Genomic DNA, 67646 nt, shown 5'->3' with positions numbered 1-67646 from the left:
ATATCCAATAGGGATAATAATGCTTCCTCCCTCTAAGGCTGTGGCAAGGATGGATTTAGATAATGCATGGAAAGTTCAATGTGCTCAATCAATATTAGCTGCTAGCATAATAGTAGTAATTGTCTTTATCATTCATTTTACCATTGGTTAATTCATATTTTATTATTTTCTATATTTATTTGGTCTTCTCAGGTGCATGTGAAGATCCTTTAGGGTAAGCATCTCAGCCTCTAATCTACCTCATTGGAAGTGTTTCCCACTGTTGGCACAAAGTCGCATCTCATGTTCAATCACAGGAGCAGCAAAGATGCCTCTAAAAGATTTTATTCATTGATAAAACATAGACACTCCTCAGTCTTAGCCCCAGAGCCACCAATCCATGGTGGACGAGATGGAAACAGACTCCATAGAGCTTTCTGCCATTCTGCTCTTGAGTCGAAGCTCCCAGGAGTGAAAACAAGAGTGTCCAGAGATGGACCCAGTTGTGAGCCCTACCTTGGCCCAGAGTTTTATCCACAGGGTTGGCAAGAGCAGAAAAAGTGGGTGCTGTCAGAATGCTTGCTGTGGTCTCATTTCCAGAAGATAAAATGAGCATGGAGAGAACAGGGCACCTGACTAGATGATGTAAACATCAGTCAGAGAAGGTCCCGAATGCCTCCTTTGCCATCCCCACCCCCTTCCCCGGTGCTCCTGGGCAGCCACTTGATGGGGGCCACCAGCTGTTGTCTTTTCTGTCCATAGTGTTGTGCCTGGCACAAAGTGGACACCCCATTAATACGTTGTTGGCTGAATGATTTAACCCAAGAACTGTAAGAAGAGGAGAATATTCAAGGAAATATAGGGGGTACAAAACAAGTGAGAAATGGGACCAGAGAGTCTAAAGTGTTTTCAGCCACTAGGGCAGACATGCCTTTCTTCTTACAGAAGCCCTGCTAAGAAAACCCTGGAGGAGATCATGATGGTGTCTTTCACAACTGAAAGGTCAACCAACATGTGTTTATTGAGCTGTCTGTGGGCCAGCTCTTCACCAGTCTTTGTAGGTGACTACCGGACAGGCAACCCCATGGGGGTACTCTTGGTAGGCAGGTTGGAATGATAAAAAGTAGTGAGCAATCCAAAGCAGCATGTAATTGTATAGAAATGTTTAGAAAAAGCCAAGAAGATAAGGGTGTGCTGGGAAGGTCAGGCAAGACTTTGTGGGGGCAATGGAAGTGAGGCTGAGATTGGAAGCATTTGAAGAAGCAGGAAGAAGTGTGGGTTTTCTAAGCCTAGAAAAGACAGGTAAGGGCCATCAGGTATGGAGAGCGAGGAAGATGCCCTGTGCAGATGTGGAGAACATGTCATTGTCCCCTTCTCTCAGGCCCAACCACTGAGTCCTGGGACCTGGTTTTTAAATTGCCTGGTTCTCAGGTTGCTCATTCTTTCCCTCTGATCATCGCCCTCCCTGATGAGGCCTCTTTGAAATTCAACGAAGGTTGTGAGCGCATGTTTCGGCATTTCTGGATGCAATTTGGGATCATAGCAAAGAATCAAAGGATATTTGCTATCGCTTTAAAGAATGTTTCTCTCCCTCTTTCTCTGAAGACCTCTGTGTACCTGACCTCACAATCATCTCTGGCTTTGAAATAATAGACCCATCATAATTATGGGAATTAGTCTGTGGGCTTCTGCGTTATTGCTCGACTGCAGTTATTAAAGCCATTTTATAGAGGTGGAAAGGGTCCTGGGCCATCTCTAACTAGAAAATTTAGAGAGATGCCTGCTAGGTGCGGCGACCAGGTAGTGTGGATGAGGGAGGGACCAGGTATGGAGAAAATACCACTGCCCAGTCCCAGCAGTCACTGCTGGGGTCAGCAAACCCGGCATTGTGAGATCAGTTTCTCAGAAGAAGCTGGAAGCCTGGGCTTTACAGAAAAAAGTCTCGAATTTGTAAATGTTAAAAACAAAGTTAAGACATGAAAACCCAGTTGTGATGGCGAGTTTGCAATCTCAGCTAGAGACCCACACCCACCGTACGCTTTTTCCAAGGATAGAAAAGGATGTGGGTAAAGTCTCTACACGTGTCATCTGGTTCCATGGGTCCACATCTGCTGAGGTGCAGTGTCCACAAATGTCAGACCAATTTCTTCTGGCAGCAAGTTGCCCAGAATCTGCTTGTTTCCAAGGCTTCTGTGTGCCTTTGACCAGAGTAGCTCAGTGCCTCTCTGTGGCCTTGTGCGGCTTTGAACCCATGATGCAGGAGCCCGGCCTGGCCAATGTTCCAAGAATAGGGTGCCACCACTTCGGTGCTCGGTTCTGTAATGTCCCTCCCCAGGCAGGGGGGGCAACAGATTGTGGTTGGGCTGGCCGGCAGGCAGGGAAGTCTGGAGCTCTTACAGAGAGTGGCTTCAGTGTTCTTACGGAGTATTAAAGGAATAGAGAGGTAGTTAATGCAGAACTCTTTCTTTGACTTAATTTATTATAATATATGTGGCTAAAATGTAGATCACATTGCTGTTTTGGATCTTCGTTTTGATTCCCAAAATTGCAATCATGATAGGTGGATTATAACCGTGCTTTAACATACAGATGAGGAAATGTATTCCTGTGCAATTTTCCCCTAAGGAGAAGTCAGAGGATAAGGGGCAGGAGTTTCGAATAACCTTGCAACATTTAGTTGTCTCTTTCGGTTACGGGATAGAAATTAGCATCACAGGACTGTGCCCACTGTGTGTGCAGCTCTGCTTTGAATATTAGTGCAGAAGTGTTTCCAAGGGGAATGGAGAAAATGAGCTTCCAGATTAAAGAAAAAGTCACCAGTACCTAATAAGGCAAAATGATGCTGCCTTGTCAAATTGTTGTTATTTATCCAGTAAATACTTATTGAGTGTAAGTACCTGGTGCCTGGTACTTGGCTAGAGGATGGGGTTGCTGCAAAAATCAGACAGACCAAAGCTTTGCTTGGGGAAGTGAGCCTCAACAATAAATACCTGATGGTGCATGCTCGGCTGTGGGGTGGCCAGTGGGAGGGGAGACGTGTGGGGAGGGGATTGGTGGAGACTATGAGAGTGCCTGTCAAGAGGGGTGTGAGAAACAGGCCGAGGGAAAGAAACATCCAGTAAAGATCACCCAGATGGGAAAGCAGAGTATTCTTTCATTCTGGTGACACACACAGAACAGATGGATGTGGGACACCCCCAAAAATATACATCCAGGCAGACTTTTTTCCCCAGGCCCAGAAACTCAGCAGGAAATACTGAAGCCTGATGTGTGCTCAGAACCAGACTCTGCTTCTGCCACCAGCAACAGTCCGGAAGCAGAGCCCATGAAGCCTCTTGCTACCAAGGTTCTGTTTAGCTCAGGTAGAGGCCACCTGTCTCCCCAAGCCCAGCATCAGGGTGGGGCTCCTGGGAGCTGCCAGACTGACTGCAGAACAGAACCTAAACTTGGTGGGGAGGTCAGGCCCTGCCAGGGGCAGACTGGAGAAGGAAGTGCCCTGCAAGTAGGAGGAATTGCAGGTAGCACCACAATGCATGCAGGGGAGGCTCTGATAGGTGGCTGAACCAAGGTCTTCTCAGAAGGTATTGAACCCTGACAGTGGGATCCCTGACTGGCCTCAGGAAGAGCGTTGAGGAGCAGCAGCCTGGAGCATTAAGAAGGTGGCTGGACAGACAGAGCAGGGTGTGGGGACTGAGGTGACACAGAAATGAGACTTCCCGGGCTTTGCCTTCCCTCCTGGAGGCAGGCAGAGACAGGTCACCTGGTACTGGGTCTTACACTGTTGGGAGGGTAGGTCAGAAGGTATAGGATAAGTACTGAAAGGTAAAGGTGACACCCTTTGATTTCACTCTCATTCATTCATTCATTCACTGGTATTTGTTGAGCACCCACTCTGCACCAGGAGATTGTAGGGAGACAACAGTGAGAAAACTAGACCCTCTCTCAGCCTGTAAAGAGTTAGCAGTCTGGTGGGAGAGACAGATATTAAACACAAATACAATGAGCAACAAACTCTGATAGGTGTTGTCAAGGTTAAGTTCTGGGCAGACCTGATTTAATCTGGAAGGTCAGAGAATACTCTCCAAGAAAGCAAAATTGAAGATGAGCCTTCAAGCATGAGTGGGATTAACCGGGCAAAATGGAGATGGTGCAGCTGAAGCTGGTATTTGGGGGTTGTGTTTCAGGAAGCATGCGTAGTATGTGTTGAGATTTGAGTTCCTGAAAGAGAAATTTTCAGCTGGAGGCCAATAGGGCTGACTTGAGAATTCTTAGGATGTTCTGGGCATGCCTTGGACAGATCCAGAGCAGCCTGGGGTGGGAGGGGTTGGGAGAGGGGGATGAGAGCTGTGTCTCTATGACCCCCTTAAGCATACGTCCGGGAAGAGTTCCCAGGTCCCCAGTGAGGGGACTAATGCCTCAGATCGCATTGTGGTCCCAGTTATTCATTGGCCAGTTTCCACAGGACAGTTGAGAAATAGTTCTCCATGTCGGTGTGCACTTTCCTGGGCAGGGCCTGGGATGGTCAGAGGGTCTGTACGGTGCAGGCTTCTTGTTTGCAGGACTGAAGAGCCCCATGGTCTGTACTTCATGGGTGACCAGATGTCTGAATGGATAGGTGCTCCATGGAGATGTTTGAAGGAAGTCCCATACTTCTTTTCCCATTAGTCAAAGTGTGGGAAGGTGGCACTTGAGCTCTGGCACCATGTCTGCTCCTCTGTCTTCTGTCATTCCAGTCCCCCATTCTGCTTCCACAGATTCTCCCCCACCACCTACTGACCTCAAAGGAACGTTTGGAGTAGTAAATCTGTCAGGTCTAGGAAGTGTCCTGAGAACAGGTGCCAAATAAGGTATAATTTATCACTGAAAATGTAGCAGTGTGTGGTGTCTTGTTTTACCCGCATGGGTTTCCCACACGAAGCTGGGTGCCACTTTACACATTAGAAGTGATCTTCCCAGTTTTGACTGTGTGATTCCTACTTGGAATGTTCCTGGGGGAGGTGCTGACCACTGAAAGGGCTTCTGGGCTGATACCATTTTATGAACTGTCACCCTCTGGTTGGGCCTGGTTTATCTGTGTTGTGAGTATTTTGGACCTGAGTGGATAGAGGTAGGACTGTTAGTTGGAAACCTCATTTGATTCTCAAAACAGATTGCAAAAAAGATGTCACTCTTACCATTTTACAGGCAGTGGTTTGGAGTCTATGAGGTGGAGAAGCATCTACTAACATAGCTCAGAAGTGGCAAAGTCAGGATTTGAATGCAGAGTCAGTGATTTTCCTACTCCTCCATGGTACTAGAAACCATACGTATCCCCAGGATTAAAACTGTGGAAAGACCCTGCAAATTCGCTGTCTCACGAAGAACTCAGATTCCTTTGCTCAAAATTGCTATTATCCAGTTTTACAAATAAGGAATCTGGAGCTCATGGAACTTTAGGGATTTGCTCAGAGTCACAGAGCTAGTCCTTGCCTTTGGTTAAAATTCCTTTGGACTGATCTATGGGATTTCTGGAGCCTGGGCAGTTCCCTTTGAGAAATTGACCAGAGTACTGGATACTTTTCTCTGTACCCAAAGCAACTTTGACCTTGCTGTTAGAGGCCTACCCAGAAGCTAGCCTTGGGGGCTTGGGTAGGTTCCCATGTTTGCTTTCCATTCACTTATGTGCTTGTTGTGTTAGGCACCTACTATGTGCCACATGTGGAAGAGGACAAAGCCCAGCCTTTGGAGAAGAATATCTCCCCAGACAAGCTAGAGAGGGCCCGCTTAAGATGTGGCAGGAAGCTATGGGAGGTTTTAACCCAGGAGTGACACCGTCTGGTTTATAACTGGGAAAGATCACTCTGGTGCCATGTAGACAGTAGAGGAAAATGGCATTGCCTGTCAAGAACTACCCGGAATAAATCAAAGTTCCTGCTAAATCCGTACATGGAGGGGGAACTGGAAACTTTGCTAAAGTGTATTGGCTGAAGTCCAAGGTTCTTTGAGTAGCCCAGGTGTCAGCTCTGGCTTTGGTTTGCCTACAGGTATCTTAACGATGGACAGAGGAGCCCTCCCTGTCTCCTCGGACCCTCTGCTCGTTGGGCTAGGTTAAGGCTGAAGGTTTTGCCCTTTGGAGGTTCACCAGCCAGGCAGCGGACGTTCAGAGAGATTATCTGCCATGTCAGAGTGGGATAGATTTATTTATTTATTTATTTTTGGCATTTTTTACATGTCATGCAAAATATTTATAAGGTACTGACGGGTTCAGTATTTATTAAAAAAATTAGATCTTATTCCAATGATAGTGTTGTATCTGATAAAAATTCTCAAATTGAAAAGAGCTAGATAAGTCAATGCAGCTCAAAAATGGCAGTAACTTCAGAGCTGGCAATTGACACTTGTTTTCTGCCACTGTTTACTCTTCAATAAAAAATGCATATTTACCATAGCAACCTCCTGGTCACGTGGTGCCTATCTTAGATGCTACCCTCTAAAACCCAATAGCTTCTTAAAGAAACACACACATCCTAATATACATGCTTTTCAGATGCAAAATGTGTTCTTTATCAGGAAGCCCTCTTTCCTGGGATTTAATGCTAATAAACACGTCATCTTTATAGAAATCATTTTGGTACCATGTCTTAAATTTTAGGACGTTCATTCTGGAAATCAAAATAAAATTATTCTTGGAGGAGCTTTTGATTATCTTGAGGGTTTGCTGATTATTTATTTTAATACAGTTCTAAAAATATATAGATGTATTTGTCTTTACACACACACACACATATATTTTTTCAAACAGCAGCCATTAGTATCGTTTGGAAGGGAATTTGGTGTAGATTCTAATGACCTGCCGCTTCATCTGTGATTAAAGATTGTCATCTATGCGAAGCTCAATTGCAGCCTGAATTGTTTTTCACTGTTAACTTGGGAGAATTCCTGAATCATTGGAGCTTTGGAGAAATTGCTCCAACCTGGATTTAGGAAAGCAACGAGCTTCCTCCTTGTGCTCAGAGCCAGTGGGCAGTAAGAACACAGCTGTCCCTTCTCACTCCACACCGCCCCCATATTCGTGTCCCTTTGGCAGTATTAACGTAAAAAGCTACTATTAATTGAAGCACGCTCAGCAGTTTGCATACCTTGCTCTTCGTGCATTCCCTTCTGATAGAAATTATTATTGCTGTTCCCATTTTGCAGATATGGAAACTGAACCACAGAGAGTAATTTCTCCAGGGTTACACTAAGAATTGATGGAATTTGGTTTTGACCAGAGGCCTTTCGAACTGCAAAATATCTCCCTGCTTTCATCTGTACTTTGTACCTTTCTGGCTGACATAACCCTAGGAAGTAAGGGGGGAAGAAACTGAGCAGCTTTGTGCAAAGTGGGTAGTGAGCAGCATCTAATGCCCTCCGAAATGATGTGCAGAGGCTGCCTTAGTGTGTGCAGAGGCTTTGAGAGTACCCTTCTCACTCCGGTTTTCTCCCGTGCCTGGCATCCAGATCCCCCTGGCTCGGCTGAAATCCGAGCCCAGCTCCACGGGTCTCTGTGGATGCCAGTGTCCGGGGATTGGGCAGCCTGGGCCAGGAGAGTAGAAGCTCGGTCAGTGCCCACTGCAGCTGTCCAGAACATCTCAGCTGAACCAGGTGGGTTTTTAAAATTCCTCTCAGCCTCATGTAAACCAGTCTGAAAAATGAGGACGTGTTGTCACTCCATTATGCTCAGGGGCTTTGGGGGAAAAGCCGCTGGGGATGTGAGGCAGGGCTTTCCATGGCAAAGGGGTATTGTGACCTCAGCTCAGCCGCGGAGATTTGCCTAGACCCGACGGCCCGGCCAGCCAATCCGACCGCGGCAAGTACACAAGCCATTTCATAATTATCCATCACGAAGGCCTCCGTGCTGCCTTAATAGATTATTTAAAATGGTGCATGTGTCTCCCATGCACTCTTAAGTCAGCACAGAACTCTACATACATACAAGCCGGGAGAGGTAATTGCTTATCATGTATCTCTTTGTTCCAGACACTTTTATAAAAGAATATGTATTATGTATGGTGTGACCTTCAAATGTCAGGAATGTGTTGTGCAATAAACTGTCAATATTTGTGGTTATAAGGTACTAGATGACTTTTACAATAATTGGAACGGCTATATTAAAAGCTTGGATCACTCAGCTGGTTAAAGAGAAAGACACAGGCCAGCGTTCATCAGGGACCTGCCTTCTGCCAACTATTAAATGAAAGATATTGCAAGGTGCTTAAGATGTCGTCTTTGTTTAAAAAAGAAGATGGCAAAACATGTCTCCATGAGAGGCGTTACCTCCAAATCATCATTTCTCCTTTCAATGTGCATCATTCCCAGGAGAAAACTCAACTCCACAACTTATGGCGACTGACCAAGTGCGTTTTTAAAAAAGACCGGTCCGGCTTGTTTTCAAGTGTCATTTAGATAAGAATTCCTTGAAACAAACCTGACAGCCAAAGGGATCCCCTCCACTCTTCTTTCTCCCATCCCACCCATTTATGAGGGGGCTGTAAATTATCTTAACAGGATCTTAAAAGCTTAGTTTTTTTTTTTTTTTTTTTAACGAAATTACATAGAAATCTTTTGGGAATTTGTGCTTTACTGAAAGTAGAATCTTTATAGTTTTCTTTTCTTTTTTCCTGAAAAGAAAATAAAGCCCTTAAGTTCAATTATGAAAAAGGAAGCTATAAGAAATATTTTGTAATCATCACAATTTGTGATTGGGGTGTAGATTATTTTTAAAATATCACCTTTTCTGTAATCTGTTGATTAATGTCTCTTGATGCTTATGTGGGGCTGCTTTTTTCTTATGACTGTGAGATCTTCCTTTTCAGCCAGGAATTGGATAAATGAAATGGGGGAATGTGCCACAGTCAGTGACTCGCCCCTAACTTCCAAAGAGGTCTCTTGTGGCCTTGTGATTATCATTGTGTATTTGCAGTTCTTTAAACCTGGATGGAGAGGGATCTGGTAGAAACCCTGATACCACCTCCTCCAGGAAGCCTTCTCGACACCCCTTGTCTCTTCCCCACCCTGTTGGCTGTGTCCTCTAGCTCTTGACACTGAGTGCCCTGGGGCATTTCTGGTATTTTGAAAGTACCCAAGTCCAGTTCCTCCCAGGGAACTCCAAGCAGCTGTCCTCTCAGAGGGTTAGCATCTAAGTTCCAATTTACTTGCCTCCTCTGTTTATTCTTTTTTCGTTCAAAGAAGTTTGCATGGAGCCCTCGTGATGAGCTGAGTACCTACCAGATGTCAGAGACCTAGCTGCAAATGATGCTAACCAGCCCCATTTTTGTGGAGCTTGTTCTGGGGAAGGGACAGGCAACAAGCAGTTAGCCACAAGGGCCTATTAGGGTCTGCAGATCTGCCTGGAAGGGATAAACCAAGACAAGAACAGTGAGAGGAAAGCAAAGCCAGTGTCAGGGAGACTACTTCAGTCTGTGGGCTCAGGGATGGCACTGCAGGGAGGATTTTGGACTAAAAATTTGTGAATTCTAGGGTAAGAGTATTACAGATTAGAGGGAGCCACAGGAGCCAAGCCTTAAGTTGGGAAGCAGACTTGGCATGCTTGGAGAGAACAGAAAGATGAGGGGCTGGAGTACATCTTCAGGGCAGCATGGATAAGGTTCAGGTTAGAGCTGGAATGAGATGGCATTGGAGGTTATTTTAAGGAGCGATGGAGGCTCCACAGAGGCTAATACCTCTCTTGCACCCAATACAGAGGCAGAAGCAGATGCTTTTCCCAGGAGAAGCCACCTCCAGATGCGTTCTCCTGCCAGGTTCTTAGGTGCTCCTGCTCTGCACAGGCTCTCCCCAAGGGTCTCTGCTGTGAGCTGTGCCCCCACCATCCCTGACCAGAGCAGGGAGAGCAGAGTGTGCCGAGTCCATAAAGACCCATCAGACCTGATCGATATCCTGCCCTAGCTCCATTCTGGGAGTTTCAAAGCCTGTGTCCTGCACCCATGGTCACATACTGAAGCTGGGACTGTCAGCACCTGCCTTGGCCAGGCCCCCACCCGCCGTGAGGACCTTGGCAAGAGCTGGCAGCCTGGGGATCATAGGGGACATGGCCAACAGCAGCATCACACAGAACACAAATGAGGAGTTCCTGTGGGCGGCCCGTCCACCAACAGGAAAGTCTGCGCACACACACACACACACACACACACACACACACACACACACTCACACTCTCACTCTCTCTCTCTCTCTCTCTCTCTCTCTCTCTCACTCTCCCTTAGGACAACTAAGAAAGGGCTCTGGGTTTAGTCACACCAAAACACGTTAGGCCCATAGTGCTTGCTTGTGAAACCCTTGTGCATTCTCAGGGAAATTTAATCCACGTGTTTCTGATCCAGTTTCCTTAACTTACCAAAATGTTGCTCTAGAGAAGTTAGTTGAGATCTTATCATCTTAGAGCCCCCTCCTTTTATATTTTCAATTTTAGTCTTTTAATAATTTATTTCCCTGAACCTGAAGATCATATTTTGCCAAAAGCAAACAGACCTGTCCTCAGCCTTGCATCTGCATTGAAGGTGAGAAATAACAATGGCAGTGGATACTTTACGGCCAGCCCCACCTCTACTCAGGGGGACCAGTGAGTCCCCACACAGTTCCCATTCCCAACAGCCCCCAACAAAGCTGGCCGTTGCCTCCCCACAAGTGGATATCCTTTTCTAAAAGAGCTCTATTTAAACAAATACTTGTGCCAATCCATATTCATGCTTAACTGTTTCAACTTGACTATATATGGCCATCATAAAACTGAGAACTTTGATGATGAAACAACAGAGACACCAAATTAAGACTGACCGAAATCATGGCTTGTGTCTTCCAGAAGTTAAGTAGAATTGTCACAGTTGTGTTATGATTTTTAAGCATACCATCAATTTAAAATCATTTTTGAAAATGAAGGGAGTCCTTTACTTGACTGGGGAATCTGTACTGTGTTGATGATTGTTTTATTAGCATCTGTTAATTTTAAATTTTTCAAAATAAAGGAAAGTGTTAAGCTTAGAAGAGGAACTACACATTCCTTTGGACTTTCTCCAAGGTGATAGTTACTCTTTCTGCCCCTGCAAAGATCTTAAAGCACTGGTAAATGTGGCAATGAAATTAAGAAAGATGTGACTTTTTTGGTGTCCTGCTGAACTGCCTCCTCACTCCTTAGACTGCGCAGTATGTATTTTTTTTTCATTAATGAAGTGAGAGCATGCTTTTGAGATGCTCTTTGCACAAGGCAGACTTTCAGAATTAACTGCACAACTCATTTGGGAACGCGTATTTACTGTGATACTAGGAGTGTCATAGAAATTAAAATACCATGACATTTTATAGCATAAAGTAGTAAATACCCAGGTATACAGACAGTTGCCTTCCCGTGTGAGTTCGCTGGGGTAACTCTCCACTCACTGTGTGGACTTCATCATCTTTTTCATCATCATCATCATCATCACCCTTTCTTTGATGGAATACTTTCCAAAATGTGCTCTTGGGCATGTGAAAGGTAAGTCTGCCTGGTAGTATAAAGTGAGAAGTGAGAATACTCTCACAATTTACATGGAACATATTTCCTTCCTTGTTTCTGACTCACTCTGCTTCTTCTGGTCTCTTTCCCTAGCTCTTGTTCTCTATCTCGTTCTGTTAATTGGTCATAAATGCAGAAGACCTCAGGAGTAGAACGTTCACTCTTGTTAGTCAATTCTGGGATTCCTTCCATAGCTACAGTCCTCCAAATTTCCATGGCTTTAACATAACCAACATTTATTTCTTGCCCATGTGAACTCTGGGGTGGATCTGTGACCAAGTGCAACTCATTCTGTGATTGTACATCAACCCCTGTGTCCTGAAGTGACTTACTGTGGCTTGGGGAGAAAGGGAGAAGGAGGTGCAGGTGTTTCTTCTCTACTTTGGCTTGGTGGTGGCACCCATCGCCTTCACCCATTGGCCGGAAGTGGTCACCCTGTCTCAACTTGGTGCAAGGAGGTGGTCCTTGGAATCTTTAGGGATCGTGGACTGTTCCTTTCATGGTCGTTTCCTCCTGTTCTCCAAGACTGGTTCCTAGTATCACTTGGCTGTACGGTGCAGCCAGGGTGGGTGATTGGAGGGCAAAACAGAAATAGACAGCAGAGACTGCCTGGTCTGGGGTCTAGGCTTGGCATTGTTCTGGTGTCACAGGATTATGGAAGCCAGTCCCCCAGGGTCTGATAGGAGCCACGGGACTTGCCCAAGGGTAGCCAGGCATTAGGGACCCGAAAGGAAAAGTTTCCACCTCCTGATCCTACGTCAGCCTTCTGGGAAAACTAAATCTATTTCAGATATGTATAAAGGAATTTCAGTATTGCAAAATAACCTGGAGAAAATACAACCGTCAAGTATGAAATCATTTTATGAAGCAAAATTTTAAGTTCCCACATATGATTAAGGTCGAGGGTCTCTTGAGGCCCACATAAATACCAATAATGTTTGTATTCAAATACCAGAGTATTTGAAATTTGCCTGGGCTTCAACTTTTGAAAAGCTACATGCTTATCTTTCTCAGCATCTCTTTCTGCGTCTCTCAAGTAGGGCCAGTTCAGTAGATGATGAGGATTCTAAGAGGATCCATTGCCACTCTGAAGCCCCCCAGCTCCCTACATCCCTGGTGTGGGGCTTCCCTTGTGAGCACTGAGGGAAGGTTTCCCACCTTCACAACACATGATCTAGGAAACCCTGTTCCACACTCCAAAGGATTAAAACAAGCAAGTGAAAATGTAGAAGCCATGATATCTGACCTTGAGAAGACCAAATTAGGAAGGTCAGTTAACTGACTGTCTCCCTACGCCCAAAATAACATAATTTTGAAAAGCAACTCAAAATGATTTGGCTCTTCCCCCCTCCCCCTTTTTAGTAAATCACCTTCAGCTTATTGGAAGAGGACTGCATGCTGGTAAAGTTGTTTGATGCTTATTTCGATTCACTTGTTCTTGGCTGAAACTTTGGGAGAGTCACAAATATAGCCCACATACCTGTGGGGTATTATCATTGAGTCCATACAAGTTACTCATTTCTGAAGAAGAGACTCTGTGCTGTTAGTGGGGGCAGGAAAAGAGACAAAAGTTCCAGAGCTGTTGCTTAGCCATCCCTCCAGCCCATAGGTATCCAGAGCCCACCAGACTAAGGATGTGTTAGGCAGAGAAAGGCATCCCAGTCTATAGCCAAATGCCCCCGCCCCCAGGCCACCCCAGTCTGGGACCGGGCAGGACTGTCCCTCTTTTCACAGCTAAGCCAAGAGGAGCACATGCAGGGCTCACTGATGTGGAGTCATATGGGGCGGGGACTTCCACTGAGAGCCCTGTGCGAGGGGGCGGTTGGGCCAGGCCTGCCTCAGCCATCACCGTACTTGGCTTTCAGTCTCTCCAGACGCTTCCTGGGACCACCCACAATTCCCCTTCATCGTTGCTCAGAGTTTGTTTTTCCAGTAGGATTAGTCTATGAGTAAATGCTATAGGCCTCTGGCCCTCCAAGAAGGGGGGTGAGGGGGAAGCATTTCTCTGTAAAGTGAAAACCAGGCTCTTAAATCTGCCAAGAAAGCTGTTTATCTTACCAATTTATTCTTTTTGTTGGGCCACACATATCTAAGATAGAAAGATAAAAGGAAAACTGATATGGGCCATTGCTTAGAGTGACGCATGGTGAGGCCCAGCTCATCCTTAACTTCTGCCAAGTCCTTCAGAGCAGTGGGCTGCGTCTGTCTGTCTATATGTTCATAAGGTATCCTGGATAAAGCACTCCCCCCCACCCCAAAGCTGAACCAGAAATAGGCCGTCCATCATCTTTCCCATAGCTTCTGTGTAACAGCCACCACCACATTGCAACTACTCCCAGGCGGGCTTCCTTGGAGGAAGCGCTGGGGGAGATGCCCGCGTGCTCATGCAACCTGAGGCACTGGAGGAATTCCCCAGCGGGAGTCATTGCCTCCCTCCCTCCATCCTGAAAGCCAACTTCCAGGACACTGAAGTTCTGCTAATCATTCAAATTGACAGCTATTGATTGGCCTCCTATCTTAAATAGTGTTCTTTCACTAGTTCCAAGGAGCACTCAGGCAGAATTTTAATGACCCCTGATTGCTTTAAACTGACCCAGCGATCCCAGCAACAAGAAAGCTGAGTACGAGGGAGGGTAAATTCAACACGTTTGGGGTGAGGATGGGTGAGGATGGTTAGGTAGGCAGAAGGAGACAGCATTCCTGTTGCTTCGATCTAGGGTGTGACCTGGCTTGGAATTGGCATTTGGCCTGTTGCTCTTTCAGCAGTTGGCAGACTCAAGGCAGAGCTCAGTGGCAGCCCTTAGTGGGCTCAGCCTGTGGGGTGCGGAGCCCTGACTGTGATTGTATCTGGTGCATTTGGTTGTCTGACATATTCCAACAATTTTTGTCCCTCTGTCATTATAAATATGCCATCTCTGGCAGTCTTTCCGTGTTCATTTGTCCACAAGTCTAGCACTTAGTGGGGGCGAGGTGGCCAGTGTTGAGTTCTAGATGTTGACGCACCCATTCACCCTACCTGGCAAGATTATATGGGAGGAAAAGCGCTGGACAGTTAGATCCTTTGGATAGCTCTCCCAGTAGTAGTTCTGCTAACCAGCAGAGTTGAGACAGTAGGATTTAAAGTGAACTTTCAAGTAACTTGCTCAGGGTGATATAGTCGTGTCTAGTCCAAATGCACAGAGGTTGTACCAAGCCCAAGGGCTGTCAAAGTTATTGGGAGCTAACACGCACATAAGAATTAAATGCATTTGCCTTCCTCTTGTTTATGGTCCATAAGTCTGTCCCTTTTGGCCGTTAGCAGAGAGCACCAAAAACAGATGTTGCAGAATAAAAGCAATTTGCATTTTCCATTGCTTGGAAAGTACAAGACTTATTTATTCTGATCTCTACAGAACTCACAGATCTGCTCATTATCCCAGAAGGTCCCTTGTTCTCATGGTGGGATTTACCATGAGGCTTGGAGGGTGGGCTGGAAGCTGTGGCAAGGACCCCACTAGCCTCAGGAGCTTGGGTTTGGTGCCAGGCTGCCAGCCCCTGGCTTTCTGGGGAGGCCAATGAGGCAGAAGAGAAGCAAATCCAGAGGAGCAGGCTCTCTTACCTCGTTGGTCAGAGGCACCGACACCTGCTCACTCCCCGGATGTCCCCTTCTTGACAGTGTGTTCTCAGGTCTTGGGTTGCAGTAACATATCCTCCAGCCATCATATATTTTCACAGTTTTCTTTGCTATTACTTCCCGTTATTTCTGTGTGGAGAGCAGGCATATATAAAATTTATTCCATTTTTTAATGGCTTGGTTTACATAACAAATAACAGCAGAAAGGAAAATTTGTATTGATACTAGACAGAGAAAGTCCTCAAGTCACTGCACAGCGATTTAACCGCAGTGCTCTGAGTTTATGGGAGTTTTGCAGCTGAGTCTCAGCACATGACTTTGAATATGTCACTATATGTTTATCATGGTCTAATTGTGGAACCACATTTCCATACTTTTTCTTCTCCCTTTCAAGAGATTACACCAGCTATTGAGAGATACAAGATTCTACATGGGAGAAATGATCAGTTTGGGATAATTTTCTTTCCTGTCCCAAAATAGCTGTGTGTCTGCATGCCTTGGGGACTCAGCTGAGGCACATTTTTTTTCGTTTATCACTTGATATAAGGCAAATGCGATTTTGATGCTGTAGTGAACTCTCCAACTAGTCCATAGTATAAATTAATCAAATTTAACAAACACCAACATTTTAAACTTTTGAAAAAAAAATATCTAATAGGAGCTAAGCAAAAGAAGAAATCAAACCAGCTGCTGACACAGCTGTTTCTTTTCTTGTTTAATTCAGTTCAATATAAAGGTACCATATGCTGCTTAAAATGATGATAGGAAAGATGAAATAATTTAAGAGAATAACAAGAAAATACATGAATTGTCAGCATCCTGTCAGATTTAAAGAATGAAATAGACAGGTGTAGTATTGACATGTTTAACTTTGTGTGGTGTTAGCAGTTTTGGTGCGAACAACTCCTGACATGTGCTGAAGTGATGTGAGAACGTTTCTCCCCCGCTGCAGACATCGGCGAGGAGGCTGGGAGATCCGCCGGCGTTCAGCAGCCTGCGTTGCTCCGCGACCGGAGCCTGGGCTCGGCCATGAAGGACTGTCCCTACTGCGGGAAAACCTTTCGGACGTCCCATCACCTCAAGGTCCACCTGAGGATCCACACAGGTGAGCGGTCTGGTGGTCCAGGGGCATAGCTCGGAGGAGGAGGTGACTATCCCACCCCCGCCAGTGCTCGGGTCACTGACATTGTCAAGTCCTCATGGGTCCGTCTAGGTGCCACTGTGTGGGTCAGAGCAGACCCTGCGTTGCTGGTGCATCCTTTAATGGTCACCTTCCCAAGTTATACGCAGACGTGCAGAGATAGATCCCAGGTGGTCCAGGTCTCCGATAATGATGCTTTGTCCAAGGCTGGAGGACGCTCTGGTGATGGTTCCCTTCTACTGCAGGGAAGTGGCACCTCCCACCCCGCCTTATACCAGCCAGGGGTCTCCCAGGTGCAAGTGACAGGGAATGTACCAGCTCCCTTGTAAGTTCAGGAGGACTGGGTTACACACCCATACCTGGAAGCAGATGAAGTAAGCTTCCCTTCCAGTGTCTGGAGCCGAAGAGATACCATTTCCCACCGGGTGTCCTCCAAAGAAAAAGTGAAGTGTTAGTCCCCAAAGGGAGGAGATGGGTGCTGGGCTGCTTGCTCTGGCCGTTTCTTCTGCTTTGGCATCCTCTTGGCACCTCCCCAGGAGAAATGACTAGGGGCTCTCTGCCCTGTCACTTCACTCTTGGTCCTTTTTGGCTTTCCTGCTAGTTGTTTGCACATTGCCAATGTGAAAAAAAAAATCTATCTGAGCTATGGACACCTCCATTTTCTTTGATTTTTCTTCTGACACTTTATCTATTGGAGTATGAGCTGCTTCGGAGGATAGACAAATATGCCATCTATTTTCAAAAATAATTGTGGTCTATTTCCCAAGGAGTCAATAAAGCTCAGGGGTTGTGCAGGGATATTTAGTGCCCTCAGGCCTTGTGTGCATCTGTGGTTAAAGCAAGGAGCACCTCACCTCACCTGGCACCTCATTTGGCGTCTCACCTGGAGCCTCACCTGGAACAGGCGTATCTCCCTGACACCAAGAGGAGCCCTGAGGTCAGGGGCCATGTCTGCCTTCTTTATGTGTCGCTGCCCTTCGGAGCACCACCCCTCTCATGGGCTCAGCCCAGGCTGATCTGTGAAAACTCTAGACTGGGTCACCTCACCCTCCCAGGAGGCCCCTGGGATCTGTGCCCCCCTAACTCCTGACCCCATCCTGCACAAATATTCATCTGATTGCCACTCTTAAGCCCCCACTCACTTTCTTCCTGTTCCTTGAATGCAGAATGCTTGATCTTGTGACTCAAGCAGGATCCAAGAATGCCTGTGCCTACTAGTCTCTCTGCCTGGAAACTTCTTCCTCCAAGGTCTTTGGGGGCTGAACTTGAATGTGATCTCTTCAGAGAGACCATTCCAGACTCCGCCATCTGAAATAGCCCTCATAGCCCTCCTTCCTTCCTTTTTTCTTTTTTGCATGGGCAGGCACCAGGAACTGAACCCGGGTCTCTAGCATGGCCGGCAAGAACGCTGCCTGCTGCGCCACCGTGCCCCCACCCCCCACTTCCTTTTATTCCTAAGCTTAACAAGTCCTGAAATTGTTTTGATCAATTTAGTTGTTCATGTCCTTCTGTGCTGTTTGTCTCCCACCAAAGAGAATCTAAGGTTTGGGGGGTGGGGTGGGGTATAGTGTGGTGCATCTTTTTAATTGCCATAACCTCAGGGCCTACAGGGACCTCTAGTTAGGGGCACTATAAATAGACCTGAAAGGTTGAATGACTGAAAAAATGCAGAATGAGTGAGTGATCCTGGTCCTGTACAGGGGGCACAGAGGGGAAAGTACAGTGGGGAATGGGGTCCCTTCTCCAGGGCATCCCTGGTGCTTTTGGAAAGACAGCATGTACCTGAGAAACCATTGGAACCATAGCATGATGCAGGGCTGCAAAAAGTTGCAGCTCAGAGAGGGCTCCCCCAGCTCCCGTTCAGGGTCTTGACACTTCACACTTCTCTGCCAGATACCCACGTGGCCTGGTCCCTTGCCTTCTTCTCATGAAGTTTTCCTCTGTCCACCGGTTTTCAACTATCTACCTCTCTCCTCCACAGCATGTCCTCTTCCCCTTCCATTCCCATTGCACTCACCCCACCTAACATACCGTACATTTGTGTTTCATCATCGTCTGTCTCTTCACATGGTAGAATGTCAGAATGCTCCATAAGAGCAGAGGCTGTGTCTGTTTGTCTTGCTGTGTCCCAGTGCATGAATAGAGCCTGGCTCAGGTATGTGCTCAGAAAGTATATGCTGAATAAATGCATTATAGTAAGTGGATTAATGAAAGTGAGCAGGCTCAGGGGGAGTCAGCTTGGACATTTGGCTTCCTGGGATCACGCCAATGTCTATTTTCCTCCCAGGTTGGAGCTGGGATTCCTGGGTCTGTGGTGGTTGGTGGTGGTGGGGACCCATTGACTGCCAGGACATGGGAGGCAAACCACAAGGCACCTGCTGTTGAGCTGTTCCCAGGAGCGTGGAGACCAGGTCGGGGTGTCTTGTGATACTGAACTTTTATTTGATGCAGATTCAGAACGCTGGACCAGACTAGCCACATGGGTGGCGGCTCACCATTGGCAGGGTCACCCTTTCCTGGGAGTATGGGTCAGGAGAGAAAGGGCAGCACCGCCCAATGAGGAGCTTTGCTGATCCTGGGGGGTCCCCATGGGTAAGAGCAGAACTCCACAGAGTATTTCCTGGTAAATTTAGCAGTGACACTAGTACAAGCCCTGATGAAGGTAGCTGAAGCCAATGGATACCACATTTTGCAATTTTAAAGGATGAGAAATTATTTTTTCTGAACTTCTTACCTTGTGGTTTGTGACCGATAGTCACTGTTTTGGAGGCACCGAGAGAGAAGCAGGACAGGTCATTGGACAAAGACATTCTGGAAACTTCTTAGAATAAGGGAGAAAATGAAAGAAGCCATGATGACATCACACCCTCCCCTCCATCCTCCAAATCAGCATTTACGGTGGTTAAAAGACAGAATGGTAACCAGATAAAGATCAATTTGCTTTTTATCTAAGAACAAAGAAGTTGGAAAATGCTTACACTTGTGCATTTGAATAGAACAGAAAGTGTTACGTGTTATAAATCACTAAAGTAAACATCCATTATGACGTTAAAGTGTAGATTACATGAGTAATTAAAAAATCAAAATCAAGTTATTTGTTAATAAATGATTAAATATGGGGTGCATATCATTGATATGCCCCATCCTGCCTCCCTTTGCTCCCTGTTTTCCTTTTCCAGATGATATGGTGAAAGATTAGCAGTCTGAGATAAAAACATGTTTTCCGAAATGCTATCTTCTCAAGTTTTTCTATGATACCCCTGAATGAGGACATTTAAAAATCCAACTTGCAATAAATATATTTTAATTGGCCAGGATATTAGGTAGCACATTCTCTGTATATTTCTGTCATACTCCATCTTTATTAGAAGTCTTGATCGTGTAACATTGACTGCTAAAAACCCCTTTCCTTTTTTTTTCTCCACTACATTAACTCAATTACGGCTCTTCTCCCAACACCTGTTTATTAGAGCGGTGCTGAGTACTTGCACCAGCCAGGTTTCTCTGAACACCTGGGGCTGGGGAGAACCTGCAGATAGCTGGAACATTTAGGACACACACTAAGCTTCAGCCAGCTCCACAGGGCCCTGGGGGTTGGGGGGGTGGGGGCAGCGCCCGCAGGACTCAGGGGATCACCAAAGCTGGTCGGATACCGGAGAGGCTGTCCCCGTCTGCTCCTGCCAAGGAGAGTGTGGATCGCAGCCCAGCCCAGCCCAGCCCTGGGGAGGCTGAGCAGTCTCTCCTTCTGGAAACGTTCCTCTGGACCTGTAGGCATCCAACCGCTGGATGATTGGAAGTTCTCTTTAAGAGCAAGTTCTCTTTTAGAGCACAATGTGGCGATTCTCATTCAGAGCCAACCTGCACAGACTTGGAAAGGAGCTGCATCAGCAAATATTAATAGTGACATGCAGCCCGTTGCAGGGATGTCCCCAGGGTCTTCCAGCTGCTCCTGACGCCTGCACCCTGTCCTCTCCCTCACTGCCCCTCCTCCAACCCCCGCTGAGGAAGCTGAGGGCTTGGGACCCCTCTGGAGGTCCTGTGTCTCTGCTCCATGTGCAGGCAGCAGGTAGGTGCTGATCAGGCTCCAGAAGGCGGAAGCAGGGCATGACCCCCACGAAGATGGGTGGACCTTGTCCTGCGTTGCAGCGGCACTCAGGGTCCAGTTGCCCCAGTGGCTCATCTGCGTGACGTCGTGGAGTGAGCATCTCATAATCGGCCCGTGGCAGAAGCAACTTCGCAAGTGAGAGCTTGGAGGCACGGAAGTTCAGAGACTAATTAAAAATAAATCTTGTTTTTTTTTTTCCCCTCTCAAATTAGGCGAGCGCTTTATTAATCTGGTTTTGATGGGCTGCACACACCCGTCCAGCCCTGCAGTGGAGTAGCACAAGGAGGTCAGCTGGCAGTTTCTCAGGGGGGTCTGGGTGAGCTCAGGGTGGGCTCGGCCTCAGGCTGAGGTGCTGCGCCATTTGTCCTGGGGGCTGCCTGAGTGGGCGCACGGAGGTGCCGTCCTTGGCTCTCTCCCCCCTTGTCTTGTCACCAGGCACCAGTCTTTCCTGTCCTGAGAGGGCCGGAGGGAGTTGTACAAGGGAAAGGAATTCCTTCCTGTGGTGTCCCGAAGGGCGGCACTCCCAGCAAGGGGTGGCCTGGGAGTCATCTTGCCTCAAGGACCGAACCGTGTCAATGCGACCTAAAGCAACTGGCTGCACACAGAAAATCCAACACAAGGGCCTGACCCCACAGATTGACAGTAATCGTGGTGATAGCCACACCTCTTGTGTACTCCCATGTGCCACGCCCTGTGCCTTTTCAGCCTTTTCACCTAAAACTTAGGTGGGGGATACTCCTGGCCGAATAAACTTCAGTTCACTTGATGCAAATTCCCTCCCCAGTTGATCCCTGCCCGCCCCCCTCCCCCTCCCTCTCCTCCCTCCCCCTCCCCTCTCCCTCCCCCTCCTCCCTCCCCCTTCCCCCTCCTACCCGGTCCTATGGGGAGGAAACGCAACTTCAGAGATGTGAGGTCTGTGTCCAGAGTTATAGTCCAGATCTGCTTAATTTCGAACCCTGTTCTCTTCGCCACTAGACTGTATTGATATTTTTACTCTTTTTGGGGTGTGTGTGTGTGTGAATTTTTGCCTTGTATCGGGGAAATTAACGTGGCATTTCTTTGACAGCATGTGTATACCCCATACCCAGCGAGCGGAAAGGAAGCGGCAGGCACCCACGAGGTGTGTTGACGCAGCCTCTCGGCGATGTGCAAGGGAAGTACTGTGCCTTCCAGGTCCTCCTTTACTCCTAACTTGGGCGGGCCTGTAGTCAAGCCTCTTTGAATCCATGTGCCTCAGTTTCTCCAGCAGTGAAGTGAGCTTAGGGAGGTGGCGTGGCATGTAGAGGCGCCCCAGGCCCCTGGGAAGGAAGGCGGGGGGCCGGCAGCGTCCCTTGCGGGAATCTCAGAGATGATAAGCACCGCATGCCATCTCAGAAACTGCCCTTCTTCTTCAAAGAGCCTCCCCAATGCCGACCCGTGTAGAAATAGAGGTGGGAGTGAACATTTAGCTGGCCAACTCCGGGTACCTTTTCCCGGGTGCACATGTCTTACCTCTGATGCTGGTCTATCTCCCCTTCTAGATGAGATCATCAGGTTGGTATTGAATACTTATGAAGGCATGTTGAATACAATTTTTTAAATGGATTGGTTAAGTTTGTGCCATTCCCATTTCTCTTTCGAAAAAAGAAGAGGTTGAGTCACTTATAGTGGGAGAACAGTCACCTGAGTAACAATGAAAAATAAATAAAGGTCTGCTTGCCCCAGAGGAGATGATTCTTTTTCTTTTCTTTTTGTTTTGAATTAGAATTCGATCATTTTTCTATTTCTGAGATGAACTAAAAGCCTGTTTTATTTGTTCTCATCCCCCCTTCCTCACTCTTCCTGCCTTAATGACATCCCAAACTTTTGTTGAAAATAATTGATTGAATTTAAATTTCCTTAAAAGTTTAAGAGGTAATCTTACAGTATAAATTTCCTACCAAACACTAAGTAGGGAAATATCCATTAGTGAAATTAACTACAGTTTCTAGGTAGCTAACAATGTGCCGTATACAGTAGGGCATGGCTAATGAACACTGCAGTGGGTGATATTTCATTATACAAATTAATGCTCACATTTTAATGGGAAAGTCACATAATGAATCTCGGCTTCAGTGACAGCAATTAGAGACACAGATTGTCCCCTTCTGGACAAGGCACTGTTTAGCAATAAGCAGCTGTGTGAAAAGTCTTCAGGTTTACAACATATATATGCTTTGGGGGAATTAGTGTACAATTTATATTAATGTACTGAAGCTTCGCTGCAAAGGCACCACCATATTTATCTCTCCTGGTATTAACTAAGTAAAGACATGCAGAACGACTAAATAAATATCAAATAGAGGATGCAAATACAGGAAAATACTCAGTTACTCAACCTAAAAGTGAAGACACTTTTGGCGAGTTAACAAAAAAACACCCAAAACCTTAGAAGCATGATGCTCTTCTCAAAAGCTTGGTAAAGGAAATTCAAAAGAATAATATGAATCTACCTGTTATTTTCTGAGAGTTGCTGTCGGGAACATGCTGTGAATAGCTCCAAAGTAAGTCCCTGGGCCAGTGAAATTTCCTTTGGCATGTCAAGCATGTCAAGTGCCGATGGAGGCTTGGAATGATAAAAGACAGGACCACGTAAACATACAAACAACAAACTGCATAAACCACGCGGCCACGTATTTCTAAACTTGGAAAAATTACCAATGGCATTCCAAAGTTGAATGCACATCCGATGCCCTGTGTCCACGGGAAGCTGTTTAATGTAAGATGGCTCAAAGGATTTCATTAGTCCGTTGGAATTATTTTTTATCTTATGATACCCTTTCTAGCAAAGCTCTCTTTCTAAGAAATGTATCATTTTGCCCTGTATTTTATTCCTTTAAAATATTTGTAAGGATTTCCCCATTAAGGTTCAGTGGGTAAATGACCTGAGACTGCACATCCTCATCTAGACACAAGTTTCAGACTGGCTCCCTGGTCCAGACCAGGTGCTGGGGTCCTCTGAATGTTGGAAGAAGTTTTGAAGTAGATGCCACTATTTAATGTTCCAGGATGTTGCACGTTGGAACCCGAATCTGAGGCTTTTCTTGAAAAGTCAGGTGTCCGTGTGTCTGGTTGAAGGTGAGAGATGGTGCTGTCTTGGAGAGGCACTTCCCCCTACCCTGCTGCTCCCCACACTCATCGGACCTGCCTGGCTCTGAAGGTGTCTGAGTCGGTGGTCCCACCACCAGGCAGCAAAGACAGCAAATCCTAGACTTCTGAAGAGGGACTTAGGAGGTGACCAGAGGACTGGTGGTCCCCTGGAAAGCTTGGGACAGTCCACATGATTCCCCCTATAGATTTGGACTAATCAACAATCTAAGTGGCCAGTCTTTCAAGTAGACAGAGCTGCTAGCAGGGTCTGGAGTTGGCTGTGCCACCAGGTTACCCAGGAAATGTCCTTCCAAGTCAGGCAGTCTGGCTGTGGTTGGGGGAAGGCCGGGCAGAACACTGACTCTTTGACAGAAAGTTTTGCATTGCCCTGAAACTTGAGACATGTTAGCATCAGGTTCCCAGGCATTGGCATTGCAAAGCATGCCCAGCTGCTGGTGACCTGTCTTGTGAAGCAGCTCTCCCACGCAGGTGGATTCCGGCATTTGTGGCAGTCAAACAGAAGAGCAAAACTTGACTGCCCCTCGGAGCCTATGAAATCTGCTGATGGCTCCTCCCGCTCTGTCATGACCCTACCTAGTCTAGGCTGATGTAAGAAGTTTGCCTCCCGAGCATTCTGAAATGTGCTCTTTGGGGAAAGTTTCCCATAGAAAGTGAAACCCTGGGGTTGTAGAGAGATTCCTAGGAGGGCCAGCCCACGGCTGTGTTTACCTGGCCAGAAACACACCCCGGCTGGGGTCTTGCATTAGGTTCAAAGTAATTTCCCTGTGTCTCCCTTTGGAGATGATGCCTAGGCATTGAGGAAAGGCCTCATGAAAGAAGGCAATGGTTATGCAAAGATTTGAAGGTTTTTAAAGAAAGTTAAGATTTAGGCACACAAACCCACCAGTCCAAAGTGAGTGGCTCTACCCCTTGGAACTTTACTTTGGGTGTTTATCTGGAAAAGAAGGGAGAAGCCCTTAGAGGGTGTCTGCTTGAGGCAATAGGCAGGGAACGGGGCTTTTTGGAGAAATAGATGGCAGCATGGGTCTTCCTTCGACGAGTGAGGAAGGTAGAAGGATGGCAGGTGATTTTCTAATGCCTGTGCACATCACATGCAGTCAAAAGAACCCTTGTAAGTTCACTAAGCAGCCCCTAGTTGACCAGGGCTTGGCCTTTGGAGACATACATGCTACGAATTATCCAGAAGTTCTTGTTTCTCAACAAGAGAAACCAGAGCTGTGGAAGCCCAGACCTAGTTTGAACTTTGGTTGGGTGGGGTGAGGGAAGTGATCCTCTCCTGCATGCTTTCTGCACATGTGGGTGTGTGTGCCTGTGTATGTCTGAATTCCTCTTTAATAACTGTACGATATGTCCCCTCTGAAGGCTGTGAAAGCTAGGCCTTGTCTCTAATTCCTCAATTCCCAGTGGCAAGGACAAGGCTTAGAAAGTAGGAGGCACTCATTAATGCACTGGTTTGCCCAATCAAAACAATCTGTGCCTTTCCAAGTGTGCATACATATGCCTTATCTACCTGTGCTTCGGCCCCCCTTTGGGACATGTGGTGTAGGCTTGACACAAGGTTTAGAGTTGGGATGTGGCCTCAGAGGAACACCTGCTCCAATCTTCCCACTTTATGGGCTGAAAAAACAAATTCCCAAGACGGGGGTCCAGTGTTTTAAAGTGGCGGGGGTGGGGGGATGGTCTCTGGTCCACAGTCGTCTCTCCAAACACCTCCCCAACCAAACTGGCCCAGGCACTTACTTCAAAGGGTACTTCCTGGGAGCTCCTGGACAATAGTTTGGAACCAGTCTCCTTTAAAGGTCATCTGGGAGCTCTGAAACATCCCCAAGCCCAGGCTGTACCCAGGGCCAGTTAACTCAGAATTTCTGGAGGTGGAGATGGGCCCACGTGTCAGCATGCTTTAAAACTCCCAGGTAATCCCACTTGGGTTTTTCAAAGTGTGGTCTTTGAAACAGCCTTTCCGTTGAGTGTAATCTGCATCTGAGTCACAAGGGTTACTTGTTAAAATATACCAGCTTCGGGCCCCACCTTAGGGAGTCAGAGCTGCTTTGTGTTAGGTTCTAGAACTGGTGTTTAAACAAACACTCCTGGTGATTCTGATGCACGATACAGCTTGAGAATCACCGCCCCAGTGTGTATTTCAGTCGGGTGTGCCTTGGAAGTACAAACACGTTTCCTGCATGTACCCCTGCAGTCCACACTGAAAAAGGCAGTCCTCAACCCCCAGCCTGGAGGCAAAAATCCACATTCTCCCCCTTTAGCTGCTGCTAATGAAGGCCCATCCTTTCTCTACAAACCCATTGCCAGATGCACTTAATGATTTCCAGCTGCATTTTCAAAATGCAACCTGAGTCTCACCCTGTACCTGCAGACCTCCCTCTGCTCACTGTGCTTGGCCCTCCCACAGAGTTTGTGCTAATCTAGGGCCAGGTCCTGAGTTTCTATTCAGACTTTCCCCCCACAAGCTCCACTTTGACCCCCTAAGCATCAAGAACTGTTTCTGCTGCAAAGGTCGCTGGGCTTCTCAGGTGACCTGAGTCGGCTGTGACATCTCAATGCCCAGAAGGGCTGTGAATGCCTGTGTAGGGCCAGGGATGCTCCCCTGGTCTACAGATGGGCTGTCCAAATAGCACCAGGTGATGTTAGTTTGCATCTAACATAGAAATCGATGCCAAGAAGTAGGGAAGTGGTACCTGAAACCAGTTGTTCCTATATCTCAAAGGGGATAGGTTCTTCCTCCTAGATCCATGGCTTTGGGCTGGCCAGAAAAGCTGTGGCTTTTAGGTTTAGAGAAATAGATTCCCCACTGGGCACCCATCCCAGATCACAAGACCATTTCTGAAGAACTGTCCGAGGGAGTTGCTCAACTGCTCGTAGGTATCCACGAAGAATACTTGGCCACCATTTTGATGAGACAAAGATGAGGTTTCTCCAAGGTTCCAGCACACACTCCAGAGATGTCCATGGAGTCCCCTGCTCAGATCCTGGGCTGGTTTTCCCCTCATTTACAAAGTCCAGGTGTCCCCCCAGATGCATTTCTCACCAAAGCCTGTAGAATTGGAAGTCACCAGATCAGCTGAGGCTGGATACAATCAGATGTTTTCAGAATATACCATTCACCTATGACTTGCTGTTGCTTTTTAGATCAGTCTGTTTTACAATAAAACAGGGGAGGCAGTTTAGCTTCTTCTGACAAATAATGGTGGATAATGACTGAGTTACCGCACAGTGACTTTTGATTCCAAAGCCTAGAAAAGACCTAGGATTGCTAACAAATTCTTGAAATATATTTAAATCCACATTTGTTTGCCCTCCTCTCCTCCACAGTGCAGGCAGATGTATAAGTTGTATGTTATGGAATCTTTCCCATGGTGGAAAGAACAATGGAAGTTGGGTGTTGAATTTAAATAAATATTTAATTCACGGAAATGATCCTATATGTTTTAAAACACTCTTTAAAGCTATTTTTATTCTCTAGAAAGCGCTTATTATAGGTAAATTACACATTTTACTACCGGAGCATTAGGTTTGCCATTAGTACAAATTTAAGGCACTACAAAGACCAGTAGATAATGTTAATTTCAAATACAGAAACTAAATATATTTTGTGCCTTTTTATTACTCATTTTCTTTTAAGTTTTATTGACTGCTTTTTATCTTAACTATATGTCTTTACATGCTGCAATCATAATGCACTGTAATGATATTAATATTTTATAGAATCGGTATTTATAGTTCTTTATTTAGAAACAATGCAGTAGGTCTGCAGATATCTGAGCCTGTCTGGAATGGTGCCCTCCAAATAATGATAAATTACTTGTGCAGTATGCCATTTGCTAATTATATCCATGATTTACTGCAGAGCAAGACTTAAATCATTCATTTCAGTCTTGCGTAACAGTGCCATAAAATTTTTAGGTTTAAAAATGGTTTCCATGTGTATAATTTAAACAAATTTTAGAGCTATTGTATACACAAAATATTGCAACCACCCATTTGTTACATACTTTGTCTTTTTAAACTTCTACTTTTAATGATCACTGTGGTTGAAATTATTATGCTTAATTTTCATAATCATAGCTTTTAAATCTACAGCCGTTTTCACATGTTAGATAAAGAAAAAGATAGCTAATTGTGTGTAGATAGTATGTCATTCCTGAATAGTCCCAAATGGTACAAAATCATTAAAAAAGCTTAAGAGTACGAATTATTCTTCTATTAAAAAACAGTTGTTCTCCAACTAATTATTAGCTTGAGCTGCTTTGTTTCAAAGAACAAATGTTGATCCTTCTAGCCTTGTTCAGCACACCAAAATGAGATAAACACTCTCTTTTTTTCCTTATACCAAAATCTGCAGGTGAGAAACCCTACAAATGTCCCCACTGTGACTATGCCGGTACCCAGTCAGCATCCTTAAAATACCACTTAGAACGACACCACCGGGAACGACAGAATGGGGCTGGGACCCTGTCCGGACAGGCCCCAAACCAAGACCACAAGGATGAGATGTCAAACAAAGCTTCTTTGTTTATCAGGCCAGACATCCTGAGGGGGGCCTTCAAGGGTCTTCCTGGAATCGACTTCAGGGGGGGCCCGGCCTCTCAGCAATGGACAGCAGGTATGCTCTCATCTGGAGACCATCCAGGGCAGGCCACCGGAGTGTCTTCTGAGGTTCCTTCAGACACTCTGAAAGGTGCTGACCTTCCTTCCAAAAGTACCCACTTCTCTGAACTTGGAAGAGCTTATCAAAGTATCGTGAGCAATGGTGTGAATTTCCAAGGGTCCTTGCAAGCTTTCATGGACAGCTTTGTCCTAAGCTCCTTGAAGAAGGAGAAGGAAATGAAAGACAAGGCCCTGTCTGACACTCATTCCATGAAAATCCATGGGGCGGACAGTGGGGGGGAGAAACCCAGCGGGAAGTCCTCCCAGAGGAAGTCCGAGAAGGCGCAGTATGAACCTCTAGACCTGTCTGTGAGGCCAGATGCTGCCTCCCTTCCGGGCTCATCTGTGACTGTTCAGGACAACATTGCGTGGCACGGCTGCTTATTTTGTTCTTTCACGACTTCGTCCATGGAACTGATGGCCCTTCATCTCCAAGCCAACCACCTGGGCAAAGCCAAACGCAAAGATAATGCCTTGGGGATAACAGTGAATTGCAAAGACCAAGTCAGGGAGGCAAGCAAAATGGCTCTGCTGCCCTCGGTACAATCAAACAAAGAAATGGGCCTTTCCAATTTGATCGGCCCCCTAGACTCTGCTTCTGAGAAGATCACCCCAGGGCAGGTCAAAGAGACTTTGGGGGAGCAGAAGAGTGGCACGTGGCCCAGCCACGTGGATCCTGCATTCTGCAACTTTCCATCAGACTTCTACAAGCAGTTTGGCGTTTACCCGAGCATCGTTGGCTCGGGAGCCTCCAGTTCCTGCCCCAACAGTGAGCCTGATGGCAAGGCCCACTCTGAAGATGATGCCCCAATCCTGATCCCCGAAACCACTAATAAAAACACTACTGATGACCTCTCCGACATCGCCTCCTCAGAGGACATGGACTCCTCCAAGGGAGAGAACAATGAAGAAGAGGATATTGAAACCGAACCTGAAATGATGAGCAAGCCACTGTCTGCCCTCAGCAAGGACAACAGCAGCGAGGGCGGGGACAGCCTGCTGCCCCTGGGCGTCCCCCAGCCCGCCCAGGGGCTAGTCTCGCCTTTACCCCAAGCACCAGAGAAGCAGTGGCACAGCCCGGGCCTTCTTCCGGCCCAGGACCCCTCGGCGGGCCTGCCCAAGGCGGAGCGGGGACCACAGGGTCTAGAGAAACCCATGAACATGCTGTCGGTCCTGAGGGCCTACAGTTCCGATGGCTTAGCAGCCTTTAACGGACTCGCAAGTAGCACAGCAAATTCTGGATGTATCAAGAGGCCAGACTTGTGTGGTAAGTTTTAGAATCCTCTTCCTTTAGTTCATATCCCAAAACATCAGTGCTGAATGCATTAAAAAAAAAAAATGGATAGTTTCCATTAGAAAATTTTGAACTGAACATTAAAAAAAAAAACCCACCACAATGCCATATATGCGATGTAGACAATCGTGAAAGTCAATTTCTTTTAGGAGTTTTAAAAATCATATTTTGGGGTTCCAGTTTGCATTATAATGATCTAAAATGCCTATGCAAAAGGCATGACAGTGTGGGGGAGGGCCTCTCAGTGGGAACTACTCCTGTTTTTAATCCATTACTTGAAGGGGAAAAACTTGAAAAGCAAAAAGAGACACGGTAACTTGCAAACTTTTCAGCATGTTCAGCATATGCATAAGGCGCCTAAAGTCAGTTCCTTAATGCTTTGCTCAGCTAAATCTGCTTTCTTAAGCTTTTCTTTATACTGACTTAGAGGATACTAAAATTATATCACACTAACCACAATGTAGAAATAAAATGACCCTTTCTCCAAATAGGGAGATGGTTTTGGGGTGTTTGTGATTCATCTTTAGTTATACCAAATGGCAGTTACTGTGACTTTGCCCTTCTATTTTCGCCTTCTGTTTCTCTGTCTGTCCACCTGTCCGTCTGTTGTTCTAACCAGAAACGTGCATTGTGAAGTCCCTGGCTAGCAGGGACTTAAGCCTGCCTGATCTTATTAGCAAATTGGCACTTCTTTATCTCCTGAAAGAATATGGTTACCCCAAAGTAATTCTAGATTTTAAAAAAATGATAAATTTGGAGCCTAGAATTGGATTAAATGAATGGGAGAGTGGCAGGAAAGATCAAAGTCGTCTCTTAGCACCCATATACTCATATTCAAAAGCTTTTCTCTGAAGAGAAACTCATTGTATTATTCCCTTTGAAATCAGTCCCCAAATTTCCCTGCTAGAGACAAATGACCATGGTAACTTTTTTGTCTTTAATCTATGGATGGGTTTCTGTGATTTTACGTCACCTGTGGAAGGAAGGAAGGAAGGAAGGAAGGAAGGAAGGAAGGAAGGAAGGAAGGAAGGAAGGAAGGGAAAGTAAAAGGAATATTTCTTAATTCAGCATCCCAATGTTCCTTTTAGCACAGACTAGATTTCAAGAAGCTGGACTCTGGGTTCATAAATCGAATTGATATATTTCTTCTTTTTCTCTCCTTCCCTAATTCACTAAGAACGGAATCAAAGAGTCGGAAATATTTTTTGAATTGTCAGAAATCACTAAATGGATTTCTGACAGCTCAAAAAAAAAATATTGACAGTTCCTTATGCTGAATGATTCACAAGGCCCCATTAACCAGTACCCCAGATCTATTTTTAGCCACATACAATTCATTACTTTTGAAGCTGTTAAAAACAATGTTTAAAAGAAGAAGAAAGGGGTTTTATGCAGTTCAGTTTTTTCCCTTTATTTTTTTCTTGGGGAGCAACATTTCAGTCATTTTTTATTGTTGTTTTAAGTGTGTGATTGGGGTGGTTTCTTTTTTATTGTTGTTTGTTTGGGAATTTTTTTTTAAGTCTATTTTCAGTTCTTTCAACCACCTACGTAGGATCATAGTTCCTGCCAGGAATCTATGCATCAGAAAAGATCAAAACCTGGCATGTTCATAAGCTCATTATTATTGAAATGAGCTCGTATTACCCCTATTAATTTTCCCATCTTTCTATCAATGCTGAAGGAAGGCTGCCTGCCTTTGAGGAAGCTTGCCCAGTGGTGTCCTTCTGCACCACGAGGCAGGGAGTAGGGGAGGCAAGGTCAGGGAGCCGGCTTTGTCTTGTGGGCCCCTTCCCTCTGAGCTCTCTGCTCTGAGGCTCCCAAAATAGCTTCCAACACTCCCCTGGCATTTCCACAGGTGTGTGCATAAAACCTTGGTTAGTCAACCTTTCAGCCGTTGGACAACAGATTCTCCAATATAAGCTGTGGCTCCTCTTTCCCAAAGGGTTGAGGACCCTCAGGCCAGCCAGGCTAGAAGGCATCCTGGCTGCTTCCCAAAGGGTGTTGGGGCCCTCTGCTCCGCTTTCTGCTCCTGGTAAGATGCCCAAACTAACCATAGCCATAACTTGCCTATTTTTGAAAGCATGCATTCTGCATTTCATTTGGCTTCATTGTTTCGAATCCTCTACCTCTAATTTAAAAGCATGCAGGGAAGGCCCCTCCCTGCCTTTGTTCGGCATGCGGGGAGGGGGGTTACTGCCCTCTCACCTCCAGGATGGTCCTGACCCTGTCCAGCTCTCATTCCTACCCCTGCAGCTGGCCCGCCATCACTGCAGTCCTGTCCTTGCTTTCTTGCTGGCTGCTGTAGTGTCCTGATGCCCATTAGGGCCAGACCTGTTCATCCTTTTCCTAAGAGTTAATATTTGTGAACAGTTCAGAGACAAAATAAAATCTGCACAAGGGGCATTCTTCCGAAGCAGTTCAGTCTACTCTCTTTCTAGCAAAAATACCTTACAAGAAGCACAAGTGATAGTTGTAAGCCTCAAACCTCCATTGACTTCTCTTGGCAAGGATGGAAATGGTATTGGTGCAAGGAATTAAATATTCCTAATGTTCAGTCCCTCTTCTCTGTGCACTCCAAGTAGATATGGATTTCCAAACTGGCCTAGCAGGTCAATGCCTGGCTTTCCCCAAGAAGCTGGGCCTTGCCAGATGAAAAGATTATCCCTGCAGTTCCTATTCTCAGGTGGCCTTTGGGGTCTGATTTTGCTGGTTTAGTAAGCCCAAAGCCCCACTTCAGTGCCCTTAAAAACAAGCTTGTAGGAAGAGCTAATGTCCATTTCTTAAGGAAAACCTTTACTGTCACAGGGTATAGAAGTGTTTGGGAATCAACCATCAAAACCTTTTTCCAATGGTGTAAATTCACCAAAAGTCTCAGAAGCTCACTTGCCCCCCCCTCCGTTGGGAGGCTTTTAACTCTAAGTCTGTGGGCAATATTTATGTTGTAGGTTCCAGTTCCCTAATTTCAGCTGCCTTCTTCCTTACTTATTGAAACCCTTCTAAATTCCTTAGCATCGTACACCTGGCTTTCCAGGCCAATGTACACTGCCTATTCCCAGCCAATACCTTTCTGACTCTGGTGCAGAAGAAGAAGCCAATGGAGGAAGAGGTTGAACCAGCCAGTGGGGTAGGGAGAGGCCTGTAGCATGTGCCAACTTTGGGAGCTTGAGCATGCATTTTCACAAGAGCCTTCCATGGAGGTCAACACACAAGCCAGTCAGACACGTGTTACAGATGGTCCCTGTGGAAGAGCTTGAGCAACCTTGTATTGAGCTGGAGGACATGGCATTTTGCTTCTAGAGTGGGTCAGATTTCACTATGAGTCAGATCTCCTTACATGAAATCCCACTCCAATCAAAACCTCAGTTTCTTGAGGCAACTTCAAGAATCTAGCCGTCGCTCACCTTTCATTATTCCATTGAAGGACATAATATACAAGGGCCCTCCAGTGCCATTGGAGAAGGTGGATGTGCCCTTGGCTTTGTTGGAATGGATTTGACCTTGATTTTCTAATGGAACTAGTATTTAAATGGGGGGGAGGGGAGGCAAAGGCTGAGCCACAGCAGCATTCACATCCACTGATAACAAGACAAGGCAGACAATCCCCTTGTCCACTGAGAAACTTTGATGAAATTGTTGAGTCAGTCAATAGCTTGGAGATCCAAGAAAGAATGGAAAATACAGCTTGAGTGTGTACACAGAGCAAAAGCCAGTCTCCATACCGCCTCAGGAGCTGACTGTATATAAAGATTAAAGTACAAGCTTTACATAAGAGTTTGTGGATTTGGAGAGCATCCTTACTCTTTGCTTTTCAAACTTGAAGCACATGGCAAAAGGTTTGAAGTGATCTTGTACTCAGTCTCACAAGCCAGGTTTTCTCTATGTCTTTTGGGGAGTCCAGGATAGGGTTATTGGGGAACAATTAAGGTGAGATTAAGGGAAAGGCAGGGAGAAAAACATATACCCCTTTGCCCTTAGATGTTCTGTTCCGGAGTCACCACCCCTCAGGGAAGGCTAGATGAGCACACAGCATGCCTGTCATTGACTGGGTAGTGCAGTGGCTACCAAGTCAAACAGCCTTCTTGGGCTTGTAAGGAAGCCTATTGAGGAAACAAGGTCATTAACAGGGATATTCCTAATAGTCCCTATTTATTTTTCTCAGGTTATTGGGAGACTAGCTTCTCTAACCTGATTTATGCCTGAGACAATGAGGTAAGGGTCCTTCGGGCTTCCACAGCAGTAAGAAAATTGGGGCCACCCCAAAAGATAGGCCCCCCTGAAATCTCTTCACCTCATGGCCTCTAAACCAGGAAATGGAGCTGAAGTCTCTTAAAAAGTAACTCCTGTCCTCTTTCTTATGATGAAGCAGTCTGAAAATATCCACCATTTTGTAAGCTACATCGTCTAGAAAAGGGTCAGCAAAGGTTTGCTTTAAGGGCCAGAGAGTAAATATCTTAGGCTTGCAGGCCATGTGGTCACTGTCACAGCTACTCCCTTTGTCATTGTAACTCCAAAGCTGCAGTAGTCAGTAAGTGAATGAATGGGCATATTTACAAAAACAGGCTATGGGAGCCTGCATAACCAAACTGACCATGGTTTGCTGACCTCTGCTCTAATGTTGAGGGGTGCATTTCTGTGGATCCCTAGAAAAGGCATGCCGACACCTGTCCTCTGTTACTCCACCGGCCAGTGAGCTGATGCAGGAGAAGACCGATGTCAGCAGCTGCAGAGCTCCATCTATTGTCATGCAGTGCCACTGAGTGAGAGGGTAGACATGAAAGCCCAGATGGGCCTGAGAGTACCTACTTCTGGAAGGCTTTATCTCTGCCTATCCAGTAAAGACTTCCAGGGAGTGCACATCTGTGACAGGCTGCAGAGCTGCTCCCTTACGGCCAGTGCAGGTGGAAGGATGGTGAAGGGTAAGAGACAGGAGCCTAGTCGGGGCTCTGAGGTGAGCTTGCTGCATGAAAGCCTCTGACTCCTCACTGGTGAACTGAAGTGTAAGGACGACTGAGACTGTGGATGTCAATGAGCTTGGCTAAGTGGTTGTGGGTTGAGTCTGTGTTGCCTCACCAGAGGTTACATCTACATGAGGATGAGGCAAGGAAATGATGTCAGCGTTCAAGCATCTTTTGGTGGCAATGGGCCCCTCAGTACTAAGTGAGCCTGGATCTTACTTTCAATTAAGTGTCTGGTGACACATTTCATTTTCATGTTCCATTTGCCATGCCACCTTGTCAACAGCTATGTCTCGCCATGTAGGAAAACTAACTTTGAGGGCAGTTTTGTGATGACATCTCCATGGCCACGATCACCCCATTCGATTTTTACCCAGTTCTGGGCATGATAGAAGGCAAAATTTTAGAGGCAGGAAGTAAGCCCCACCCACTCTGTCTTTGACCAAGAAATGGGTGAAATCTGGTCAGTTAGGGACTTCCCAAGGAGTGATGACCAGGGTGTGTAAAAACATGGTGAGAATCGTGTGTGTTTATATGAAACCATGCTGTGCAGAGGCTGGAATGTCCACCTTTCTCTCAGTCAATACATTTGTGATCTTGTGGATGATTCTAGCTCTAAGGTGTGGTCCTGAAGCCAACAGATTCTAACGAAAAAGTGACCCTAACTTAGGAGAAGGACACACGAAGAGAATCATGAAATCCAAATCTGCAGAGTTGGTTGGAGCCCAGGCTAAAGCTAGCAGACAAAAGGGAGGGCAGCCAGATTCCAAGGGATCTCTGCTTAAGATCTTGGTGTTTCTGGGGATGGCGTGGTTTATTTAAAGCCAAATGAGCAATCACTGTCTCCTCTCCTCTTTTGCATGAACTGATTGTCATATAGATGGTCTGGCCAAATCTGTAGGATAAAGCACATCTGTGCAGTCCTCCCTTTGCCCAATTTTATCATTTACTGATTGGCCATTGATTCCATGGGTCCAGCCTTCTCCCAGTAATAGATAGTTTTGTGCCCGGGGCCTGATACCGGATTGCAATGGGGAGGGCCATTTGGCCTGCCCTGAAGTTCAGGGATAAAACCTTGGAAGTTAATACAGATCACAATCCCTCCCTCTCTGCTTGACTCCTGTAGAGCCTTTGCCTTTGGACTCTGGTGAGACAAAGCAAAAGTGATACCTGCCAGGCTCTCCTACAGAAACCATACCTCAGGATTCTCTTCCCTACCCTGGCCCAAGCCTTGCCTTGAATATTATTCTTGATAAAGAGGCAGCCACTTTGGATGGCAGCCTTCCTTCGCCAAACTCTTTTGGCATTTTCTCCTCCTCCCCTTCCCTTTTTAAAAATTAAATGGAATGCCATTGATGTGATGTCGTTTGCAGCACAGGATGACAGAACTGTTGTGTGAATACCATTGTATTTGCCAAATGGTCCACTCGTCATTTCAGAACAAACAAATGGATGGTGTCTGTAAGTCGGCAAACACTGGTGACATTTAGCCTTGTTTATGTTCCTTTCCTTTTGCTGCATATTTTTGGCTCCAAAAGCTACTGTCTGAATCAACAGTGCCTCTTAAGCAGGAGAAAAGTCTGGTAGCTTTCATTTTGATTGCTGTGCCCATATTCTCTCTGGATTGCACAATACTTGATGTCCTGGACCAAGCCTAGTGCAGGAGGAGAGAGCAGCCAAGCTCTTTGGTTAAATATATATGTATATGTGTGTGTGTGTGTGTATATATATATATATATAAATTTTTTTCCCCCTGGCAATGACTCCAAGACTGGGAAGGAAGAAGAGAGTGAGTGTTGTCAGAAGAGACCCACTTCACTGGGGGAATGAAAACTCTCAGAGCAGGCCTAGCACTGCTGTATAAAGTAGGGACAATGGGACCCCATCACTTTCTAATGCTCTGTGTCCTAGTTTACAGCTGTGGAATCTATCTTTTTAAGCTGTTGAGTCAAAGTGAAGGTTGGAATGGATATGCATTTAGACACATGCCACATCTTAGCTGCTGAAGGAATTGGGTTCTTTTTTCCTTTTTTTTTTTTTTTAATTTTCAGATGTTGTCTGCAAAGCCCAGGTTTCAAATAAGTAGTAATTATCTCCTATTACTTAGCACTGATCAACAGCACCTCTGCGTCTAATTGCCAACCTGCTCTAATCATGTAGACTATTCTTGCCTTAGCCAGAGACGGAAGGACCAAATTTCATAAATATCACTTTATTGTCATTATTCCATTAAACAATTAGGGAATGTGGCCCTGCCCTTGCTTTCAATTGCCTCTAGCCAAAATGGTTGCGGGATTGTTTAATGAATCTGCACATTTTCTTGCAGGTAAGTGACACCCCTGTTCTAGTCGGTCTCTCTGGACTTGCCCTTGTCTGTTCGTGCTCCTCGGTGGTTATCTGCAGCTTGTTAATCGTGTAAAGTCAAGAGAAGAATGTATACACATATGTGTGTTGAATAAATAATTACTCTTGGCATAGGTATGTGTATACACGCGGCACACCAACCTACAGTATATATAGCAAATAATCATGGAGGCTAAAAATATTGCCCCATATGTTCCACTATTAGTCATGGATTGCAAAGGTTTAGTAGCTTGAATGGGGGAGAAAATTCCCTCAAAATAAAAAATCCCGAGTGACAAATGCTGGTGGATTGGAGGTTCCTTCACCTGTGAAAAACCTGACCGTGGGGCCTGATACGCTGCTCACCCCAGCCTCTAGAGGTGGGCCAGGGGATGGTCTCGTTGGCACTACTGCTTGTCTGAGTGTCCTGTATTTTGTAACACTTTAGAAGAATACAGAAAAGTGCAGTAATTATCTTTATCCATAGTATTTCAGCAGTAATATTGCTAGTTTAATATTGTATCGGGTGGTCATATTAACCAGGAACAGATGACTGAAATTCCAGGGTACAGCACCCTGACATCTGCAATTTAAAAATGGTGATTGAAGCAAAATGTATAAACTTGTACTGGGTTATCATGTGCTTTGGAATAGAGTATTGTTGGAGTAATTAGAAGATATATTAAGGTGTTCCTGGTAATGAAGGCATGTAAGTTATAATAATTGTAGCTTTCTGAATACGTGTCAAACTATATCTTTAAGTGTGCTGTATGCTGAGTTCTAAGTTAGGTCATTTATGAATGGAATGTAAAACAATACTAAAAATGCTTCAATAACTTATCTTGGTATTGCTAATAAAAAAAAAAGCTGTGAAACATTAGTGTAGTTTTGAGTCATTATGTTAATTCATTCCGCAACACCTCCTGACCCTTCGACATTTTCTTCTATCAGTTGGAAGCCTCCACAGGACGTTCAGAGAATAATATTTATGTAGCTCTTTGGGCTATTGGCTGGGCAACTTGTTGCATTTTTCCATCAATCTTTGGGCAGGCCCTATAAATAACAATCCATAAACATGCAAATGTTAAGGGACCTCCTGGTTTGGGTGGTATGACTGGCAGAGGGGGAAGAGGCAAGGGGCACGTGTGCATCTCTCTGTGCAGAGAACGCTTAGGCCTCTGCCCCTACGACAGTTCCCAGGACTGTGACTAGAGGAGGGCTGGGCTCCAGGCCTGTGGAGCACCCCAGCGGTGCTTCATAGCTGATACGGGAAGCTGCACATGCCAACCCTTTTGTAGCAAACCTTCGTATTTTCTTCTCATCCTGTGAAGGTAGTTTTTAATGGGAAGGTGCTCAGAATTATGGGAGTTTGGGGATATTTTTGTTCCACTGAGATTTTTTGGCCGTCCTGTGTTTGTCTTAACAGACTATTGCCTGCTCTCTCCCCGACCTTACCACTTGGTGGGAGGTATATGGGAAGGAAGGATTTGGCTTTTGTTCATGTTGCGTGGTTTTGTTTTGTTTTGTTTGTTTTTTGTCCATGAGTTGGACTTTGGGGTCCTACCTTTTCAACAGTATTTCCAAGCTTCTTTGCTCAGGTGTGTTTTATAAACTTCTAAATTGCACCAACTTCCCTGTTTCCTGTATAACTTTCGTCCTATGGGAACAAAGGTTTTATACATCATTCTACTGATAAGTCCCACATCCCAAGTCCATTTCCCATCTCCAAAGAAATGATTTCCTGTGTCAACCTGGGGATAGAAGTCCAGAAATGTCCATTTAAACAACCCTGGCCTTAGTGACAGAACAATCACATCACCTTGACTGGCTGAAACCATCCCCTGAACTTGACCCCAAAGATTCTAATACAATATTAGATTGTCTCTTATTTGGGGGAGTGAGTGGGACTTGAGAAACTCCAAGTTTGAGAATGTGTGCTAAAAACCCAAAATAGAAGAATAAAGCTCTTCTTGAAGAAGATGGCTAGCTTTTCCAGGATTCAGTACCCAAGACTGTCACCTGATTCTGTTCCCATGAAGCTGAGAGGTAGGTTACACTGTAGGTATCAGTGGCAAAATATGATGGATCTCAAAATGCCGAGGCAGGACGAAGGCAAAGGGATCCTACCCACCAGGCCCAGGGTACACAGGGTGAGTTCCCACCAACCAGCGGGTGGTCTGGGTCTGCACACAATAGAACCCAGAGAGTTTGCCCTTGTTTCTGAATACTTCCTCAGCCTGGGCAATTGCTCCAGGGGAAGTGGGCCCTTTCAGTGCCCTTCCAGACCAATGTCTCCAGCCTCGGGATGTGAATGGGGAGGAGAGGGTTCTGCTGAAAGCTGCCAGGGGCCTAAGGGGTCCTCTGCCCAGGATGGAACACATGGTCCCAAGCATTGTTCATCATCTAGAGTCACTTTCCCTACTCTCTTACCGCCAACATGGGACCTGCTGGTTTTGCCAGTCCAGCTGGGATGAGGCTCAGAGGGGTCCAGAAGCAGTGAGAGTGGCAGGGCCTTGAGAACTGAGTCAGTGCAGTGCAAGAGAAGGAGGAAGAAGTCACCAAAGGGAACACATCATCCGGGGCCTCTTGTACTGACAGCCGGGAAGGTTCCCTGGAGTAGCATATCCAGGCATCTGCCATCCTCTCTTCCTTCCACAAGGGCTCAATCCCCCTAATGGGGTCTCCAAGCTGGAGGACTTAGTAGCATTTCCACTTCTAAAGCACGGAGTATTTCCTGAGTTGCTCTCCAGGGGTAACTTCTCAAGCGTGGAAGAGACCTTTGTGGATTCTTACTCTTCCAGCCTCCTCCCCATCTCTCATTTCACTGCAGCCACCTCATAACGCCTTCAGCAGCCCCTGTTCCCCACCCACCTCTTCGTCATTGTTTCCTTCTCAGCACTTGCATCCTTGAGAACATCCTGAGAGAGAGTTGGGTGGATTCCATCTTATGAGTAGCTGACTTCATTTCACAGTTCTACATGGGGGCTGGCAATTCTGCCTCCTGCTGGTTCCCACCACCACCCATTCCCCCATGGGATCATAACAAGCCCCACCTGCCTGGACTCTGACTTGGAACAACCACCAAACACTACCTAGTCGATCTCTCTTCAGCTCCACAGTCTCTACCCTTTCCAAGCCTAGTTGGTCCACTGGTCTGAGATGGACAAGAAAGCTCCATGGTCTCTTAGAACAGAGTTTCAAGGAGGTATCAGTGACTTCAGATGAACAAGGCCAAGGAAATGAAAGGTTCTCTGCAGCTTTTGTTAAGAGAGTCTTCAGGTCCACACATTGAAACAGTCGGGAAATGTTTTTTACCTTTGGTGAAATTTAGATACACTGGTGGGGTGGGGAGAAGAATCCAAACTTTGAGAAGTGATCGTTACTCATGTATAGTCATCTTTTCTCAAAGAGCTTTCACAGTGATTAAATCACATTCCTAAATAACAGCAAGCACATCAGCAATGTTGTCTCTGCAGGAGCGGATTCTGCTTCTTGAGCAAACAACATGCATTTTCAAAGTTAAACTTGGGGAAACTCTGCACAGTTATTTCGTTAGCAAAAAATTGACTATTTGTGCACCCAGACATTGGCTGGCCTTTCATATTCTTTGTGGAGCTGTCCATACATACCGATCTAATGGTAACCCACTGCTCACAGGTTTAAGTTGTCTTTTTGAACTTCTGTCATCAGATAAACATGACATACTCTCAATAATCTGCATAAAAGGAGAAATGCAGCCAAGCCAGGAAAGAAAATTTGCAATTATTTTACCAAATTATTGCTCTTTTTGTATGATGGACAGGTTGTTTTGCTCCTTTTGAGATGTGTTTTATATGACCTGGGGACCTCAGGATTGGTTGCTCCAAGATGTGCCACACACTTGGGGAATGAGCTGGAGGCAGATATTTCGCCAGGATGTGGGATGGTCCTGGTAGATAAGGGGGGGCTTACTGCTCTTTCTTGTCAAGGAGAAGGAACCATTAATCTTCTTAGTCCTCTAAGATTTATGGGAGACCTAGTTGGCTTCTCCCAAAAGCAGATTTTGAGACGAGGACCTGACTGCAGGTAGATTACATGGGAAGCCATCCCAGGAAGCATGAGTGAGCTGGAGAAATTAGAGTAGGAAGGAAAGCTAAGCCAGGCAATGTGAATGAAAGAGTTGCCGCTGCTGGCAAATGGAGCTCAATCCCTCTGGGGATTCTCTAAGATATCATGTGGGACACGCCTCAGAATTGCCCCTATGAGGGCGGAAGAAGCTGGGGTATGTATCCACCAACTTTGCACCTCTACTTAGTTCAGCATCACTCCAGCCCATCCCAAAGGCCAAGCATTTATCCTGTAGCTAGAGAAAACCCTCAGGGAGAGGGAAACAGGAGGACTTAGGCATGCTAGGGAACCAGAAGGGAAGGAGTGGGCACCACTAGCATCCACAACCGGTGAGAATCCCTTGACCTGAAAATTTTACACCCTCATCAGTCCATCATTGTAGAAGGTCACAGATTTGTCAGAGCCAAGGATGAGAAAAGATGTGCATTCCACGGTCTTTCATGGGGCATAAAATACTCATTTTCAGTACTGAGAAGTGCACAGCTTCTCAGCTTAGAGACAGCAACAGGGTCACAGGGTTGCCTGGGGGTCAGGAGACCCAGCACCTAGTGGCAGTCCTGCACTACAATGCTTAGGCAACTCCCTGCTCTTTGCAAGGCACTATTTCCCTCTGGGTGAAAGGAGGGGGTGACTTGGATGTCCTCTTGGGACTCTCCCAGGTTTTAAACCCTGTGGCTTTTATGGACCCTTCTAGCACTGACTTTTCAGATGACCTAGAGTACTCATGAACACTTACTCCTGTTGGGTCATGGTAAAAGGGAGCCAAGCTGGCATTTCCGCCAGTACACTCATGTGCAACTTCAGCTTGGAGGAGACCCTGTGAATACTTGCTGAACCAAGACATTATTTTTGTTGTTAAATTGTAGGAAGAACATTGAGGAATTTCTTTCTTCTGGAATTCAGTTACAATAGAATAAAATAGAGGGGCCAATGAAACTGGATATTTGGCTTCATGGAAGTGCAAGGAAAACCTGATTTGACTTTATAATTAAAAAAAAATTTTTTTCAACCTCATATTTACAACTGAGATCCATGATGATTAAGATTTCCTCAAGCACTTTGCAAATCCCAATCTGTTAATCCAGTGGGTCCCTCTTGGATGTATGTGCCCCCACTGGGTGACACTTAGAGGGAGAAAAAGGAAGCAGTGAGATAGCACCATCCTCCATCTTTCATGCATGGAGCAAAGAAGTAATTTGCACTCTCTTTCTTCCATACTTGTTATCTTCCCACTTTTCCATCCTCAGAGTTCCCTTGACCCAGAGACATTCCTGACTAGCAAGGACCCCTACTTTGGAACAGCACGTGCTGTTTCCAAGTTTGAATCCCTCAAGTTCTTGGCTTTTTGCTTTCAATTGAATGTCTTATCACAGATATTTCATAACATTACTGCCTCAGTTTTATTATCCATCAAATGGAACACTGAATAAAACGAATATGAGTAACTTGGAGGTTGGTTAGCCATGCATATTTCAGTTATTTTAAGACCTCTGCTGCCAATCAGACATGAGACAGGGCTCTCATGAAGACGCAGGACCTGCTAAGACCTTGCCACAGAGGTAGAGAATCTGGCCAAAACGTTGTAAAGCATGTCTCCCCATCCTTCCTGGTCTGAACTCATTACTAGATGGTCCAACCAGAAACCTCCCATTCCTGGAATGAAACCTTAGAAAGGTTGCCTGGGAGAAGCTGTCCCAGTTCTTGGTCCTCCAGTTAGATCATTCCTGGGACATGCAGAAATATCATTTGGGGCTCTAACTGAGCTGTTTTCCTGTTTCCTAATGGTTCAAAGGAATTACAACTGGGAGACTTCTTAAAAATCTTTGGTGGAATTTATAGCAGTGGCTTTCGCTTTACACTAAAACTCCAAGAGTCGACTTTAAATCACACTCTGGCCAATGGTTTGATTTTAATTGTTAATTTCAGGGGAGATTTTCTCAAGGACTCTGGGGTAAATACAGTTGCAAAGTGAATGATCAACTCTCATTTGCAGAGGTTAAATACCTGGATTTCACCAATGGTGTGGGTAGGGGGAGGTCTTGGGAAAAACCTTGGATTTCACCAATGCTTGGGAAACTATTTCTTTTGCGTGCCAGGGAGTTATTCAGCAGGAGACGTGGAGGTGGTAACGGCAGGAGTACAGAAGGGGCTGACCTCACCATCCTGGAAAACACTGGAGGCCTTTGGATTGGGGCAGGGCATGAGGGGTTGGCAAGAGGAATTCCCATGGGGTCGAGTGTTCCCACCTGGAACTCCCAACAACCCCAAAGAAGTGAACCAGAGAGCAGTCTGGGGTCTGCAGGCCTCAGAATCCCCAGCCTCAACACCACTCCCTGTAAGGCGGAGCAGCCCCAGGGACAGGGCACACTGGGTTGGCAAGCCAAGGGATCTTGGGTTGTGGGGCAAGGGCAGGGAAAAGAGAGCCACAGAGGAACTCAGAGCAAAGAGGACCCAAGAATGAGATGGCAAAAGACATGGGTAGGGAGAGAAGGGGAGATAGAAGGCCGAGAGAAGACCAGGGAGAAAGGGAGGAAAAGAGAAATTTGAAACTCCAGAAGATGAAATTAAAGGAAAAGAGAAGGTAAGAGGAGAGAAAACGAATAAGAACTGAGTAAAAGAAAAATGTCAGAGGTGGGGTTTCGAGGCGAGGGAAGTGTGGGGAAAGGGGTAGGGGAGAAAGAGAAAGGAAAAGAATAACCCGCAAGAAATGAGGGGATGAAGGCGGAGAGAAACCGTCCAGGCAAACGCCTGGGCTTTGGAGGTGGCAGGGGGCTCATCTGGGGGGCCCTTCTGTGGCTGGAGGTCGGGCAGGATGGGGGCGGGGCTCAATCGCACTGGTAAAACTACTGGGGGGCTGCCTCAGAGCAGCACCCGGGTGCCGACTCAGAGTTCAGGCAGCACCGTCCTCCCCTCTGCTCCCCAGTGCTAGTTGTAGGAGGAAAGACTGCTGCAGCTTAATCAGAATTATTTACAAGATAATGGTCCATTGTTTGCACTAAGACAGATGTTGTCTGTGGGAACTTTGTGTTTTATGCTCTTTTCCCTGCTCTGCCTTCCCTGGGTGCAGATGGGATCCAAGTAACGTGAGTTATGATGCCCAGAATTGGAAATTTGGAGACGCCTTCGTTCCGGCCTGGGCTGGGCTTAGGTAACAGAGCCGGGGGCTGGCCCCAGGCAGTGGGAGTGGGAGAATGGTCACTGCGGTCCCTGCCGTGGTGGAAGGGAAGCTCCTCTGCGCAGCCTGTGATTAAGAAGGTCTCGTTTCCTCAGGGGGCGGGTCAGCGCCATCGGCTTGTCCGGAGGGCAGGAAGGATGCCTTCTGATTAAGATGCACTTGCTGTTTGCTGAGTTGAGAGGTCACCGCTGACATCTCAAATGATTACGGCCATCTGGCCCTCTTCTCCCCGAAAGGAAAGAGCAGCCCCTTTGCAGCGGGGGTTTTGCAATGCCTCTCCCCTTCCATTTTTTGCTGTTTTAAAAAAATTTCTAGAGAATTTCCTCTCTGGGTCTTCTAGGGTCACTTAGTGAGTCAGATCTGGGCTTCTGATTTCCTTCTTCCTCAAGAGTGGGATTAGCCAAAGAGCTCCTGTCCCATCCGCTGACCCCGGAGAAAGCTTGTCAGAGCAGGAAAGATGAAAGGGGCACCCAGGACCGATGTGCTCCTGTGGAGGCTCCATTAGCTGCCCTGCAGGCTCTTTCTCAGCACCTGGTGGTTCCTGGCCACTTTCTCATGAGCAAACTCCGTCATATCAGAACCCATTGTATGAATGAGGAAACTGAGCCCAAAAGACAGGTTATCTTCCCTACAAAATGCAGAAGTGTAGACTCAACTGCCATTCTTCCAAGCTGCTGGCCTAGTAACCCTTCCGGCGTGGGAGTCTCTGATCCTCCATCTTCCCAGCTGTGCACTGAGCAGAACCAGGGCACAGAATGCACAGAGCTGCGTGGGCTGTAAGCCGAACCCTTGACCTGGCAAGCAGCGTGCAGAAGGCAGAAGGTAGCAGTGTCTATCATCAGCTGCATCATACCACTTTCCTAATGTATTGCATTTGTAGCATCAAACTGTGACCAAAAAAATTTTATATAATAAAACATCAGGAGTAGAAAAGAGGAAAACACTTTCATGACAACTACGGTGGCATCTGCCCTGCTATTTGGACAGCCTAGTTGAAAACTCAGCTGATCCCCACTGAGCCCAGCCCTTAACAATGCTCCCCACCACCTGTCTTTCTCCCTTGGTGCCTGCAGGAACCACCCAGAAATCAGTTATAATCTGGAGATTTTGTCCCATTGAACAAGCCAGCCAAATTGGGGCATTTTATCTCTCGTATTAAGGGAAGATGACTATTCTCCCCCACAATTTCACTCTGTTCCAGAAATGGCCCTCGTAGGCTAGCAGTTGTATCCGATGCTCTGTGTTGACCTCCACTTTCCAAGTTCATTGCAATACAGTAAATACTGTGTGCTTGGGGCAAGTTCTGTTCTAAGCACCTTACAGGTGACAATACAAGAGCTATTCTTTCATTACTCCTCATAAAAACCCTACGAGGTAAATTTAATGGCTGGCTTTCCCATTTTACATGTGGGGAAATTGAGGCCCAGAGAAGCTACTTACCTTATTGGAGAGCACTCAGCAAGTAAGTGAGCTGAAATTCAAAGCCAGGCAATGAAGATCTGGAGTCCCTGCTCCTCACCTCTAATACTTGTTTGAAATGCATATCAATAAACAGACAAACATAAATAAAAATAACACTTGCCTCCCAACTGGTAGCTCTGGGTCCCAGGAGAATATGAAGCAATTCCAAGCAGTTCCAATTCCAACTTCATCCAGGAGCAGGCAGGAGAGGAACCTGGAGGCAGACCAGAGGAGCTGGGCTGTGGCCCAGAGATCCTGTAACTCAGTCTTCTCACCTCTCCATCAAAGAAAAATCGGTTAAATAATCCCCAGATATTTACTATCCCTCAGTCTGCAAATCAGTTAGTTTTTGAACTTTGTTTGTTCAGCCACTTCCAGGCTTGGGGGTAGGCTGGGGAACTTTCCCCTTTTCCCCCCAGCCCCGAGGGAGAGGGCCTCAAGGAGAACTGACCTCTCACCTTCCCAATCCTTCCCTGGGGCCCAGGTGGCATGGAGAAGAGAGTGGGTGGCCTGGCCTCTGGCAGGCCCAGTCCCTAATGGAGAAAGCTGCCTAGGACAGACTAGGATAATATTTATCAACCTCCATCTCCTGTGTCAGGTTCCGATTGAAACGCGGCGTCGCTGGAGATCACAGATTATGTCTTCTGAGGTCCCAGAGAGCTGCTTCACATGTGGCCAATTACCTCTGTCAAGCAGGGGGAAGGAGGTCCTGCCTCGGTGGGTGGGAACTGAACTTGAGCCTCCAGAGGTCAACGAACTGGATTTTAGGCCTTTGAGCCTGCCACTCCCCTATAGCCAGACCTTTTCTGTTAAAACTGTTTAAATTACAAACCAGTAATAAAAGGATCATATGTGTTTCCCACCGAACAGGTTCTTTAGGGCTATTATGATAATTAAAAACATATGGTGCCTGTACCAGTCAGAGGGAAACCGCAGATGTACAAATTAGGTATTATATAAGGGTTTTCTGCTTTTGCCCTTTTAAAAACGTCAAGCCAGAGAAGTTTAAAGAGATAAAATGGCAATTGTGCAGACAGTAGGTAGCATTTTGGTTTTAGAGTCATTAAATATATAAACCCTTTTCTTTAGTCTTAATAAGAACAAACGGCTTCTAATATGTGAAGGCGGGGAGAAGAGCTCTGGGAGGCCACAAGTTTACAGGGAAGAGGAAACACTTTCCAACTCACCAGGTCTTGGATACCATGAAATCTTTTGCATTTTGTATGCCGTTGTTCTGCACAGACAAAGAGGATTTTATTTATTAAATATTGAATTGTATTGAAATTGGATTGGTGCAAGCAAAGATGAGGATGATTTTACAGTTGGCTTTTTTACTTTTTATAAGGCAACGATGCAACTATTGATTAGTCTCAAAATAGTCATTTGTTTTAATTTAAAATATGCAATTGATTTTGAGAAGGTGATAAACACTGCTAATAAAAAAGAATTGAGAGGCTGTCCACGGCTCCCTGTCAATGGCTTTCCCATGCCAGGGCGTGGGTGCGAGTCAAGTGCTGCTGAGCTGCTCTTACTGAAAAGCATGTTGGGTGGACCCTGAGCCCTGGCAAAATCCTGGCCTGCTCTGGTGCAGCTGGGACAGTAGGCCCTTGGTCCCGATGCACTGGGGCTCCAGTTAATTGGTGAAGGATTTGGGGCTTTGCTGTCCTATGTCCATGCTGCAGAAAACTGGCTGTTCTCTAAGGCAGTCCTGGCCTCTGGGACAGCATCCCACCTGCACCCCTCCCTGGATGTGACGAGGTGGCATCTATATAAGAAAGTCCAGTATAGAGAGTCAAATTGTCAGTAGAAATAAGTGAACATAGAGGGAACTATCCCTTTATCCAGAAGCCAAACCACCAAAGCACTCAGATAACCAGCATTTTCAAAGCCTGGTGTGTTCACAATAATGACTATGGTCAAGTTTTGTTCATTATATTCTTGTGCTGGAGCATTTATTATATCATGAATTTTTTGCAAACCCTGATGAGGGTGGAAAAACCTATAATCAGAAAGTGGCTTCTTTTGATCATCTTAGCTAAAGGAAATTCTGGGCTCTTCAGGAAAAGTCTCCCTTTGAAATGGGCTTGGTGACCCCATTCTTACTTAGGTTTCTAACTCCTTCATTCAATCTCTCTCTCCTTTGCCTACTTCATCCTTTCCTTTGGGACATGGTTGCTGGGATCTACCTCTCTGCTTCTGGGCCACTGGGGTAGCCTCAGAGAACTTGAGACAGGACCAGTGTCAGAGGAGAGATTCTAGAATCTTCTATTATAATAGGATGAACAGCCAGGGGTTCTGTGTACAGCAGTGCTTCTAAACCAGTGGTGATGGTGTCTCCCAGGGGACATTTGGCAATGTCTGAACACATTTTTTGGTTGTCACAACTGGGAAAGGGGTTCTGATCCTGGTATCTAGTGGCTAGAGTCCAAGCAGGTTGTGAAACATCTTACCATGCATAGGATCAGCCGCCCCCCCCCCCCCGAGAATTACTGGACCCCAAATGTCAGTAATACCATGGTTGACAAGTCCTGATGTCCAGGTAGGAGAACCAGTCCTGCAAGTGAAAGTTTGGTTGGGTAAACAGTGATGGGTCAAAAGACAAGGCATATTGTGGCATCAGCCTGTTCTTCAACATTCCCTCTGAGTCACATTTATACCTCATGCCTTGAGGAAAAACTTTGCAACCAACCCAGTGCACTGGGAGGCAGAAACTTTTAGCAGAGTAACCAGCACCTGCTCCCAACTCAGACTAGTGTGGGGGTTGTGGAGAGGGTGGTGGCTGAGCAGGCAGCCTCAAGTCAGCCTTTTCTTCTAGAATGATAGCAAGCCCACAGTGTTGCGAGCATGTAGGCATTACCACTTTAACTTTTACTGAGGTAAAATAACACCTTGTCACTCAGTGCAAGTACCAATCACAAAATGAATTAATTGTAATAACTGCTGTCAACAGAACAAAGGACTTGTTGCTTTTCTAAGCAGATTTCAGCGCCACTGATAACCATATACAAATGCTCCCATTGGGCAGGCTGGCAGAAACTTAGTCAGAACATAATCAGATCTGTCTATCTCCTTACTTTGTTTGTAAGGGCTAAGGAATCAAGTTAAAAACCTATATTTTAAGCATATCAATAAATATACCCCTTTTTGTGTTTATGACGTCTCCTCAAAAAACATGGAGTCTTTAATAAATTGGCCATGAAAATAGCATTTGCTGCTGATGCTCCCAAATAAGGGCCAGCTGTAGGAACTGCCTGTTGTCTGCAAGTCATGAAGGGAATTATGCCCAATTACCCTGCCATAAAACACCCTCTCATTTCTGGGAGTTACCAAAACACATCCTGGAGACAAGTGGTCAGCTGCCCTCCTGCTACTCAAAAAGAAGACAAGTGGCCATCAGCCTGGGCCTGCTGAGCTCCGGACTGCCTCTGTGTCTACATGGGCAGGTTGGTTTGCAGTCAAGCTCTTTTGACACTTGCCTCCTCCCATTTCTTTGGTTTTAACTTTTGCATGTGTTAGTACATTTCTCTCTTTAAGAAGCCCAGTTGGTTCTCTTAGAAAAGAGCTGCTCCTGGGAGAGAGGGTGGGCCTAAATGGGTTGAGGAGCTGGGTCCTTTAGTAATCTGGTTCAAACTGTGCCACCTGCAACATAGTTAAGCTTATCCTAACAGGACTTTCTGGAGCTTGGGTGCTGTCAGCAGGTTGAGGGTGGCATGCCTTCGTGGGTCTGCTCAGACCTTTTATAAGGTCAAAAGTCGGAAACCTCCCAAAAAAGAAACCCAAGGAAGCTGGCTTCCACCCATGGGCAGGGTCAAGATGGCCAAGGTTCTCTTGAGTGAGAATCAGGAACGTTGGTTCCTACTCTATCCAACAAAGGCAACTTGAGATGCCTGAAGACTCAAGCAGTAACACAACAATTGGTAGCAGACAAGAGAAAATAGTTTTGGAGACTCAAAAAGCTGTAATCACTGTCTTGGTCCCAGATGACCTTGCTGACGTTGGCTCCATATGCCTCTCCTGCTTCTCTTTGGCCAATGTGACCCCAATAATCCAGCTTCCTCCCAGAATCTCAGGGTTCACATTCAGTTAGTAGTCCCTCCCACCAGATTCACCTGCCCTCTCCATCAGCTGTGCTCCAGGTCGAAATTGGCCCATCTATAATGGAATGGAAGATTCTTAGTCTACCAGAATTAGAGGTGATCTCAGGGGTCATCTTTGAGGTGCACGTTGGGGAGAGGACTTGCCCTTGGTCAGAAACAGAGGCAATGATTGCTGCTGTTTCTACGTGCCCATGCAGGTCTCACTAACTGGTCAATGCTGTGTCTTTTGAGCCAGACATAGGCAGCCTTTTCCTCTCAGGGAACTGTACCTGAGAAAGAGGAGTGTTCCTGTGGTTGGGAATGGCCACTACACAAGAACAGGTAAGACAGGCTTCTTGGTGTACTGCTGTCATGCAAATGGGCTATGCATTCTGACTATTATTGCCATCTCTGCCTAAGACTGGGTACCCTCCTTCTCCCCCCACTCCCCCCACCTCCCATTCCACACACAGAATACTGTTTAGAGCCATTTTCCTGGAAAAAGAGGTCTCCCACTTGCTTCCTGGTGCTGCTGTCATCTACATGGGACCCAGATATTCAGCCAGCATTGGGAAGGCAAGCTCACACCGTGCACAGCACAGGGAGAGAGCTGTCTGGATCTGTAGGTCACACTGAGGTCCAGGATCCAAAAGCAGGCTGTGGAATGGGAAGAAGGAGAATAAAAGACAGATACCAGCCGTGGGGAAAGAAGGTATTAGGGGACAGAGTTCATGTCTGCATGGAGAGCTTTTCCCAGGGCCTCTGCCCCCTGACCTTCTACCCTCCACTCCAGGGCTTTGTTCTGGGAAATGAAGGAATCAGCATTACCTCCAAACTCTTTGGAAAGGAGACGATTCTGTTACGGCAAATGAGTCCTGCCCTTTGCACATTTAACACACATTAAATTGCTCCAGAGAGTGGAAAGCTGGTCACAAACAAACCAATCAAGATTAACGCTCTTGTGGGACTTACATTCTATGGGGAGACACTAACAATAAATAAACACATAATGCAAGTTCAGTTGATGACAAGCAGTGTAAGTTTGGATGGAGCAGGGTGATGGGCCAGAGAGCAACCTGAGAAGGTCAGTGTTATACATAGGGTGGTCAAGAAATGTTTCTCCGAGGAGGTGATATTGAATGGGGACTTGAGCAATGAGAAGGGACCAGCCATGAAAATATTTGGGGAAGCAAGGAGAGGGAATAGCAAAGACAAAAGCCCTGAGTCAGTGAAGGGACAGAATTTTGACAGCCTCTTGGAGCTGGGGCCCATGGCTCACTGTGTGCAAGCAGTATTTCTGAGGTTTCCAAGTCTTTTCCAGGCATTGGTATGTCATTTAAGCTTCTTGGCAGCCTTGAGTGGTCAGCCTAGCTGACTGGCACTGAGGATCCTTACCCTATTTTTACCAATGGGATAACTTAAGCTCGAAGAGAAAAGAGTGGCTTGTACTGCTAGTTAGTAGCAGTTCAAGGCAGGGCAAAACCCCCTGATCTCCTGACTCCAACATTGAGCTCATTCTGTTGCCCCAGGAACCTCTGGCTGTTCCTGGGTCCTGGGTGCTTCCTCTAACTCTGAACAGCCATACTTAGGACTACAGATCCGGGGAGGCACCATGACTGAATCTTTGCTCACTAACCCCACTCCTTATGGGGGTGGGGTGGGGAGAGTAGAACGACTGGAATTGGCCATGTGACTTTAGGAACAGCACCATGAGAAATATACTCAACCCTCAAATCACTGACACCAAGACTGCCCGTGCCAGAGTGCATTCTTTTGAACTTCATTCTGGCCAGCTTTCCTTTAAGGCATCCTACAGATGAAGTGCTGGACCTGGTCAAGACTCTTAATGGTCACACCCAACAAAGTCATCTGGAAAATATGCACCAACCCCTTGGGAAATCTGAGTCAAGCACCCTAGGAGATAAGCACATGAACTCCCACTAGTGTTTGCTGCTTAGACCAGCTTGCTGAACCAGCCCAGGTTCAACCATTCCCACCCTGCACCTCTCAGCATAGCAGCTGTGGAGGTAGGCATTGCTACCCCAAGATGCAGAGGTAGCCATTGCCGAGACTGGCTCCTTCATTCTCTTTTCAGGATTCTTGTTCCTGGCTGGGCCATTGCTTTCAAATGAATAGCTATTTCTGGATTTTTTTTTTTTTTAGTGTTTCCTCTCCCAGCTGGTTGCTATTTTATTTGCATTTCATGCTGTGCTGGCCTCTGTGGGAGACAAGAGGTGACCCACCTTTCCTATTAGCTGCAACTATATCTGTTTCCCAATATTAAAAGGTGAAATTAGGAACCATAGCAGCCTTCAAATACTCTATCTGCTCTTAAATTGAGAAGGTAAGTGGAAAGGCTGCTTTTTTCCTTTAGAACTGTTTGTGATGTTCCCCAGACTCAAGAGTTGGATTTGCAGAGGGTCCAGAAGACAGGGATAAGCAGGAGCATGATGTGGGAGAAATGACCCTTTGGGAAAAGGTTGAAGTCTCCAGCCCGGGTTCCTTTGCAGAGGAGGGTCTAGCAGGGTGACTCCTCAACCCACTGCCTCTCGCACCCAACCTGTGCTTATTGATGGTATAATAGCAGCAACCTGCTCCCTTTCCTGCTGCCAAAGGAATTTTAGATTAGAAGCTGGCACCCAGGGATTTCTGGTTTCCAATAGACCCAAAACTCTTCTCAATGGATGCTACTGAGATATTCTTCTCTTTGAGACAAATATCTGGAATTAGATTGTTCAGCCTGCATGCTGGGAGATAATGCCATTTGAAGCTCCTCTGCTCCCTGCTGTGAAGAACCCATGACAGGCCATGTCCTATCAACAAAGCTGAGTGCATGAGCAAGTATTAAACATATATTTAGAACGTTGTATTTTCCCCTGCTCTTTTGCTGAATCCATTCAGATTTATTTTACTGGTGAGAAAACTGAGGCATAGCATGGCCTGAATGTAGTCCAATGCAGCTCTCATGACAAATAATAGCAGGAAGACTGTGGTTTGCCATCTGGGTTTCACATGACACCAACCAGTCTACAGTGGCTTGCTTCTACTTGTTCAGCCCCTGACCCTGACCCCTTGAAGTCTGCACAGAAGGTTACTGAATTTGCAAGAAACCTACATAGTCAGGAGGTGGTGTGCAGCAGAGAGTCTACTCATTCACTCACTCATTTGTTCATTCATTCAACCAATATTTATTGAATAGCTCTCATATGCCAGGCAGTCTTCTGGGCACTCATACACAGAAGCAAACAAAGCAGCCCTATCATTTAACTCTGTCAATCTGTTTTCCATTTGCTTGGCCTCGCTGGGCAGGTATCTCCTCCACAGCTCCTTCCCCATGAGAGACTTCCCTGGCAGGACCCAGAATGGTTCTTCATCTCCTGCCTTGGACGACACAGTCCACCAAGTTTGTCCCACCCATCTGGGACCCCAAAATGGTCCTGTTGGGTCAGACAGATGTCATCTATTACAGCTAAAGAAGTAAGATCAAGAGAGTGGCCACATCCCTGCACATTCATTCGGCAAATGTTTCTTGAGGGCTATTGTGTGCCAGATCCTCTTCTGGGCGCTGGAGACAAAGCAGGGGAGAAAAGAGACAAAACCCTTCCCTGCCTTCATGGAGCTCACATTCTGCAAGAAAGAGACTAAACAAGTAGCAGGTCAGATCATAGTAAGACTATGGAGAAAAGGAGATAAATTAAGGAATTTAAGGAGTCCCTGAGTGGGGTTGCTGCTTCCCAGGGGTGGCTAGAGAGGAGACGTCTGAAGCTGACATTCTAACAAAGATATGAAGGACAGTGAGTGAGTGCAAGCATCTGGGAGCACAGTCCAGGGGATGGAACAGCAAGCGCTAAGGCCCTGAGGTGCAGAGCTGGCTCATGCAGTTGGAGGAACGATGAGGAAACAGCATATAGAAGAGAGGAGGGGCACAGGGTCAGAGGGGATGGGGTCTGAGAGAATGGCTGGGCTGCAGAGATGGCTGAGGGCCTAGTTGGTCATTCTAAGGACTCAGCCAGGGCCAGTTTCATGGGCATGTGACTTTGTGGGGTCCCAGAGGCCCTGTGTTCAGAAGGGCTTCGTACCAGTGAAATGCTCGGCTATCACTGTCACGAAATTCCCAATAGTGTTTGAACAAGACTTCCCACATTTTCATTTTGCACTGGGCCGCACAAATCATATAGCCAGTCCTGACTGCAGTTTCACACCAGAGAAATGGGAAGCCTCTGCAAGTGTGAGTGGCCATGAGATCACCTGCACCATGCTAGCTGCTACTGGGGGCTGCATCACTCAGGATAGCTGTGGCATGGACCAAGTGGCCTGCAAGTGGGACATCTCCCATTGTTCCTGCACAGGCACTTCCCTCGGCAAACCCTCAGGAGGCTCCTCTGTCTCCTTCCCTTCGTCCTTCCTCTAACTCCTCTATCACCACCGCCATCTCAGACTCCACCTGCCTCCTTGTCCCTGACATTTTGGGAGTCCCAGTTTTATTGTTTAACTCCCCATCTCTTTCCCCTGTCATCTTCATTTGCCTTCCTCTTTCTTTCTTCCTGGGATATCTCTGTCCTGCAGCTGCAGTAGGTTTTGCTTTCTTTTCAAAAGGCAGCATCTACCCTGTCTGTTTTCATACCCAACAGTGAGGACTAGACCACCGAGTTCTGTTTGCAGCGGTGGGATCCCCTGCCTGTTACCATCCATACTCTTCTCTCGTTTCCACCTATGACCCATGTTTATATACCCAGTGGAGCTGGCAGTGCTGCAGGATATGGCATGACAGACGCCCATGGAGTTTTCTTCACACAAAGCCCTTTTGGGGATTGGACCTGACTTCTTGTCCTGGGTACTTCTCTGAGCACTCAGCCAGCTTCCGAGGTGAGCCGCCAGATGAGAGGAACTGGCCCTTTTCTGGTGTGCTGTGGGTTCTGTAGCGAAGTGCACCCTAATCATGGTGCACCTCAGTTTCCCCGATCATGGGCTCTTGAGGCTGAACTGTAAATATGCCCCGTCACCTGGTTTTATTTGTTTTGGGCCTGAAGTCTATGTGTTTCATAAATACCTTGATAAGCTTCCTAGAGAATATCTTGACAAACAGCCTTTTGATTTGAATAAGAAATGAAAAAAAAAAAATCACCAACCCTTCAACTTTTATTTATTGTTTGTTTTTTTCTTCTCCTTCATTTCAATATTCCATCTCTTTAATACCAAAATATCACCCCAAAGAAAGGCTTAAAAAATTAGATGGGGGTGGAGTGGTGATTGTAAGCGTAAATTTGCTTCTTGGCTGAGGCCTTGTATGCCAAGTTTTTGCCTGAATTACATATTTACAGCTGAGTTATAAATGCTTGAAAAACAGGATTTATCATGGAAATAGTGACACAACCTCACCCAGCCTTGTGTTCGTGGGGCTGTGGTAATATACTGTGCAGAGAAATCAGTTCATTAGTTAGTTATAAACAAAGCACAGAGACAGTAAATTAGAGTAGGTATTTCAGCCGTTTTCTGTGTATTTATGACACCAAAATATGCAGCTGCATTTTATTCCTTGAGATAGTATTTAAGTATTTCAGATTTAAAGCGCATTTTTAGATATGGCCACAGTGCATTTTTTGCCTTGCTTGTTCTCAGTCCTCTTGTAGTTTCTATTCGTGGTATTTTCTTCCTTCTCTGTTGCTCATTAGAAAAATGTTAAAAATCCATTTTCGTCTGATTAATAATAAAGCTGATCACATGTAACCTAATTTTCATTCAGTGCTGCCCCTGTCTGTGGAGTCATATACAAAGTGACCTTTGAATCGCCAGTGGACTCATAAAGTACAATAAGCACCATTGTCCTGTCAAAAATTGAAGATGTTTTACATCATTACAAAATTTAATGTTCCATCTTTTCAAATGCACTACTTTTCAAAGGCCACATTCCAATTGAAGCTCATTAAAATCAGACTCAAGTTTCCTGTGGTGGGGATGAAGAGGGTTTCGCAGGCAATGGGAGGAAAATGAATCACTCTTTTAAAACAGATATGGTTACATATTAGTTTTGAAAGGTACAGGGACAGCAGAGCCTCTGCCGTCGCTGTCGGCAACAGTGTGGCTTTTGTGCTGATAAATCCAATAACTGCCTTCTGGTTCCTTTACTGCACCCGCACTGTACCCTATTTACTTACAAATAAATCGACTCTCTAAATAAAATTGTTTTAAAGTTCAGAGATGGGCTCCGAAGGGGTTTCTGGAAGAGAGCTGTAAAATCTGCCCTGCAATTGCATATCTCTTTGAACAGTTTGTCTGACCTGCAGTCCTGATGGTTTAGAACAGAGCCACTTGAGGGGGCTTCCTCCGTTGGTAGGGGAGGTTGGCCAGCAAAATGCCTTGCCAGCCCCAGGAATGAAGACACATGTTTTACCAAAGACCCATCTCAGCTGTGTGTGCACCAGGAAGGGATCATGCCATGCGGCCGGGAAATCTGAGCCCTAACCGAATATATGGCTTTGCAAAGAAAACGTCTTCAGGTCTTCTTGTTAGTATTTTTTCCCAGTTGTAGACCTGGGCCTCTTAGTTATTTCTCAGTCACGTCTGCGTGCTGAGAATATGGCCTGGCCTCTCTCTAGGTTTCCTGGCTGATCTCTCTGATCTGAGTGTGTTGGGGTATATGACATCAGGAAAGAAAGACCCCCCACATCAGGCACTGCTAATGCAGTGGATTTGCTTACAAGTCCAGACTTCCACAGAGCACTCATGTGCGTCCTGAAGTTCTTGGCATTCAGGCTTCTTCAAGAAGCATCTCGTTGGTAAGCTTTTCATCTCCCAGTGCAAAAGCGTCACTTAAGGCTTGACGCTGCTCACTGTGGGTGTGATTCTCAGAGAGCTCCAGTCACCAGATCTTACTGAAACGAGACTCAGTTTATCACTTACAAGGCTCTAGCATTTACTCAAAAGAGGGTAGTATAGTTTCTGGACAGGTTTCTCAGTACCTCAGAGTAACATCTAACAGCACACGCTTTGGCATCGACTGGACTTAAGTTTGTATCCCTGTTCTGCCACTGCTTGCTGTGTGACCTGGTCAGGTTGCTGAGCTTTGCTGAGCTTCCAATTTCTCATGGGGATAATAGTAGTATCTGCCTTTCCTGACTGTAGAAGTTCAAGCATGTAAAGTACTTTGCATGGGTCTGGTACTGTAGTGATTGATGATTAGGTGGGAGCTGTTGATTTGGAGGTGACTGTATTAGTTGTTGTTTTAATTATATACAGAAAATTACTAGCTAGGTTCCATCCTTACAGTGTGAGAGAGCTTATAGAGCTAAGACAAAGAGAAAGAAAGTGATTTGCCTCTGAGCACGTTGCTGATAAATGTGTTCTTTCCACTGTGGTTGTAGCAGTGAACTATTGCTGTGTAACAAACCACCCCAGAACTTAGTGGTTTAAAAGAACCATGATTAATGTTTTCTCACAGGTCTTTGGGGAAGCAGGGTGGTTCTGTTGGTTCAGGCCAGGATCAGTTCATCTTAGCTGGACTCGTTCACGCCTCTATGTCCAGCTGTTCTTGGGGAACAGCTGGTCGTGGATGGCCTTGGCTGGGTTACTCAGTTCTGTTCCATGTGATCTCTCATCCTCTGACAAATGAGTCCAGGCTGGTTCTCATGGCAGAGGTAGGAATCCAAGCGAGCCAATGGAACTGGGCAAGCATTTCTGCAAGACTCAGTTTCACTGTGATTTTTGTCCCATTGCCCATGCCCAGAGTCAGCGTCCCAGGGGACTAATAAAGAGCAGGGGTCTAGAGAGCATGGCACGAGCAGCCATTAGTATAACCAATCCTCTCTCTCTCTCCTCCGATCCCTAGGGGGCACATTGAGTGATGCGGAGTACTATGGAATCAAATATCTTAGGAGATATTTGCATTCCTTCCATCTCGTGTCACCACTACAGTGTGATATTCTGTTCTGGTTTTTTTTCTGATGGGTTCTGCAGCAGCCTGCTTCACCACCACTGTCCACCAAGAGACACTGGCCCAGGAACCCTCCTTACTGTGCCCACGTCTAGGCTCAGCGTCCTGCTTGTACTTGCTGGGTTGGAACTGCAGTGACGTGTCAGATCCTGGGAGGCCTCTGCAGAGAGAGCCCCTGGTCCTGAGGAATGGAAGGAAGCTTTCAGAGCGCCCACAGCAGGAGGTAGGCCCAGCAAGTGAGAGTGATCCCGGGCACCTGGGCCATACACCTGGTGAGCAGGGTTTAGTGAGGCCCATCTGGGTGTGCAGTGGGGTCTCTGTGGTGGGGCTGTGTGAGTGCACCTGTGGGCATTCTGGGAGAGAGGAGGCAGGGGAACAGACCCCCTCATCCCCTCCTCTGAAGGAGAGCTGGGCTAGCTGGAGCTCAAGCAACTGATGCCTCTGGCCAGGAAGTGGCATCACCTGACCCTGCGGGGAGCTGCAAAAGCAATGGGGGCTCAAGGAGGTCTCAGCTCAACCCCACGCCTCAGACAAGGCTTCCCCCCTTTTTCTCACCCAGTGTCACCCCTGGGGGTCAGGCCACCCCAGCTCCAGGCTACTCAGGCCACTTTCCAGCCCTGCCTGCTGTGTGACTCTCATACCCCACTCCACCCCAAAGCCCTGTGCAACAGGCCTCTGCAAAGAAGATGAGGGACAGAGATGATACCCAGAGGAAGTGGGCAACCATGGCCTCAGTCTGGCCCAGAGGTTTCCCAAGCCCGTGTGCACCCACCAATCCTCATTTACTCAATAAATAGTTTCCCTAGGAGAATTTAGGACTCACTTCTGGACTGATGAGTATTAGCAACTTGCCTTACAACCTCCAAAACCTGAGATTCCTTCTGAAATTAAGAGGAGCAGACCTTAGGAAGCTAACGGACAGGTCAGACTTGTTCCTTAGGAATAGAAATACTAACTGTTTCCTGGGGCATGTTTTGTGGAACCTGTAGGTGCTTCCCAAGTGAACAATCTGCGGGTCACTGATTTCCCCTGCTTGGGGGATTTTCTGGGCCTCTTGTGACTGGAAGCAGGATGGGAAAGGAACGACGAAGTTATGTCTGAGAGGCAGGTGCCAAAGAACCCAAAGAAACTGAATGTCTGTGGCATTCCAAGTGGAATTCTCCGAAGGAGAGTACGGAGCAGCCCTCGGCCATGTCTGTGGTAGCAAAGACTCAACATCGGCTCCAGACACTGGCTACCATAATTGAGAGCTCGGAAACCAATGAAATCCGGCAACTCAGGAGCATAGGGCAGTGAAGCCCAGTGGGCAGAGCAGACCCCAAACAAATGGGAGGGGTCCCAAGCTCTTTAGGGTTCCTACTGCAGAGGGAAGGTTGTGGGGGCAAGGTGCTACTGCTAAATGGAAGTGACAACAATTTAGTTACACTCTGCTGCTTCCAGAGTTATAAAGTCCGATGACCTGGGTTCAGTTACTTCCTCCTAGGATGGCCTTGGGTAAGTCTCCAAGCCCCTCTAGGCCTCAGGGTTCCCATCTGCACTATAAGAGGGTGGAACTAGGTGATCCCCAAGGGCCTCAACACTAGTCCCAGGACCTGTTGGAAAGACTCCTTAGCCCCTGAGTGGCATTTCTAAGGCAAGAGTTGGGGAGCCATAGGAGTGGGGTCTCCAGGCTGGCCATGGCCACATCGGGTGATGTTACAGGAGAAGGGGGCCAGCATCTTTGGTCCTTTTTTGAGTCAGTGGGGAGAGGTGACTCTAAGCTCCTCATCTGGCTGCAAGGCCTGCAGCAAAGCCTTAGAGGTGAGCAGAGGCCAATGGCAGGGCCAGAGTGGCAGACTGGTGAGGTACCTGCTTTTGCAGAAACACTCCCACAGCATCTGGCAAGGGGGGGTGGTTCTGGGGTGTGTGTATGGGGGTATTTTGCATGCAACACAACCCAGATACTCTTTGGGCCCTCAGCAGGTGGAACTTGATTGGTGAAAGTGGATGCTTCCTTCCAGAGTTGGGGCCCTGGACATTGTATTGTCCCAATGTAAGTGGTTACCTGCAGGCCGAGGGGCCTCCTCTCCACCTTTCCTTGCATAACTCAGGCAAGATAACGTCTCTGAATTGTTATTTACACCCTCCCTCCCTTGGCAGCAGGGTTAAAGGATCAGTAGTAAAAAAGCCGGTGGTGAAGGTGTGGTGTGTTTAGTCAGGGTATATTGGGCAATGTGACTTCCCTGAGGCCCTGTCGTTGACAGCACTCCTGATTAAATAGAAGTGTGCGGGTAGCTCTATATGCCCATAAAGATATATATATATATGTATATTTATATATACACATATATTTATATATATAAAGTACAGTTCAGAGAGTGTTTGAAGAGACTGGAGACTTAGCCCAGAACATCCCTTAGCTTCTCTTTGCCAATCCATGGCCAACCTTCACAATTAACCCTCTTTTTCTGTTCTTTAATAAAGCCTTCCAGAGCCATATAGTTTTTTCTCTTGCCTGACTCTTCCTAATTTCTGAAGTTTGCACATTGCAGCCCTTGCAACTTTGCATGTTTTCCTTTAACCATTTGCAGACTAGAACTTCATCTTTTCTCTAAGCGCGTTTGTGAATGCCCAAGAAACAGGCTGGAATTATTCACTTATGGCAATCCTAGTGTTAGCAATAACAGAAAGTGGTACTTTCTGAGCACTGTCTATCAAAAAGACTGTAAACATCAAAAGGGCAATGAATCAATGTATTCCCAACTCTGAACACATTGCCTGAAATAGAGTTGGCTCTCAAAAAAATAATGGATAATGGCATGAAGTAATAGAAGAATGGATAGGTATATAGATGGTTGGATGGAAGGAAGGAAGAAAGGCAAGAAGGCAGGCAGGAAGGAAGGGAGGATAAATTGATGAACAAATGAATAAAGTAAATGTTGCTTTTGGCCTGGACAAGCTAGAATATTGATGGGAACATTGGTGCCGTGATTTGGGTCCTAATGGTCAGGAGGGTTAATAGATCTTTGGGAATATTCACTGGAAATTTAGGAAATAGCTCTCTTACTCATAGAAACTGCCAAGTGACTCTTGGGGTGCCACTGTTTAGTGTTACATCTAGAATCAAAAGTCAACCCAAGCCAACAATATGCCCTCTGTCCCGAGCAGTGCAGTCTCATCCCTGCTACTTGCAAAATCCTTCTTTATCTTCACCTTTACCTTCTCCCCTCTCTCTTGAGATGCATCCCACTTGGCATGCTCTTCCTTCTCTGCCCCCTACCCAGCATTCAAAGCCTGACCCAAACCCAACACCCTCCAGTAAACCTTTCTTAGCCAACACAATTCTTCTCCCTCTTGATGACTATAGAAGATTATCTCATTGTCTGCACCACATAGCTTGACACTTGAAATATCCACTTCGACATTTATCACACTGCAGTGCAAAGTGCGTGGGCTTTAAAAACATTCATTCATTCAAGAAATATGTACTGGGCTCCTTCTAGGTATCAGGGACTGTACTTCTAGATATTTGGAATAAATCAGTCAACAAGACTTGCCCCTGTCTTAGTTTTCCAGGGCTGCTATAACAAATAGCACGTGGTGGGTTGGCTTAACAAACAGCAATGTACTGTCTAATGGTTTGGAGGCTAGAAGTCCAATACCAAGGTATTGCAGAGCTTGCTTTCTCTTGGAGTCTGGTGTTCCTGCCATCCTCAACACATGGTGGTCTCTCCTTGTGTCTGCTCCCTTGGTTACTGCTGATTTCTGGCTTCTATTGAATTCTAACTTCTACTCACTGGCTGTGTCTAAATTTCCTCTGTTATAAGGACTCTAATCTTACAACGGTTCACCATGATTCAATTTGGCCTCCTCTAAATAGGAGCTTCAATGACCCTATTTGCAAATGAGTCTACACCTTGACTAATAATCACATCTTCAGAGGTTCTGTTTACAAATGGGTTCACACCCACAGGATGAGGGGTTAGGACTCGAATATGCCTTCATGGGGGGACTTGACTCAATCCCCTCTCCACCCAAAAAGATCCCTGCCCTTCCAGAGTTGGCGCCTAGTCAATATAAATCCTAGCTCAACCATTTACTAGCTACGTGTCTTTGGTCAAATTATATTATCTTTCTAAGACTGAGTTGTATCATCTATAAGATGAAGTTGACAACAACATCTCTCTCCCTGGGTTACTGTGAGAAAGGAAATGGGATGCAAAATGCAACAGGCCCAGCCCTGGGTCCAGCCTTAGTGAGTGCAAATATGTTCTGCTCATGCCGTTCCAGTCCCTGGGTGGAAGACGTTCTGGTGGGCAACTCATGAACTGCACTGTTGTGTATCTTCTGTGGCAGCCATGGGAGTGGAAATCTCATGATCAGGTCCCAGCATGGGCTTGTTGGTGAGAGTGTTCCATTGCATGTCCACGGTCACAAAGGACTTTTTCAGACTCAGCTCCCTAAGGCCAGCCTTCTGCAGAAGAAAGCAACTGAAATTCAGAAGGGAGCAGGCAGATTCATGCGGCTGGGGGAGGGGCTAGCACAAGAGCACTTTTGAAGACCAACCCCAAAGCTGTGTAGTTCCTTTCATTCCCCACATCCCTCCTTTTTTTTTTTTTTTTTAACTCCTTCTGGCACTTGGTATCATTCTGCAATATTGAATTTCGCTTTCACAAAGGCTCCCCTGGCCAGCCGACTTCCAGAGGATGGTCATAAATGGGTACATTATTTGCAATCATCTCTCGAGGCAATTGTACCTTCTGGAAATTAATTACATCTCTAACACAGTTTGCTTGCTTTTTGCCTACCTGTAAAATACTGTGTGGATTGGGAGCATCGTGGGTATCGTATAGTACTTAGTATGTGGTATTGTAGTCCATGAGACATTTGTCAACATTATATAATAATCTATGATCAAACACTAAAACTTGTCAACTCCTGGAGTCAGTCGCATTCTAACTCAACAACTGAAACTCATTTAAAAGTAAATGAAAGTCAAGAGGATGAAATTCAATTAAAATTCATTTAAAGGATGGAAAAAATGATTCACAATGATATAAATCAGCACATTGTATTGCCTACTTTATCTTCTCCTATATGGCACTAACAACCACCAAAAAAAAATTCCTAAATGAGTGAAGGGACAGAGTGTGCTCAAATAACACACCTCAGTCCACACATATCTTGAGAAAATATTTAAAAGGCGTTAAGACACCTTTTTCCTTCTAGATCCTCAACCAGCCATTTCTACCACCGCTACTTTTCTGGACCGAGGCATAGCAGAAATCCAATTAAAGATCTTTTTTTTTTTTTTTTTTGAATTTTTGAATATGTGTGCAATATCTCTGATAGCCAGATCCCAGCAGAGAAATTAACTTCAATAATCTATGGATTACAAGACATATCAAATCTTCAAAGCAACCTGATGTTAGATCTATTCTCAGAAGGGTTTAAATGACTTTAATAGTTAAGAGTAAATGATAGGATGCATTTTTCCAACTAAAGCAAGATCAGTTGGCATTACTCTTCCATTCTACAAGCTTCTTAAATATGGCAAGCACGTTCTTCAACACCCATTGTGAATCTCTTGGGGTGCTTGCCTTTGGGAGGTTCCCAGCATATGATTCCTGGTCCAGCAGGCCTGGCAGACTCAAGGCAATAGGCAAGGGTCTCTAGAGTATCCTGCACATCCCCCTCCAACATGCAGACACATACCCTTTATTGTCAGTTGCCCTATTGCTCTTCATCCTTGGAGCCTGGAGAGTACATCCTGGGGGAGAGCTCCAACCACCAGAGGACTATCTGGGTATGGTGATTGCATTGGCAAAGGGGTCATGGCACCCTTTGGGTGAGACTGGGCAGGCAGATGGTGCCTAGAGTTTGCACATGCTGCATATTCTTACTGACCTACCATTATTTCCCATTAAATTCACAGCTTGCGGTAGTGCTGGCTCTGAGGTTCATGGATTTAACTGGTGCACTGCAGTTATTTCTGTTTATCACTCATCCCAATCATGGTTTGCCTTGGTTGTCATGTGTGTGGCATTTCCACGCATGCCCCTTCCACATGTGGCACTCTGCTTCCTCCTGTGGGAGTCCTGCTGGATCCCATAGGCCCCAGCTGCAAAGTGCACAGAATCTCCATCCAGCAACACACATGGCTTCCTGGGGAGCTCCCTCAGACAGCAGCTGTGCCTTGAATCTGCAGGTGCACCTGCCGGGCTGGAGGTGAAATTGCTTAGCAGGGGCTGGCTGATCTTCCCCAGCTCAAGCAGTGAGCTGTGCTGTTCTACTACACAGCACCCTTGCACAACACACAGGGGGTTCTGGAGCCTGAGTATGGGCATTAAGGTGGCCACAGCAGGTTCTCTTGAGTCACTGATGTGCCCTGGGTACTGTGGTCAGCCATGGGACCAAGAAGTGAACTGGCAGAGCTTATCTGGAGTACCATATGGTTCCAGATGCCCGATTTGGGCAGGGGAATGACAGATGGGAGGTCTGGACCACATGCAGTGAAGGTTTCCCATTGTGAAACAAGTGCCACCCGCTCACCACGGGTCACACAAGGGCTGCTGATTCGGTGACCCACTGCCCATGGAATCAGCATGGGAAATGCATTCCCTTCTCAATTCTCTGCTGTTCTTTCTCAATAAAATCAAGAAGAAAATATTCCTTTGGTTCTGCTCTGTCTTTAACACCTCTCCAACATTTGCAAATCATGGTTTTAACCCAGAGGGAGACGGCCTTAGGCCAACCTTTTCAGTCCATCGATTTGAGCTTAAATTTAATAACCCTCTTCTATATTCACTTTTTTATTAGTATGGCTATTTTCTAATTATGTCAAGTAGCACTGGCTTTCTATTTCTGGTTCTGATATAAAGCTTCCTTTTAGAATAAATTCATTAAAGAGTGAAAAAGAGATCATTTAAAGAAACATTAAGGAAATGCTAGTATGGGCAATATGAGAAAATCATGGTGGCATTATGAAAACAAATGCAGGTGTGGCCAGAGGAACAGGCTGTTCAAAACCTGGTGAAGGGTGGTGGAATGTGGGGCACATGTTTCAGTTCTCTGTAGAATCCACAAGAGGCCTGAGAACTAGGCGCAATGGAAAGTTGGGGAATACAAGATTTAGGTTCAGAATAGGAAGGATCTCCTATTGATTAGCGCCTTCCCACCGTGGGAAGATGCTTGGGAAATAGTGTGGCTAGCTTTTCATCAATGGCTGGTGTTCGTTTAGAGGAAAGGGGCTCTGCTTTGCTTCTGAGGACCTGCTGACTCCAGGGTTCTGTGCCTTTAGAGCCTCTGTTACTCTTGCAATTCATAGAGGCTGTGATGGTGTTGTCAGAGATGGCAACTCTAGAGTTGAGTTTCAGGTTGCTTGAACAATGAGAGATTTTGATTAGTTTTGCCTGAAATTGGAGGGTCCAACCATCATATTGTTGCTGTGGAAAGAACTCGTTCTGACACCAGTTACCCGCTTCTGGAAAGTCCTCAGGTTATGGATGTCTGTGAAATGGGTGCAAGAGTTTTATTTGGGAGGTGATCCCATGAAGAATAGGCTGAGGGAAGGTGGAGACAGGGGAGGGAGGGAAATAATGGAGGATGCTTTATCAAGCCAGTTACTGTTATGAGCAACTATAGAAGTAGCAGAAGGGGGCACTGGAAGATAGAGTAGAATATATGTCCCAGAGTTAACCCAATGGGGGAGCCAAGAAGCTGGGGATTTGCCCTTCTCCCCATTCATCATTAGTTAAGGAAACTGACTCTGTGGCCTTTCCATCTGCCCTACATGTGGCCTAAGCATGCATCAATGTCCAAAAAAAAGTCTTCTGATGAAAATTCCCAGGGGCTCTCTTTAAGGAGGCTTTGGTACTTAGAGGTGAGTATAGCAGGAAATACGGGTGGGGCATGCTCAGCAACTGCTACAAAGGATTTTGCTGTAAGATGGTGAAAAGATTGATTATATTTAGAACCAGTCAACCAGACTCCATTCAGATGCTCCACTTTTGCAGGGAACTCCAAAGCCTGAGTGCCAGGGAGAGTCAGGCCTGTGCTGCCCTCTTCTCCCCATAAGACCTGTTCATTGTGTTAACTTTGGCCAACTCAGGGGGTCTAGAGCTTCTTCACGGCCTGTGGGCCTTGACATCCTTAGTGGACACCAATGTGCTATCTTCTCTCCTCTCTATCTGGCTGACTCCTGGTCAAGGAGAACTTGATGATGGCTAGCAGTCAAACAAGCTTCGCCTTTTCCCAGGGCACATGGGCCACAGAGCGTGGGTGATCTGCAAATCTTTCCTTGTGGCTGAGGATAATTTTCAGCATGGTTTTCTTGGCCTCTGGAACCTTTGCTTTACCTTTAGTTTGGGAAGGCAAGAGCATCCTCTTTGTTTTTAGTGCCATCTATGTTAAAAGGGTCCTACAGTGGATTTTTAATTATTCCTTCCCTGCATCTGCTATTGGCATATACCACTGTCTCCAGTCCACTTACAGAGCTGGAAACAGGCACCTCCTTTTCTACAGAGATTTCAGCTCCAGTGGGAAATGGGTCAGAAAACTGGTATCTAGGCCTCACCATATCTATTACTAAGTAAAGCCCACCAGTTTCCCCAGCTGCAGAGTCAGGGGCTCCTTCCAGTTCTCAGGTTTGTTTTCTGTGGTTTTTCGTAAACCACCATATACAACTGTCCAGCTATTTGAGGGAAGGCTGGAAATTTGGGAAGAATGGATAAGGTCTTTCCCAGGTAACAGGGTACTGGCAAGTGGCAAGAGCTCCCTCCTGCTGGACGAAGGAGAAAACCAAGGACTTGGGGTGTGTCCTGAGTCCACTGCCGCATGCGGGGCCCATCTGTGCACAGATGGGAGAACCCCGCACAGCAGGGCCTGTTTCCCAGGCAGTAAGATCACTGCTGACAGATGAGTAATAATTCAGTGGTGGTGGTGGTGGGGACTAGGCAAAGACAAATGCCATCCTCCTAATTGGTGGAAGAGAATTCAGATCAAACGCAGATATGAACAAAGGCAATGGCTACGTTAGAGATGTCAGGGCAGGTGCCGCTCTGTTGGAAGCCTCCTTCCTTCTCTCCAGAGCCCTTCCTCAGCAACCCCATCCCACTGCTTCATAAAGTCTCTTCCTCCTGAGTGACAGTCAGCTTAGATGGGCCTCCATCTTGAGGAGAGAAAACAGACCATGTTGGGATTTCAATCACAAACTAAAATTGTATTACCATGCAAGAGAAACACATCCTTCAGGGAGGGACATCATCCTTCAGAATTAGTTTTCAACTTCACAAGGTGGCCTTGGAAAACTTTCCCAACTCGGTCTGTAGAGCTTAGTCCTCACTTGCTGAGCAGGTATTAATGCATTTATCTTCACTTTGGTGATAATTTGAATATTTATAAATTTAAGTATTTATTTTCCTATTAAAATTAAAGCTCTATTGTCTTGCAACTAACCTGCCTTGTTCTGCCACTCCAAAACAAAACCTTCTCTGGTGCGATAACTTTTATTTATAGATAGCAATAAGCATATTTAGCAATATTATTATTCATGACCCTTGCACTAAATATCATAATCAGAATACAGATGTGCAGGATAATTTCCATGCACAAGTCACTATGCATCAAATCCTTGCAAAGCAAAAATAGCATCCTTTTTGGGATAAATAATCCACTGGTATTGCATAAAGATGTCAAGGGGACACAAAAGATTTCGAGCGGTAGAACTTAGAGTGCTTCGATCAAGGGATGCTCAGCAACCTGGGAAAGTGATTTTTTTTCATTCCTCCTTCCTGGCAATTCCTCTGATCACCTTCTTTTACTGGATCCATTTGTAGGATGCGGAATAAAAATGTGTCAGGCAGGTGGCAGGTGGTCATCTGGAGGCAAAGTGTAGACCCAAAGCCCATCTTTTAAAATATCTTTCTTTGCTTTTGTCAGACTCAGGGTGCAGATTATGAGATAAACAGCATACTCAAGCTCAGCTCACTAATTGACTGAACAAGACGCAGTCACACTTTATATACCATTCCATAATGGATTTTCATGTTTGTGAATCCTAACTGGCTGTGGAAATGAAAAGCAAATGTCTCATAATCACAAATATCTTCTGGTTTTGTTTTTTTTTTCTAAACCCAAAGATTAAATCAACCTTACCCCCTATTTGCCAGC

At 46.1% G+C, this 67646-nt stretch overlaps 1 protein-coding gene and 1 long non-coding RNA gene across 2 annotated transcripts; one reads left to right on the top strand and one right to left on the bottom strand.

The window, feature by feature from the left end:
- The first annotated feature begins 7809 nt into the window (after nt 1–7809).
- LOC143659387 (zinc finger protein 536-like) lies at nt 7810–37738 on the top strand. Its single transcript, XM_077132280.1, has 4 exons — nt 7810–7945; nt 16072–16224; nt 27852–29423; nt 36732–37738. Exons 1-4 carry the CDS (start codon nt 7885–7887, stop codon nt 36737–36739), a joined length of 1794 nt encoding a protein of 597 aa, XP_076988395.1. The 5' UTR covers nt 7810–7884; the 3' UTR covers nt 36740–37738.
- LOC143659388 (uncharacterized) lies at nt 37632–47732 on the bottom strand. The gene is made up of 5 exons (XR_013163516.1): nt 47595–47732; nt 46679–46725; nt 45613–45705; nt 38313–38405; nt 37632–37801 (listed from the first exon to the last, which is right to left on the bottom strand). It is a non-coding gene; the product is annotated as an uncharacterized LOC143659388 (long non-coding RNA).
- Nucleotides 47733–67646: the final 19914 nt, after the last annotated feature.

The sequence above is a fragment of the Tamandua tetradactyla genome, chromosome 16 (genome assembly GCF_023851605.1).
Source record: "Tamandua tetradactyla isolate mTamTet1 chromosome 16, mTamTet1.pri, whole genome shotgun sequence".
Lineage (NCBI taxonomy): Eukaryota > Metazoa > Chordata > Mammalia > Pilosa > Myrmecophagidae > Tamandua > Tamandua tetradactyla.
Note: the sequence above shows the minus strand (reverse complement) of the source record. Positions and strands in the feature narration are given on the sequence as shown.

Excerpts from the sequence above, each read along its gene's own strand:
- LOC143659387 (XM_077132280.1), top strand. The coding sequence starts at position 7,885 with ATGTGTCTCCCATGCACTCTTAAGTCAGCACAGAACTCTACATACATA. Across the intron at positions 7,946-16,071 it reads ATACATACAAGCCGGGAGAG|ACATCGGCGAGGAGGCTGGG; the intron begins GTAATTGCTTAT and ends CCCCCGCTGCAG. Across the intron at positions 16,225-27,851 it reads CCACCTGAGGATCCACACAG|GTGAGAAACCCTACAAATGT; the intron begins GTGAGCGGTCTG and ends CAAAATCTGCAG.